The following is a 72,089-nucleotide window of genomic DNA, read 5'->3' as shown; positions in this document are numbered from 1 at the left end:
GGCTAGTGGCCACATAGAATAAAAGAAATTAAGCACAAGTTGGAGCCCGTGAGATAGGCACGAAAAAGTTTAGAGTATTTTGAGATTTTCCTTTGTGAAATTAAATTTTTGTCCAAAATACATTTCGGTAGTTGAGCTTTCGTTTTGATGGTTTCCATATATAAAGCTCTTGCAGTTATAATACTAAACAAAATTAACTTCTTGCACTTTCACACCTAGTACTTTTTCACATTTCCAGTCTTTGTCTCCCTGTGGATGTAGTACGTTTATCTTCTTTCTTTCTTTGTTTTTTTTTTTTTTACAAATATTTTATTCTCTATATTTGTACTTGTTTATGAATGTGTCACAAACTTTTTATTGGTTTTTCTTTCAGCACCACTTCATTTATGTTTCCGTTTATCTTTGCTCTATCTCTATTTTGTTTTAAACTTTAGGGGGTGTTTGGTTTGATTGTTTTCTGTTTTCATTTTCACTGAAAACATTTTCAGTGAAAATGAAAACAGGAAATAACTAGAAAATGAAAACAATAAATTTTCGTTTTCAATATTTTCAGTTGAGAACAGAAATCTCATTTTGATTAAAAATGAAATTGCGGTGACAATGAATGTAGTTTTAAGCAAATCTAAAAATACAAAAAGACAATAAGTCAATATATCATAAATTTTCAGTATTTTTATTTCATGAAAATAGAAAACAAGAAATCAAACCAAACATGTTTTCAGAATTCAAATCTTTTGAAAATGAAAACACCTTTCAGAAAATGAAAACAGAAAATGAAAATGCAAACCAAACACACCCTTATTTTGCCATTTATCTCGTGAATTCAATACTAATAATAGTGATGTTTTATTTTTATAATTAAAAAAACAATTATTTTTCAGAATAAATTCAACTACGCAATCAGACAAACATTACTTCAACAAAGTATGTTTTATATCAGATCAGGATAGAGCAGATGCAAGCAGCTATTTCATTTCATACGAGGATGAGAATGACCAAAATTGTGAAGGAAAAAAATGGTGCAAAAGTACAACATGCTATTATTCTCACAAAAATATAAACACCATAAGATAGACTAGAAAATATATAAGAAAATCTAACTTAATTGATTAAACATGATATCTGAATATTATAAATTGTCGTATTCAATTCTTATAAATAAAAAAAAAATTGAAAAAACATAGTGCATTCAACTTGACGAGACAGCCCCAGCTCCTGTAATATTTTAAAAGTGAATTTTAATTTGAAAGGGTTTGAAAGAGAGAAAATTTTAGTAAGGAATCACAATTTAATGACATACACAATGGTAGTTAAATTGAAAAATGCCAATAATTAATTAGGAAATTAAAGGATATTATTAATTAATTAATAGATTTAAATCCATATAAATTTGGAACAATATAATGGCATGTTTTAAAACAATATAAATTTCAATAATTCAAATTTAAAGAAACAATAAGATAAAATTACTTAAATTTCATCAATTACTTTTTGAAGAAATATTGTCCTATGACAATTCCAAATCACCTTAGGTTTATTATTTATATTTTTCTATTTATTTTCTACGAAAAATATTATTAATTTAAAGAAGCCAATCCCCTGTCTGCATATTTTGTTCTTGTTTTTCACGTTTCTTTTCGGTTAGGATTCTTGTTAATCAGCCCATGCAAGAAGATATTCCTTATTCCTTAATTTAAAGAAACCAATCCTCTGTCTGCATATTTTGTATCATATTTTAGTAATATAGTATTTCTTAATAAACAACTACTATTTAACTTCATAGTTCTCTCTTTAAAATGCACTCCTTGATTTAAAGAAGCCAATCCTCTGTCTGTATATTTTTTTTTTTATTGTTTTTCACATTTCTTTTTGGTTAGAATTCTTGTTAATCAGCCCATGCAATGCATGAATGATGTAATTGAATTATATAAAGAGTTTAATGATTAGGTAGGAATAATGTAAAATAGTTTTAATCTAATATTTAATCATAAATTATTATTGATATGTTTCAAGATAATTATTATAAAATATAATAAATTTAAAATATTTAATAATTTATAATTAAATAAAAATATAAAAATATAAAATCATTTGCGTATCAATAAAAAGTCTATTTCTCTTCATATAAATTAATTCAAAGTTTATATTCCTCAACTCTTTTCAAGAAATGGTGGCTAGCTCTGTTTTTGTTTGTTTATCTCGAAAAATTGTATTTCTTTTTCATGTTTCACATGATTAATTATTGGGAATAAATAATTTAACAGCATAGATTAAATGCATTTATCAATTTATTTATTTACTTTTATTTAAACTCTCAAATAAATAGAATTCCCTTCCTCTTATTTTATTTGTTATTTTAAAAATAAATTTTTGTCTTTGTCATTTTAGAATATCAAGAGAGCATTAATTAATCCCTCTATTTCAAAATAACTGACTGAAAATATTAAATAACTTAATGAGTGAATTTTTTTTATGAAGTTATCTATTTTGATTTCTGAAAAATTGATACACACAATTTTTTATTATTTATTTGGGATAAAAATTTGAATTAAAAAAATTAATGTTTCATTAAAAATCTAAAACATCACTTACTATAAATTTTGTGCGTTAAAAACTCGCTTGAAATGGAGAGAATACTTTTTTCAATGATACTTTTATTTATTGATATTTCAATTTTTAATACATTAATTAGTCTTTCACTCTCTCTTCCTATCTTTTTTTTAAGGAGACATCTCTTCCTATCTAATTACGAGTGTAATAAATAAGAGTATTTGAGCTAGATAAGAGTATTTTAGTACAAGAATTAGTATAACTAATCATTTTCAGGTGCGCATTACCCCATAGACAAATAAAATGAAAATGAAGGAATGCCTTAAAGCCACTAATTAATTAATGATCATTAAATATATTTTATTAAATATTTTAATAATTTAAAAAATTATATTATATTAATTATTATATGTTTTTAATATAATATTTTTTCCGTTCCAAAACAATAGATATTTAAGGTTAGTGGTGATATATTAAGGAACATTTAATAAGTGTGGAATAGTAATATATTTAGTCTAAAATATTCTTATTTAATATAAAATGTAAATGTGATTTGTTATTTTTTGAAATGCTTTTCACTTAGTAGGTTGTAACCTGTAAGCGGAGCGTTTCTTACAAAAAATGAAATCTAGTTATTTTAAATAAGAATATGTGTGGAAAAAAATAATTAACGAGACTTGAAATTTGTAAAACATCAATAATTTTTTTTATAAAAAAACGAAAGACTAAAACATCAAGAATCATCCAAAGCATTCATGAGTTCCTCCATTAGACTAATTTCCCATTTAAACTAAGACCTTCTCCATTGTAAATTCAACTTCGAACACCCTTGTGACTAAATCCCTCCACCATAAAGAATCATTTTATGTGTTTCTTGTAATAGCCGTACACTTATTCTCCCCATATTTTGAATTCCAAGACTTTCCTCCACAACCCTCCATCTCTATTTACCTAACTAACCTTCTCACAGCACCCTTAGTGGTCCTAAAAAAAGAGAAGAAGAAGAGAGAGGGAGATAAGAGAGAACAAAGTTAATGAGTGTAATTCTAGCTACCACCGGGAGAGAGAGAGAGAGAGAGTTTCATGTTTCCAAAGACTTGCAAGAGAATTTCTTGATAACAGGTGTTTAAGTAGCATCCCTCTTACGGTCTACAACAATAGGATACCAAAATATATAAAAAGTATATTCAAGATTCCACAATTGAGCATCTCAGCATATCTATACTCATGCCTCGCCTCCACCCCAACACATACCAACTTACTTTTTATAGAAGTTAGCCTTGAGCCTTGAAGCTAGTTTAAAGCATCTCAAAAGAGCCTTCATGCACATAATGTTATGGATGGATAATTTTGCAAAGAAAAGTGTGTCATCTAAACTGCATAAGAGATACATCCACTAAGTGTACCAACTTCATGTCCTGATAACACCTCACTGCTCAAAGCTTTCCTCATCATCTCACTCAAAACCTTTGTCGTAAGTAAAAACAAGAATGGAGCAATAAGATCACATTGCCTCAATCCTCTAGAAGTAATAAACTCCTCCATAGGGCTCCCATATTCACCAGAATAGAGATCGTGGCTGATTTCAAACATCCCTTTATCCAATTATACCCACTTATCTTTGAAGTTCATCCTCCTCTCATCATGCAGAATAAAAACTCTCAACATTGTGAATCATATCATAAGTCTTCTCAAAATTCACCTTGAACAACACAATCCTTTCCTCCTTATTTTTGCATCATCAAGCACCTGATTGACAAAAAAGGACCCATTTAAAAGATGTCTTCCCCCAATAAAAGCACAATACCTCTCATAAATAATTTTATCCAAAATTGGCCTCATCCTTTTAGACAACACATTTGCAATAACTTTGTATACATACCCTATCATAAATTTCATATGGAACCCTCAAATGGAATTTCATATGGAACCCTCAAATGGAATTTCATATGATCAAATGTAAATTTTATTTGTTTAAAATATGAATTTATATTTGAGGTATATGATAATTTGATACAATTTTTATCAATTTAAAGTTATGAATAAACTGCACAAAATTATAATTTTCTAACATAAACATTGATTTAAAGATAAAACACCTTAAATCGGGGTAGTAAATTTTCAGCGAATTAAATAAATTTAAACCCAAAGTTATCCTAATCTGAGTTGGGAAAATTTACGAAGAACATGTTCACTTTAAAATATCAAGTGCTTTATAATTTAAATAAAATATAAAAAATAATAGACAATAAAATATTTAATAATAAAAAACATAAAAGCTAAATTATAGGCTTTAATAAAATGAGTTTTCTTTTTTGGAATCAGCAAAAGATTTTTATTATAGGGTACAAGAAGTACCAAAAGGGACATACATACATGTAATGGTTATCGTTCTCCCTTCACAGCAATTACATAAGCATATCCCACCCTTCTAATAACAAAGCTGAAATATGTAACCGTTACAAGCATAATTTCCAGCCATGGGTAAAATATTAATCCATACACTAACATCCTTATCAAGGACACTACTACAAAAGTTGTTTATTATGATGCGTCAACAACGATGGTTGGCAAAACCCATTTTTGAAGATAATGCAATGGCAGTATCGTAATTAAGTTCATTAATAACGAAGATGATTTTTGAATAATCGTCTTGGAATTGTAAGTTGAAGAATAATTATTCAAAAAACCGTCCTAGTTGAACTCTGTACAAGACGGGTTTATAAAAACATCTTTGAATGGTTATGCTTTTTCTCGTTTTCTCTCTTAGCTTATCGGGCAACACAATGGCCCTTTATTTCTCTGAATGGTTATGCGTGGGTCTGGATGTGGACGCCCTCGACAGCGTCAACAAGGAGGAGGGCATTGTTGTTGAGTCGAGCGACAGTGGAGACCTCACTGTAGAAGTTGATGTGGTCCAACAGTGGGGAACCTTCTTGCTCTTCTTGCCCTTCGGCGATGCCTTCGTGGCCCACGCTTGCGACATCATAGGTGACGCGAAGGGCAGGAATGACAATTCGTGGATGGCAATCGGCTTCGCCTTCGGCGTCTCGGAGTAGCTGAATTGGAACTCGAATGACGTGCTAGGGAGTAGGTACGACACACTGGAATCCCTGATTATGACGGCACTGTCCATGTCGTCGGAGGTGATGACACCACCATTGTGGGGAACTGACCTGTGTTACTTAGAGCGGTGGTGGTGTTTGATGGCGAGGTTTTTTGCGGGGAGGAGGGTATTTGGGGATTGGGATTGGTGGTTATGAAGTGGCAGAGACAGTGGTGGTGGGCTCTAGGGGTGGCGACGTTTGTTCTGGAGGATGGTATTTAGGGTTTGGACTTGGAAGGAGAATGTTCAAGAAAAAGACAACGTCGAAGACAAAGAAGAAGAGGAAGATGAGGCAAAAGAGAAAGAGAAAGAGAAGGGTAAATGTAACTCGTCCCCATCGAAGAGCTTACTTGACCTCGCCCGAATCATTCCCTACTGATTCAACTCAACAAGACTATCATCACCATTCACTAGTTAGGTGAGTTACTCTCTCTCTCTCTCAACACTTCACAAAACCCTTTTTGATTTTCCCTTTTTGCGTTGATTTCATTCTTCAATTCGAACCTAATCGACGTTACAATTGCAATCCCAATCCCAATTGCAGAAATCACCATCGCAATTGTAGAAACATGCGTTCCAATGTCAGACCCTACCAAAACCTTTTTGTATTTATCTTCTAGATAAATACCAAGATCCTTATGTATTCTTCTTTCTTTGTCTCTGTGCTAATTCAGTAATTCGTTTTGGTTTGCAACTTCTTAATTCCTTTTGTTTTCTTCTATTACTAGATGAAGGATATTGCTACGGAGAACTTTCAGCGAATATGCAAAGCATATGAGATTCTCTCAGATCCAAACAAAAGGAGAATATATGATATCTACGACATGGAAGGGTTAACCTCTAATTTGGAACTTGGTCCAAATCTTAATGGAGCTGAAAAGATCAAGGCAAAGCTCGAGAGATTGAAGAGGATGAAGGAACGAGAGAAAGTGGCAGCGCATTTTCTACCCTTTGGTACAATTCTGGCCAATATGTCTTTGCCACACTATGTAGATGGAAATGGCCTACTCATTGGGTATTGCTCCGTTCATCATATTTTTTTTTTTGCTTATTTATATCAATATGAATGTGGTTGTTGAACAACGCTAGAGTTAACAGTTCAATTTGGAAAATGAAATGCTTATTTTATTTTTAATCATATATTGCCAAAGCCTACAACAGAATACCTTGTTGTAGTAATGGTTTTAATGATGTTGAAGCTCAATGTTAATGTAAGCAATGGTGGACAGAAACTAGAATGTACTGGAGTTATTTTCTTAACTTTTTATACAGACAGTTTCTGAGTCCTGACAATGAAATGTTAGTTGCATGATGCAATTTATGTGTTTAGAAACTCTTTGTTTTTTTTTTGGTCTGATTGTTTGTGTATTTTAGTACGTTTATAAGTATCAGAATGGCTATGACAAATGAAATCCAATCTTAGTTATCAAAGCGTAATGCTGTTACGATTGGAGGTAATTTAGCAGTGAATGGAGAGGAAGGTGGTGGAGCTGCTATTGCTATGTTTAGGCATGAACTTTCAGAAGTTTCGTCAGTAGAGGTTGTGGCCTCAACTGGTTTGCATGCACTAATCGGGGTGCAAACAACTTGGTGGGTAATTTTGTATTTTGTAAATCAAACTGAACATACTCTTTTGCCTGTTTTAGCAATCCTTTTAATGTCTCTTGTGCTTCATATTCCGGCAATCTATCATCACACTCAACTGCAACAATGGGCATAGCAAAATAAGATGAATAGTTGTACATATATGAATCAACTAGTCAAGTATTAAAATAAGATTTACATAATGTCAGCTTTGAAATCTCTTGCTTTTTCATTATGTGAGTGATTTGTTGATATCAAAATAGTTGGCTATTGTGTCTTACATTCTTTTAGAAAAGCAAGATCTATGTCGTATCAGTTTCTGGTGGAGCACAAGGTAGGCCTAGTTGACTCTTGGTCTCATGAAACTGTGGATCTTGTCTTGTGTGGGATTAATGTGTACCTAATTTTTGTATTTTGTTTTGCCCTGGCCACTCCTAAATAGATTAGAGAACTGATGCAGGTGGAAGGCCTTACAAATGATGAAGTGAAAAGTCATTTGCAGATGAATGTTTTTTTAGTTTTTTTGTTGGGTATTGAATGTATGATGAAGTTGACTTAATTCAAAATTGAACTCAATTCTCAAATGTTATCTTCATTACAGGTAATTGATTTGACAAAATCTATCACATTACATATAGCTAGAATTATATAGGTTATAGATAGTGATTTTGTCATAACGTGAAAACCATGAAGCAAGAAAACCACATGATTTTTCAAATTAAGTAATTAACTTTTATTGTAGATCTAATTTAGTTTGGCATATCAGGTATTGATTTGCCTGATTTGCAGTAGTAGCTAGTTTGGTACAAAGAGTAAGATAACTTATATATGTATGCTTATCATGTAGTCATTTGTTTTAATAAATTTGTGACACATGTTTTAAGATATTGTATCAATTTATTAATATCTTTTTATCCTTTATTAGTTATTCAAGTAAAAGGGATTTTATTTTCCTTGAATTTTTTAATTAGTATAATTTTTTAAATCATTTTTCTAACAATTAAATAAAATTTTAAAAGTAAAATGTTTTAAAAAAATGCACTTAATTTTATATTTTAGTTTATACTTTTACTATAAAAAAGAACATTTTATTAATCAAATCTATCTTTTCTTCAGCATACACACACTAGTATGTGATGACTAGTGCATCACATGGGTTATAAAATTTATTTATTATATAATTAAATTAAATAAAAATTCTACCAATAATATTATAATATAACTTTTGATTTTAAGAAATTTATTTTTTTAAACTATTTTTAAAAAAATGTTATAACTGAAAATAAAATAAATAAATAAAAAATAATAATCTAAACAATTTTATATTGAAAATATTGGTAAATTGTATTTTTTTATACAATAACATAGATATTTATATGTTTTTATGTAAAATATCCAAAAGTTAAGATTGTTGCTCCACTTAGTTAGATTGTACGACCTCATTTATTTCCAAAAGTTAAGATTGTTTTTTTATAGAATTGTGGCTCATATGGTATGTTGATTTGGAGAATACGAACAACTCCAAAGGAAGACAACTAATAGTATTGTTGTATGAATGTTATGTCAGCATTCAAAACACATCTAAAAAAATCTAATAGTATTGCTATGACTGGTATATCACACACTTGTCAATCAAATGCATCGCTACTTAAATTTTTTTTTTATCTAACTTCACTTTATATTGTTACTCTCAACCACATCTTATGTATAAATAAGCATTTGCACACGTCCATTTGGCATCAAAGACAAATTATTAAGAGCAAGCTAGTAATTAAGTTTTCTTACATGGTACGTGCTCTAGCAAATACTCTATTAGCTACTTTACTTTACATTTATTTTTTCTTGTCTTCTTCTTAATTAACATACATATAGTTTGACACTTTCTATGTGTTAATTTGTTTCCTAAACAGCAACAGAATCAGCAAAAGCTTCGAAAGGCTGTCTTGGACGTGTCAAACGAAATTGGAAGATATTATAATGAGTTGGAGTTGGAAAAGATACTTGGTGCTATTGAAGAGGTGGAACAAGCTAAATGCCAATCTTTATTCTAGTTGGAAATTTAATCTAGATAGTACCTATATCTTTGTTATTTTAACTTTGATACATTATCATCTAGAATTTGAATTGACCCTAACATGATAAAATTCTTTAGAGTTCTACTTGATTTAGTTTTAAGTTGGATTATCCTTCCTTTTTCACAAATGATTTAAAGGGACACTGCTGCACAAAAGTTATTTAACGACGGTTAAAAATGACTTTTAACAACGGTTAAAAATCGTCTTTATAGCCAACGTCGTTGAAAGTCAATACTATTGACGATGGTTTTAATAAAAGTCGTCTTAGAAAAATCTATCATTTTAAGACAGTTGTTATATAAGAAATATCTTAGAAAATATACATTCTAAGACGATTCTTATATAAGAAACGTATACATTCTAAAGGGGTTCTTATATAACAACCATCTTAGAAATGATGCTTTATAAGACAGTTCTTATATAACAACCGTCTTAGAACGTATGCTTTCTAAGACGATTCTAGTATAACAACCATCTTAGAATGTATGATTGATTGCATTGAGCAGATATTAACACTGACCTTTTGAGTGCATTTCAAGCTAAATAAGTACACTAAATGACTATGAAATTAAAATAATCAAAAGTAAACAAAGCATCCAACCCTCAATAATTTGATCATTAGCCCAGATAACATATGAAAGAAAAAAGAAAAAAACAAACACATGCACAAACAATTTGAATTGAAAGACAACACGTCTACAAAAAGAAAATAGTCCATATATACCTGATTTAGAACTTGAATGACAACAACTGCATTAAAATCCCAAGTAGAGGTGGTTTGGATCTAAATTTCAAACAACACATAACTAATGTATATGTATCATGTCTGATATTTGATATATGGTAGCTACAAAATCAAAAAAACACTTCAAAGCAGCCTCCTAGGAGCATTTTCTAGATTTTCTGATCATAAAACATGTTGATCAATAGTAGGATGTGCATAAACATGACCATCTAATTCTACACAACCTGAATCATTATCGATAGCTCCTTGAGAAATTGGAACAAATTTGAAACCTTCATCAGAATTTATTAAATCCCTTGCGACACTTTCTTCTTCACCTACATCAAAATTAGCTACATCCCTTGGTCCACATTCATCTTTCACCTCACATTCTTCACATCTATTACTACATTGAGGATGCTCAGGCTCAGGTGAAATGTGACGACCAGATAACACTTCCTTTGTTTTAGCAACTAAGCTAGAGTTAGCTTTTCTTTCCTTATGCTTCTTTTTCGCTTCTTTTTTCGCTGTTTATTTTGTTTTTCACTCTCTAAATACAATTGTTTCTTGATACAGATAAGATAGGTGTAGATTGGTCAAGAGCAAGTGGCACCCCAAGCTTTGTTGCACAATCCTCACAAAACCATGTAACAGCATCAATAAATACCACAGGCCCCTTTAAACACTACCTGATAAAAAGGATATATAAGAAGTCATATGTAAATACCATCTTTATATGACCATAAAAAACCATTGCACCAATGTCATAGTAAGACTTATTTCAGATTCCACAAGGACACTAGGAAATTATTGGAATAGTAGAAACAAAAAGCTTAACATTGGTGCAACCCACAGAATATCCCTCCTGGAAGTTACTCATGCATAATAGTTCTTCATGAAACAAAACAAAAGATAAAGATAACAAAAACCAAAATTACAAGACACATTAATGGAAAGCATTATCTGAGGCCAAGTTTGCTAGTTTAGGCTACACTAGCAATCCACCACAAGGGATGAACACCATAGTTTCTGCTGTTTCTACAGCTTTAACCAAAGGCGGCTCAAGCTAGCTTGAATTGACCTATATGGCTCATCTGTTGGTAAGTACACATCATCCTCAAATTTCATAAGCATCAGTAATTCAATATTGTCTTTAAGATGTAACAGACAAGGTAAATTCTAAATATAGAACACATAAGGTGATTTGTGATTGATGTGACCATCTTAGAACAACCTATACTTTCACTACAAGAGTATCTTTAACATAGTTCTTGTGTAGGTTCTTAAAGTTAAGAACCATTTTTAACTAGGTTCACCACTAGAGGAAGATGATATGGACATTACTAGTAAGAATTGTTCTTAGAAAAGAACTGACTCTTAACCATTAAAAAACAATTGAGAGGTAACTTTTGAGACCCATTAAAGAAAAATTAAGATGTAAAAAAACTTCTGACCTGTTTAAGTTCTTACATAGATGCATCATTGGAGTGAAAAGTTGCTAAAGTTCTTAAAACCGATGTGGGATGGTAAGAGCCATTAAAAGAGTTAAAAAGACTAAATGATGTTCATTATTGGAGATGCTATACAGGGCAGTCATATAGTGACAGAGATGTAGACAAGTTAAAGGAAGCTTATACATAAATATTTTAGGCAAGAAAGGAAGCTTATATTCTTGGTATTTCAAATAAATGGCCTCTACAACACCTGGATGTCAACAATGCTTTCCTAAATAGTGTGTTGGAAGAGGAAGTTTACATGCAACAACAATCAGGTTTTCAAAACTCTAACAAGCAGTTAGTTTGCAGATTGAATAAGGCAATCTATGGACTCAAGCAAGCACCTACAACATGGTATGATAAACTCAAACATGCTCTATTGTAGTTTCAGTTTAGTCCTAGCAAGTGCGATTGATTTCTGTTTGTGTATTCTAAGGCAGCTTCTATAATATACATCTAAATCTATTTGGATAACATTATAGTGAAAAGGAATGACTCTAAACTTATTCAAATACTTGTTTCTCAACTAAATAGTTTTTTCCCTTTAAAATACCTTGGAGATCTTCATTACTTTCACGGGATTGGAGTCACTTATCATGATGATGGCTCTCTCACTATTATTTAATCCATGTATCTTAGGGATCTCCTAGCAAATAGAAAAATGGTTGAAGTTGATCCTATTGCCTCTCTTATGGTTGGAGGTTGTATACTCTCTAAATCAGGTTCAAAGAGGTTGTAAGATCTACTCTCTACAAATCAATGGTTGGAGCACTTAAGTATGCCACCATAACCAAGAAAGAAATTACTTTTCTGCGAATAAAGTATGACAGTTTATGTCTAGTCATTCATAACAACATTGGCAAGATATCAAGAGAATGATAATATACTTAAATAGTTCTATTACTCTTGGCCTAAGATTACAGCCTTCCAAGTCAATTTTTTTTCTATTCAACCATATTATGATGCTAACGGGGCTTTAGACCTAGATGACAGGAGATCAACATTAGGAGCAATTATTTTCTTAAGACCTAGTCTTGTGTCCTAATGGTCTAAGAAACAGAAAGTTATGACAGGAGATCAACACTAGGAGCAACTATATTATTAGTAGTGTTGAAAAATATGTGATCATAATTTGACTCATGAACCTATGCAATAGTTCGACATAAGTCAACAAATACTGGACTACAAGCACAACACAAATACTTTGGCAAAAATACACAACAACTATACACAACAATCTAACTCTTAATTTTAATTATGACAAACAACCTTGTATTTGATAAAGACTAATATTCTTTATGTATCATGGAACGTTGGACTAACTCATATAAGTAGAAGACCCTTATTGTGCTTCATTTAGTTTTCTCTACCTTATAGCTTCAAGCCTTGCTTTTTACATGTTTCATTGGATAAGAAGAACATCAAGACCTTAAGCGACATCTTAAGCTACTTTGTGCAACTAACAAGCTTGGTGGAAGTCGATCATCATCTTATCCACAAAAAAAGGAAGGTAGAATTTATCAATTTTCATATCTTAAAGAACATGACTAACACAAGTATAGGTAGACAATACAATGTTGCAATGAAAGTCAGAGGATATATGTAAGTAGGAAAACTTTTATCTACTAGAATATTACTTAAACAAAGTGCAAAAAAGAAAGATAAATTTTCACTTTATTAAGAGTGGTCGATGCCGATAACGATACTCTTACAATTGTTTCTGAAACATATTATTTATACTTCAAGTTTATATATTAGTAGCTTCTCGCAACATTCCAACCCTGTATTAGTAGTTTATATGTTAGTAGAGCTTAATTTTAGCTTATTTCTCTAAACACATTTTTATTTTGGAAGTAACATTAAAATGTCCCATTTAGCTCTTCTGTTCTTCGTTGTTCCCTTTTTTTTATTGGTGTTTGTCCATGATGTCTATAGAGTGAAGCACTAGAACGAATGCTGCATGGAATACCTGTGTGTTGTTTCAATGGATCTGCAAGGGTCCAAAATCAATTCAATGTTAGGGACCCCTTTGTGCATTTTTTTCCTTCTAAAACAAAGTGCTCAACAGTGAAGAGTCAAGATGTCTAAAAAGTATATTTTTAAAAAAAGAAGTTATGCAAAACAATTTTTTTTTGTTTGTTACAAAAAGTATTTTTTTAGAGGGAGTTTTTCTTCTTCTTTTAGAGATAGTTATACTTATATATATCGACTAAAATAAGTAGTTAAACATATTTTTATTTAGTGTCTGGATAAGGAAATCTCACATAAAGCAAACAAAGTTCGTTGAAGGTTTGTTGGATCATAGAATGTTAAAGAAACAAGAAAATGAGAAAAATCACAGATTTGATCTTTTCTATTGTTCTGTTGGAAAAAAATAATTAATGGGGCCTAAGAAAGTCATTTGGAGACGGTTTTATAATGAATTTGGAGACGGTTTTATAAATAATCATCCTAGAACAAGTCATTTGGAGATGGTTTTATAATGAATTTTTTTCTAATTTTTTTTAAAAGACATTCTAAGACGGTTCTTTGAAAAAATCATCTTAGAATCCTCAATTTTTTTTAAAAAACATTCTAAGACGGTTCTAAAAAAACCATCTTAGATTATAAACATTCTAAGACTGTTTTCTCAAAAACCATCTTAGAATTCTCAATTTTTTTAAAAAAAATACATTCTGGTGAAAACCGTCTTAGAATGTCACAATTCCAAGATGGTTATTTACTTGAAAACCGTCTTAAAATGATAATTTTTCTAAGGCAGTTTTTTAAGAACCGTCGTGGAAAGTCAAAACTTTTCACGATGTTGGCTTCAAAGACGGTTCAAAATCGTCTTTGAATGCTTTGAAACGCTATCATGGAACACTATTTTTTCAGTAATGAAGACAACTACGTAGACATAATCATTCTCATTTCAGCATTTTTCATGCAATATGCATGGTTGGAATAGAATTCATAAAAGGAGAAAGTTGCTTTCTTCCAATATGCTGAAATCCATGCCCTTGCTCTATATTGGATCAACTCCACAACTACATTAAAGTCCAGATGATGGCCTTTGAAGATTATGCCATTTCGATGAGTCCAAAGGGACCATAACACCGCACCCCAAACCACTTTCCACACTTTAGATGTGCCTGAACCTAGCAAAGGTGAATTATCTTGTTCCAGATTTTGACTTGGATCATGATGCATCACCCATTGAACACCCACCCAATTATAACGATATACCAATTTCACATTACAAAATTGCAAGTAAAAAATAGAAGATTTAGATTTTCCTCCTCAACATTATATAATGGGCATTGTTAGACTATTGGCAAGCATGCAATGTCATTGCAAGTTACAAACTTATAAAAAAGAGATCATCTTCACAGGGACTTGAGCTACTCAATTCCTTCGGATGAAGGTTATCAATTTAATAGTTATGTATAAATTCAATCAAAATATCATGAATTTGTCTAACTAACGAAAAATAACTAAAGTAAGGGAATAATGGAAATAATGGAATTTAGTGCGTCGAAAATACATAAAATTATGGAAATAATAATAATGAATTTAATTAATTCAAGAAAAATGTAGGATTAAATTTCATCATTCATACCCTCAGTATCCTAATAAGATTAACATATATGAACCATTTTTAACATTACTAATGCACACATTAAATTACCCCGAATCGATCTCGTACTCGAGAATCCTAAGAATATTTACCGAATATCGATCCCTCACATATGAAATAAACATCTCAGCATTACAATCATAATCTCATGCTATTTGCAATCAAAATGTTATGTTTTATTCCTAGCAACGTAACGTAAAGAGTAAGTTCATCCAGTTCAAATTCTAAGAGTACTTTCCGGTCGAACTTAAAAAATCCAATTTCATGAAACTAGTGATCAAATAGAATCAAACATTACGAACAGAATGAAATCACCAATAATGATTATAAAAGATTCATACATATATAAAATATCAAAAAAGATACATAAGGGTACGAAGATTATATCCAATCCTTTGGAGAAACTAGCTGATCATTGCGTAGAGCACAAGATTAACAGGAGAAATGACAAAGGATGTGATCCATGATCACAACTTTGCAGTGCAACGCCATTTCCTTTCTCCTTTCTCTCTCCTAGCTTCGAGCTTCTTCTCTTCTTCTATGGTGCCTATGGTCTGTGCTTCTTCCTCTTTTTCATGATTTATATAGAATTTGAGCCAAGAGGTGCAGACCAACTCACCCAAGCGAGTTGCTTACTTAATGCTGAAGGAACTCATTCACCCAAGCAGGTTGGTTGCTTAGGCCTGAAGAAACTTGATTAGCCTAGGCTAGCTGGTTGCTAGCTTGGGTGAATGGTTGTCTGAAATTTTTGGAAAATGACCATTTTGCCCTTCCTTTTAACTTGGTTTCTGGATCCAACAAACAACCATCAAAACCTACAGAATCATGGATGAATTTTCCATATTTAAACAAAAACATTAGTAAATGTACAATATATATAAAACAACTAGATTTAAGTGCTAACATTTTAATCCCTAAAATAACTGAAATATGACATTTATCAGGCATAACAAGTTAGTTCCATGTGACAAAATATTCCTCCTACTTAAATTGAGTTTTGAAGGTAGTCTTCCCCTTAACAAGTGCCAAAGAGAAACAAAGACTGTTTGAGGCAACTTGGTACCCCATGTATGAGAGAAAGAGACAGAAGCTACCCTGCAGGTTGGGATGAGCAGTTTGTATGTCTCCTTGACTGAGTACGCACTAGTGGTATCTCTTTTCCAAATTAACCTGTCATCATCAACTTCATGCAATAGTACAAAGTTTATATCACTTAATAACTTCTCCAGAAAAGGAAACTGTTATACAAACCATGATCATCTCCACATAAGTTGCAACTCCCAAATACCTTCCACCCACACCCCCACTTCGCCAACAACATTTTCTTGTTGAATAGAGTTTGAATAAAGTCTCGCATACTTGGTGACCAAGCTTTCATTGCCTACCCATTTACAATGCCAAAAACTAATTTTATTACCATTCCTTTACTTCCATGCTAGGTTTTTATCAAACCAACTATTATCACCCCTCTCACCACATACTTCCACTAAATCCCTCCATCAAACAGATTCTTCCTTAGTTGATGTATTAAACACCAAATTAGAAGCCCATCTATACTTAGATGGCAAAACTTTTACCCATAGCCCTTTACAATTATTTTGCACTCTCCACCTCCATTTGCCAAGAAGAGCATGATTAAAAGCCTTAATATGCTTAACTTCAAGGCTTCCTTTATCTTTTGGTAAACATACATCATCCCAACTCACCCAAGCAACCTTTCCCCAATCCTCCTCACCCCCAGAGAAAATTCTGTTGAATACGAATAATTTTATCAACCACACATATCTTTTTTCCATAGACAAAGTATCCCACCAGTTGCATTGCTTGCTAAACCTGCTCGCCATTCTACTTCATAATTCCCCACCAACAAATAACATAAGGATGTAGACACCTCCTCAAATTTAGTTTCTTGTAGATAGATAAATTGTACCTTCTCCTTTATCATCAACTCTCTCATACTTCTCAGTTTTACCTTTCCTCCTAATCCCCTCACGTTGTGACTAAGAATTTTCGTTGGTCAACTTAACCTTAGTCTTTCCCTCCAAATTATGATTTCCCGTTCTTGAATTTTCCTCATCTCTCATTTCCATCTCAACAAAAACTCTTGCACCCTTTCCTCCTCCTCTCCCACAAAATAACACATTAATAAAATTAGTCATTTAAAGTTTATTATAATTTTGATACTTAAAAAATTGAGAATTTGAAAATAAAATCTTAGTTCAATTATATACAGAAAAAAATATATCAAAAGAAAGTACTTCTATTTCTAATGAAAAATGGAAACAATAAATATAGAATATTAAATTATATTTAAATGATCATGACTAACATAAAAAATGCATATTATTTTATTTAAATTGATTTTGTGGTTAAGCATAATTTTTAATTTTGATCATTCATGATGATATGAGTATATTGCTTAAATTTACAAATTTTACATTTATACTTGAAAAATTCTTACTTGATATCTCTCTTTCACTTTCTGGGTAAGTAATTGCGTTTAAAATTAAAAAAAAAAAAGGTTTTGTCAGCTCGTAAGGGTGATATCTCACTCGAACAGTGAAATACTCAGATATCTCTCAAATAAAAAAAAATTATATACTTTCGTTGATCTAAGCTTCAACTATCTTTAAAAATATTATATTTAAGTTGAATAAAACTATTATAAATAATAAAATTCTCTTCCTTCGAATATATACTCAAAACTTAAATTAGAGACTTCGGGAAAACTAATCTCATGTCACATGAATGTAAATAAAAAGTTATATGCGATATCAGCATTCAGCAATCATTTGATCTTTAAATACAAAAGGTGTTAATAAAAATAATTGTGTTAATAAAAGATTAACTCTTGTTCCGACTTCCGACGCTTTCTGAACTCAACCATGCCTATAATTATAAATCTCCCACTAAAGAATTGTACGACACAGCTAAGTCAGTATCAGTAGTACTACACTTTTTCTCTTTCTCGTGATGGACATGCTCATCATGGACGACCCTGATTTCCTCGACTTCTCCGATCACAGCATCACAACCACCCTTTCCTCCCACGAAGACTGCAACAAGAACAACAACAACCTCTGGTCCCCTCTTATCGACTGGGAATCCCTCAACGCATGCGAAAATGACTTCCAAACCCTAATTGACTCCGTCATGATCGACAACAACGACGACGTTTTGACCCCAGAAGAATCAGATCAAAGCGCCGCCGAAGAATCAGAATCAGACTCCACCGGCGGCGACGAGAGGGGCCTCCGCCTGCTGCACCTCCTCATGGCGGCGGCGGAGGCCCTCAGCTCCGGCACAGAGAGCCACGACCTGGCTCGAGCGATATTGGTTCGGCTCAACGAGTTGGTGTCCCCCACCCAGGGCACCAACATCGAACGTCTCGCGGCGCACTTTAGCCACGCCCTCCATTCCCTGCTAAACGGCACCGCAAGTGCGCACACACCCCCCATCGACACCCTCACCGCGTTCCAACTCCTCCAAGACATGTCCCCATACATCAAGTTCGCACACTTCACCGCAAACCAAGCCATCTTAGAAGCCGTGGCCCATGAAAAAAGAGTCCACATAATCGACTATGACATAACCGAAGGGGCCCAATGGGCCTCATTAATTCAAGCTCTTTCCTCAGCAGGCCCACCAGGCCCACACCTCCGCATCACCGCATTGTCCAGAGGCGGCGGTGGAGGAGGAAATTCCTCCTCTGCCTCTGGACAGAGATCTATAGCCTCCGTCCAAGAAACTGGAAGGAGGCTAACGGCCTTCGCGGCCTCTGTGGGGCAACCCTTCTCCTTTCACCACTCTCGGCTGGACCCCGACGAAACGTTTCGCCCTTCTAATCTAAAGCTGGTTCGGGGAGAAGCTTTGGTGTTCAACTGCATGCTGCATTTGCCGCACCTCAACTTCCGAGCCTCAGGTTCGGTTGGTTCGTTTTTAAGAGGCGCGAAAGAGTTGAACTCGAGGCTGGTGGTGCTTGTGGAGGAGGAAATGGGCTGTGTTGCTGCGGATTCGGGCTTTGTGGGCTTTTTTATGGACTCGCTGCACCACTATTCGGCGGTGTTCGACTCGCTTGAGGTTGGGTTTCCCATGCAGACATGGGCCCGAGCTTTGGTGGAGAAAGTGTTTTTGGGCCCGAGAATAACGGGCTCGGTGGCCCGGATGTATGGGAGTGGTACTGAGGAGGAGAAAGTGTCGTGGGGGGAGTGGTTGGGTGCGGCGGGTTTCAGGGGAGTTCCCCTGAGCTTCGCTAATCATTGCCAAGCGAACCTTTTGTTGGGTTTGTTTAACGATGGATATAGGGTGGAGGAGTTGGAGAATAATAGGTTGGTGTTGGGTTGGAAATCACGGCGTTTGCTTTCGGCTTCTGTTTGGAGTTCTAACTCTTGATTATTCAGTCATTGTGCGACTTTTCTTTTTGTTTGTGTCTTCAATTCTGAAAATAAAAGGGGTATTGTTGTCGAGCAGGACAGAACTCCTGCAACTATGTTTTCTTTTTAAAAAAAATTGTCATGTTTGACTATTTGCATTATGGGTTGACATGAAATGGAGTGTCTTTCATTAAAATTTGAAACTTAAACTAAAGCTGAAATTTAGACTTTTGAATCACTGGTGGTTTTACTTCTTCATTTCTGTGTTTACCTAGAAAATTGTTTGAAAGATTTTATCAGAATTTAGGGAAATAATTTATAAATCTTATAGTTTTATATTCTTAAAATTTATCTTATAAATTTTCACATGATAATAGTCATTAAATTATAATTATATAATAATCATTTATTAAGCGGATGTTTAATTAAATTATTTATCAAAACAAAATATATTTATTTACCTACCAAAAAATACTATACTAGTATATTATGTTGCATCAATGTCCAATGATGATCATCAAACGAAAAATAAAAAGACAATCATGGCCTTCAAAAGTTATTCAATAGCCTTGCATCCAGCTTCACCTCGAATTATAAAAAAAATTACGAAAGATAGTACAGTTATTATTTGATGGTAGATGCGTATTAAAATTATGTTTGTAAGCTTTTTATATAACGGACTAAATTACTTTTTATGTAGTTGAAATATTCTAATCTTATTTTTAAAACAGTCAGTGATCTTTATTTGGGGAATTTAGTTGCAGTTTGTTTTCATTTTAATCTTGATTTTTTTTATATATATACCATTATTTTTTATATTTAGTATATTATTTGTTTATTGGTAGAAATCAAACTCAAGTACCAAAAAATATACAATAATTTACTCACATTGTCTAATCAATGCTAAATTAGATTTCATTGGTGTATTTTTTTGTTATTACCAGTGTGCAAACAATGCATTACGTGTCTGAACTTAGAAATTACTTATATGTGTAATTGAATACAACCTATTTTAAAAGATATAATTGTTATTGAAAGTTAAAATAAAATGTTGTAGTAATTTATAAAAATTAAGGATAAAAATGTTTAGATGAAAGATAACACAAAATGTGGTAGTTATTCGCTTTATAATAATTATAGATTATTATTTCTTTTTGGACTATCAAAAGATTAAGATTATGAAAAAAGAGCGGAGAAAGTCTCTTTTGCAAACAAAATGAGAGATAGTGAAAGTTTCTACCGTCCCATAAAATTTTATTCACAAAGGTGGGTTGACATCAAAAATTTTATTCATAAAAGTGTGGCGATTTGCAAACAAAGGAAACATATACATTTTTTTTTTCAAAATTACCCTCTTCTCGTAAAAATGCACATGAGAGAGGTATTTTTTTTTAAAAAAATTCTAATATGTTGCATCCATATTCTATTATGGTTGCAAAATCACTACTGCCATATTCGAATATGCTTCCTTCCATATTCAAATACGCATGAAAAATCACTACTATCATACCTAAATAGAATGAGTGTGGAGATTCGAATATGTTGAAATTTACAGGATATTTTGTGCACTTATTTTTTTTTTACTCATGCAATGACAAATAGGCCAACACATAAATAGAATTGGAATTTTACAAATGTTATATTTATATTTTATTTTATTACCCATTACATTAACTTCTTTCGTCTTGATTTATATCTTTGGTTACTACCAAATAATCACTCTTTTTTTTTCTTTCATCATAAACAAACACAGCCTAAAAGGCCAATCAAATTTGTCCCAATTAGGTTGGTGTTGAATTCTACTTAATACCAATCATATTTATTCAATAAGTACTCACAAAAAATATCTATAATGGATATGATAGATACTGGTTCAATGGAAATGGATCTGGGTCTAGATAATTATCCACAAAATTTACAGAATAGGATATGATAAAATAATCAAAATTTGTTAGACCTCTATGTAAAATATTAAATTGATTGAGTTAGGTATGATAAACTAACATAAATACTAATTTAGTGTAACGGAAAAACTTTAACGAACCAAAATGAAGGTTTTTAAAAAATAAGAAATCAAACTGAAAACTAAGTTGTAGATATAAAATAAAGAATAACAAATTGCCAGTTGAGTCTTGAAATGGATGGATATCTCACAATATAACAAATCACACTTCAAATCATTATACCTATCTTTTTCTTTGATCCCATCACTATCATGTTATCTTTCTTCCCTTTTATTTTTCTCTTTTTTCCTAAATATATAAACATCTTTATTTAAAGTTAAAAAGGTACAAATTAAAAATATTATTAATTAAATATGAATTGAGAAGATATTCAATATTTAAATTTATTTTTAATAAGAAAATTATATATGCTCACAATGATCAAAATACAGCTAATAGTAATTGTACCCATCTCAATCATATATTGACTAAGTTATAATTTTCTTTTAGCCTTTTTGTGTTCTCGCGCTTGAGGATAAGGGGTTGTATACCCCTCAAGTTATATGCCGATTGAGTTATATTTTTCTTTTAGTTTCTTTGTGCTATCGCGCTTGAGGCTAATTGGTTGCGTACCTCTTCCGATCATATATCGACCAAGTTGTGTTTTGATCTTGAATGTTAGGTCATTGATCAAGTCCATGTCCAAATGCCGATTGATCTCATTAGGGTCACAAGAATTAAACACTTTGCCTTTATCCCAAATTAAGCCACATCAATGTTACTGATGTAACCCTAGGATGCACACAGATGATCTTACTATAATGGTTGTGTTGATTACGAAAAAACCATTCTTGGAATATTGCGATTCAATTAAATGAGATCGAAGATATATAATCTAACACTTGACCTAGACGCCAAATAAATTACACTTTCATACTTGAATGCTTGTGGCTATGTCTCCTATCTTTTAGGCATGATCTAGCTAAAGGAAAGTAACTTTGTGCATCTAGATAATTTTTTGGGATTCTGAATTCAATTTTAAATTCAGTAAAATATTTTGAAAAGAAAAAACAATTATTGGCTTTTTCATTAGATAAAATTGATTCTCTCTCTATATATGTAGGATCCATCTATTTATATTTTTAAAATAATGTTACTTTATTATTTTAAAAAAATCATTTTTCTTAATTCTCTTTTAAAATAATCCAAACACAAATCAACATTTTTAAAATTATTTTTTTCAAAACTATTTAAATCAAAAAATTAATTTAGGGTTAAACATAAATGGGAATTCATGTAACTAGTTTGATCATATAAGTTTTATGAATCTTATATCATTCTACAAATCAAACAATTACGAGTAGATGATCACTGACACATAATTAATTATCAATCAGAATGATCAATTTCAAAGTAAAAATTAAAATGGTAGAACAATACAATTAATTGAATAACATCGAAAAACTTAATTAAAATTCAGAATCATATATAATACATGAGTGAAGCTACATCATAATTTGAACCCTAAGGATTTACCCAACCATGATCATAATGCAACCAAACAATATATGAAATAACACCAAGAAGGAAGGAGATCCAAAATCCTTATAGATTATGACCCAAGCACAATCCTAAGGTAAAAAAACTTGTTGTTGTTTGAAAATGAGTAAAAAATACCCTAAAACATCTCCTATTTTCTATTTATACTAAAGACAATTAAAACAATTAATACTCTAATAGCAACCTCACACGAATCTAATGGAAACTGCAGTTATTTATATTTTTTTTTATCAAATTAATTAACTTAATGTTTTAAAGGCAAAAAGATCCTATACAATTTGAAAAACAACCCTACAGAATCTGAATCTTACAATAATATGACCATATACAGCAGTGCAAATCTCTTAAGAATATACAATTAACATCAATTAACTCCTCCGTAAGAAGCATCTTACTGTCCTTACACTAACATTATAACAAAAATAAAAAACTAACATTGATTGATTAATCTCTTAAAAAAGCATTGATTGATTAAAAAAAACACAGCGTATATACAGTATATATACTGCAGAAAGAGCTAGACTCAATCATTCCAACAAGCACAAACCAGATGGGTACTAGTGTACATAGAATAGTGTATTAGCTTAGATGAGTTTTTCATTCTTCCATCACTTCTTCTAAACTAAAATACCAAAAAGCTTCTTCCTTAATTAGTCCCATATATGATCCCCTCGGCATGTGACACGTGGTCTTTACAGGCTTTATTAAATAGTACCTACCTCACAAGTGACAATTGCCAAGGATGGTTTTCTTTCTCTTTTATTATTATTGTTATCACTGTTATTATAATTATGTTTTTGGTTCTATTAATTAAAAAATTGAAGCATTAATTAATGTATATGTAAGCTAGCTAGATTTATAAATAATTAGAAATTAGAAACAAGGGACTGTACATTACACTAGTAGAGGGGAGGGGAATTGTTTTGGGGCGTTTGGTAGGTGACATATTCCTCTCTTACATGTGTCAACTATGTGTGTATATATATATATATATATATATATAAAACAGCGGCCACACCCTATTGGAAAAAGATTCGTGAGAATGTTCCCGTACAACGCACTGTTTAGGGTTTGGATTCGAAATTAAGAGAAAATTAAATTATGGGACTAGAATATACCTAAGTATAAATCTTATTTTATTTCTTCAAATGGGATCAGAAGCAACACTTTTTGTTTTATCTGTTGTAAATCAACCAGCTGAACGATCGTCGGCACCCACGATAAGCTCAGAAATGACACGTGTAACTAACATTCTACTTACAAATTTTGCTACTATATAAGACAAAACAGCTCAATTAATCATAGCCATAAAGCTATATGGCTTACGTTAAGTTGATATATAAGTATTGTTACAAGGCTCCATGATATATATGGCTTACGTACCAAATATATAAATCATTTTAGAATTTTTTTTTATTTTTTGGTTTTTAGCAATTGCCCACACAATTTTGCATGTCGTAGTAACGTAAAAAAATGATAATTAAAAAAAGGTGTTTTAAGATTGAAATATTTGACAGTATACATAATTTTCTTTTTCGGAATCATAATTAACTTTCATCATATATAATCAATCATTACAAATAATTGAATCAACATCATGAATGTACCGACTTAATTTTTACATTTTCTTTTTGGTGTTACTCCGAGGGTTTGCGATCATTTTGTAAAAATATTTCTTAGATATTGTGGGATATTACGAATTGATAATATTCGTTTTAACAAAAATGGCTTGATAATAGTAGATTTATATGAGAGACAAAATAAGTTGATGCTCATTCATTTATTTTGAATTGAATTATTACACTTTATTGGGTTGATGTGTAAGTATAGATCTAGAGTTGGAAGTCTATATATATATATATTTAATTTAGTTCCCTTCCACTTCTAACTACGAGAGCTTTATCTATTGAGAGACATTATGATGTAGAAAATTGGGGGGATGACATGGGAATCACTCAATTCAATAATGATTTAAGAAATACACAACTTGCTTTGATATATTTGGTGTTACATGATTATTTATGCCATCTTAATTTATTAGAGCCGCTATATGTGATTTTAGAGCCCAATAGGTTTCAACATTGAATGATGATTTGTAAGAAAAAAAAAGTATGATGATGTGATTTTAGTTTAAATAGATATTTTTTCTTAAATATATTATTGGTTCCCACAATTTAATACTTTTTTTTATTTTCGTCTCAGTAAAAAAAAAATAGTCTTTGTAAAATGTAATTTTTTATTATTTTTCTTTCTTAAAGTGTTTTAGATTTTTTTTTTCATTTTTCAAGACGCTATTTAAAGTATTTTAAGGATAAAAACAAAATAAATATATTTTGTAGGGATTAAAACAAGATTTTTTTCTAGGGATGAAGATGAAAAAAAATTAATTATAGGTATAAAAAAATACATTTAAGCCATTTTTTCCTCTTGTTTCAATATGTTTGTTCTTATGTTAATATTTATTGTCAATTTGGCCCCTCTTCAATATGAGTTTAACTTGTGCTCCATTATTTTAAAAATTATTTAATTAGTCAACTTTCTTAAGTATAATTAGTCAACTTTAGTCCTTATTATTAACTGATTTGTTTTTTCTTAACCGATAATATAATAAATGAAAAGTCACATCATTAATACTGCATACTATAACATTATATATGGTTAATTTCAAATACAATATAAAATTGTTCAATATTAGTTTATTGAATAAATGGAGATGAAACCTCTCGAATGATCCAGCTATTATGTCCAAATTAATTTTATTTAAATATGGTATTTAATTTTGCAAGATTGCTCCAAATGATTTAAATAGGAACAAGGATTCAATTTGGTACAGAGATATTTTCTTGGTTAAAAACACGACTTATGTGCCTCTTATGTGGTTGTCATGTCATTTCTAGAAGAGTAAAAATAAGTAGATATCAATAAGGTTAGTCCAATTAATAAAGAGTGAGTTTATATTTAAAAATAATATGAGTTTGATTTTCATTGTCAATGTTATAATCTTGTTGATGTGTAATCTCTAAGTGCTGTTTGAAGCTTTGGTGAGAATTAGAATCCAACTCACCTAATTTTTTTCCATTATTAAAAAATGGTGAGTAGATTTTATTTTGGCATGACCTTTGGAGAAGGAAGTAATTATTGCTGAAATGAGTGAATATAAATTTTGTTAGATTATTAATATGATAGAGTAATTAGTTACAAGTTGTTACAATTTAAATTCAAATTATAAATAATTTTGAATTTTTTTATTCATTTGGACTCTATATATATCTCTTGTACACTCACAATTAGTTGTAAAAAAAAATCTTAATTATTCCATCCTTTCAATATGGTAACCATAGAGCCACGATGATAGATAACTATCCAATGAGGAAGAATTTGACTTGGGTGGGGGACCTCAGGCCTAGGATTGTTAGTAGGAGTATAAATATATTCCTTAAATACTTTGTTGACCTTTTTTTTTATGAAATTTTCGATTACACATAGTTAAGAAAGTGTCTCTCTTGGTTCTTGCGTGAAGCCTTAGATTCTTATCAAATAATTTTATTCTTTGTGGCAAATCATCTTCAACTTATCTACCAGAGTTTCAATTCTTGAAATCAAGTGTCATTTGTCCTTTGTGTTTTCTTTTTCTTGTGTGTTTCCTCCTTTATTTGTTATTTTCCTTTTGTTTAACTCTATATTATTATTTCATCTTCCTTGTTTTATTTCTTTGAGTCTATCTTTCTTTTATGAACTCTATATAGTATCAATATCTTTTATGAACTCTCTCTCTCTCTCTCTCTCTCTCTCTCTCTCTCTATATATATATATATATATATATATATATATATAAATAAAAAATTTGTGCACAAAAAGAAAAGAAAGAAGTAAAAAAAATAAAAAAGTCTAGTTTTCAAAATTTGAAGCCAAATTTGAATTTTGTGCCAAAAAAAAAGTGCAAAGATAAAAATGGAAGCAAAAACAAAAATTTTGCACTCAAAGTCCTTCTAGTTTTCACATACCTATATTTCAAAAAAGAGTTGTGTCTTGTTGGTTATTTTCATCTAGTATAGTTCAATTCTTGGATAATTCTTTTTCTTGATTTTGGTGTCTTCTAGTTTGTTGTCTTCCTTGACATTCCTTTTGAGTATTTCTTTCGTTATTTTTTTGCTTGTCTTTAAATTCCTTAGTTTTGTCTTAGAGTATTTATATTCTTGGCTTCTAGAGTTAAGTTTTGATTTGTGATATATTTCACATTGAATACTTCTTGATTTTGAGTTTGAAGGTTCTACTTAAGATTTGAAGAGAAGCAAGAGTGGTAAAAGGCAATAGTGCATATTATAAAAGAAAAAGCCTTGAAAGAGTGATACACGAGTGAACTTGAGTGAAACACTAAGTTCAGTGGTGCGGTTGTATTCTATTTATTATTTATGTACTAAACATCTGATGTAACATAAATATATATATATATATATATATATATATATATATATATATATATATATATAGTGGGAGAATTAAGATTACAAGGATTCATTAATTAGTTACTTTAACAGTCGTTACAAGGGTTCATATGCTAATCAGCTTGTGTCATTTGTATCAAGTGGCTTAATCCATTCAGAAACTGTACAGGTTACAGTTGATGCTGAAGAGACTAATAGGAATGGTGTCAGCAGCTCTGCTAATATAGGTTTATTTGAAGAACACACTACTGGTTTTGGTTAAAGGCAGATGTGTATAGGCTGCAAAGCCATTGCAATGCCATGCAGGCACAAATGGAGACAATGGTGGTGGAAAAGAAGAAAGGCTTCTTCAAGTGGAAGAAGTAAATATTTGGCAAGAGTAAGCATGACAAAATGGAACAAGAGCTTGAAGGAAATGGAATGTACACACCTGTGGACCTTAAAACTAGATTGGTCAATGCTAAAGGTACTAGTAAGAATAATACTCACAAGTGGAGAAAATCAAAGTCATGAAAACCACAACCACCAAAACTTAGTTTCTTATGTTCAGCAAATTAATATACTATGTATAGCTTCTTCTATTGAGAAAGGGGTGGATATGTGTCAAGTTTTAAGAGATTGTGTTTGTGATTACATTTTGGCCACTGAATAACTTTATTCTTTAGCAATAAATTTTAAAAGATTGGCATTAGGGACTAATTTGGTAGGAAACCATATATCACGTTCAGGATCACAACCATTAGGGACTAATTTCACATTTTATTCACAAAATTCAAAGTCAGCAACTGCCAGTGGGTGATATTTTTGGCTAAGCTCCTTAATTAAATGTGCATTTCTTTCACTAATCATCACTCACACCACCAAAACCAATTTCAAGGACCAATTTTCTTGATGGAATACACATTTATAGACCAAATCAGCAATTAAACAATTTTCCATCTAATTTAATTTCATGATGCAAGCAGGTGGAATTAAGCATTTTCCTTCACTCGAAGAAAAGTCCAGTGACTAATCCAATGACTAATTAAGAGAAAAATACAATGACTAATTATACAATGAAGACATGAATCTTACCTCGAACCCAACAACGACAATGGTAGCGACACTGGCAGTCAAACACACCTCAGCTCACCACGACACTAGCAGTAGAAACCAAAAAACCAACAGGAATCAAAAGCAGACAAATCCAGTGACTAATTAAGAGTTTCCAGTGAACAAATAAAGGCATCCAGTGGCTAATTATACAATGAAGACTCGAACTTACCTCGAACCCAACAACGACAATGGCAGTGACACTAGCAGTCAAATGTACCTCAAGTCACCACGACACTGGCAGCAAAAACCAAAAAACTAACAAAAAGAAAAATAAATAAAATCCAGTGACTAATTAAGAGTTTCCCGTGAATAAACCTATCCAGTGACTAATTAAGAGAAAAATACACTGACTATTAGACAAGGAAGACATCAATCTTACCTCGAACCCAACAGTGACACTGGCGGTGAAACGTACCTCAGGTCACCACGACACTGGCAGCAGAAACCAAAAAACCTACTTGGGTTAACCACAGGTTCTCGAAACAGACATAGGTACACGAAACGTACCTAGGTAAGTTGCAGATGAACAACCAAAAGGCGAGATGTCACAGTCTTCAGCGCAATGGAGAAGAACAAGCTTCGATGGAGAACAACCTTAGGATGCAGAGGTTACACGCATGGAGAAGAAAAAAATGAAAGCAAAATAGGTCGCGTCTAATATAATTTAAATTGTAAGTTCAACATCGGTTTTCAATAAATAAAAAAACCGATGTCAACAAATTGATGTTAACGTTAACATCGGTTTTATTCAAGAAACCGATGTTAATTGATCATACGTTAACATCGATTTTTCCAGAACCGATGTTAAATTCACTTCGTTAACATCGGTTTTCTTCAAACCCGATGTTAATGTATACACATTATTTACAATTATGCCACCGCGTTTATCTTAACATCGATTTTTTAAAAAACCGATGTTAATAAAGTCTCATTATTTACCATTTTGCCACCACTTTTTTGTTAACATTGGTTTTTGATAAAAACCGATGTTATATGTAGATTTTGTAGTAGTGACTAAGATTACTAAGGTTACTTCTAGGATTTTCTAAAAATAAAGCATAATCAGAAAAATTGAAAAACCATCCACAAAATATGCGATACAGAAACATTAATATTATGCAATAAAAAACTCCACTAACTTTATATTCATCTAAATTCTTAACAAGAATGCCTTATGTTATAGAACAAAACATACACAAAAGAAATTCTTATTTTAGAAGTTGTAATGGTTAGTAAGAAAATGTGAAACTGGCCTTTTGTCATTTCATAAAGGAGACTTCTCACTTACATATGGTCATGTCATTTGATAGCGGATGGAAGAAGTAGTGTTCCTAAGTCTTGAACCCTTGATCCAATAATAGTGAAACATCCCTTCAGAAAGAGAAAGATTTCACACATATAAGACAAATTAGTTTCTTTCAAATATATTTGTTGATTCAGTTTGAACATTGTTTGTAAACACTCTTAAAAGCATAAAACCACCTCATAAGATGATCATCAAAAGCCAATGTATTATCATTAGCAAGAACCAACTATCAAAGCAAATTTTGCTACAGTCACGACAATGTTAATCAATAAGCATGCTCCAGTTCATTATTCAATTGAAGGTCATTTTCAAGCTGATGAAAAAGGTATCAATAAATTTGAATTCAGAGTTTTCTTATTACCCCAAACTAAACTTCATAAAAAATATTTAGTCATGGATTTAAAAAAAACCATATTTTTGTTTAAATATGTAAATATCTTGTTATTTTTATGTTTCATAGCCTTTTATATATAATGTATCTAAAATCAGAAAACTTGATCAAAGCATCAACATTTAACGAGAATGAAAGATTGCATATCTCATATGCAGGAAGAATAATAATGACGATGATGTATACATACTGTGCAAATTCATTCACTACTGCAAACGAAGTGACACAGCCCAAGGACACCTTGTGAGTATGGAAAAAGGACTTTGAATAAGTTTTTTGGTATACAACACAACTAAATATTAAACTAAGAAATGGGTTTTGTAACCAAGGTAGGAAAAAATCAATAAATGGGACTAAACACATCAATACACCACCAACTCAATCAGAGAATGCCCCAATGGGAATTAGTTTTCTTGTGCACTATTAATGGATAGCATCAAGCAACATGATAAAGATCTTTCACGCGAGAATTAAATTTGTTAAGCCAAGAAATGCACAGATGTTGGAATTTTCAGTTCTATTATTTCCGGATTGTTTTTTTGTTGTGATTTTTATGGGAAGTGGGTTTCTGTATATGGTCAATTTTCTTTCAACATTGAACCTTATCTTCTACAACATTCAGCAACGAACAACAACCCACGTTCTGATCCACGAAGGTTAAGCTTTATGATGGGCAGAGCTCTATAAATAGAATTGAGTGCTCTCAATTTTGATCAGCAAGTTTATTCCTCTCTTAAGATAAACGCACCGTCGAGTTTGAGCAAGTGAGAGTATGAAAAGCTAAAACTGTGAAGGTTAAAGAAGGTCAATAGCAATGGTTGGAAGTAAGTACCTTTGGAATTTATTTTTCCTCTTTGCCTCCACTGTTTGATCTGAATGTGTTGTTTATGGTTGCTAACATGTTCATACCAGTATATTTATGTTGTTATATTTGGTATTAGAGTCTTATTTGCCTCTGCCTTGCTTTCTTTTTGGCACTCATGTTGTTTATTTTTATTTTTTTGAGATATGGACATTCTATTTTTGAATGTTTTAACCATTAATAAGACATGGAATCATACGGAAATTGAGTTTTTAATCTTTCTATAAATTAAAAAACAATGAGTTCGGTGTTGAAAATGGAGAAACCGTTAGATTTTCTGTAGAAGTCCGCAGGCTGCAATCGAGTCAAAATGACTCGGCTGAAGGTTGAAGACGACGATAACCATCATGTAAAATATCAATACATACTTATGCGGGCCCTTTTGTTTTCACTTAACTGAAGCCCAATAGCCCTTTTAACATAACATGACATTTTGAAACACGTTAGCTTGATGGGGGGCATCATTTTTCTTTCCATTGTTTGCTTTTGTAATTTGATAGGTGTTGCTAGGTGCACCCAGGATTATTGTTGGTGCACCCAACACCTTATGTGAAAAGGCAAAAATACACCCGTGTATTTTTAAAAATATTTTTGTGCACCCAGCTCATTTAGCTTGATCTGCGTATGCTATGACGTGATCTGTATAGGTTTTTGTTGATCCGCAGAAGCTATATTTGATCCATAGTTGAGATAGATGATTCGCAAGCTTGTTATAGATCAAGTTGATCCGTAAACCAATCGCGGATCAAGTTGATCCACAAGAAGCTTGTGTCTTTGTTTTTTTATTTTAGAAGGGGATTTTATTTTATTTTTGAATACGAATAACATAAAATTTGCACGAATTCAAACATAAAATCATTCCAAACATAAAATCACATTACATTAACTTCAAACATTACATTAACTTAAATAGAGTCGAAAGAAATAAAATTAGCAACAAATACGACAAAAAGTCATGCTAATTTTGCCACAAGGACATATTATCTTCCATTTCGATTACACGCTTACTAAAAACAGCTAAAACTTCTATTGACCCGAATTTTTTCCAGTAGTTAGAATGCACTAACACCTTCAACACGCCATCATTGGTTTTCAGTTCAATAATTTCGAATTTGATAATTTTATCTAAATACTTATAGTGAGTTGGTTTTTGAAAAAACAATCATCTTACCGTTTGTGTTTCATAAATACCATAAGGGGGAATCCCATAAGGCGCAACTTGCTTGATCAAATCCTTCAGTTCATCCATGGTACATCCGAAAGGAATGTCAAACTTTTTGGGATCTTTTGCTGTGAATGAGTAACCAACAAACTCATTTTGGCGTGACATGTTCCACCTCCTATTGTAATATAGCAGGGCATCATGAGTAGGGATCATAGTGGCTTCAAGTATGTTTAATATATCATCTGGTGTTCTACCAATGGTGCATAATAACTCAATCAGACCAACACTTGAAAATTGATGATTACACATTAACATTGTGTTAACATCATCATCATTTTTACGTTGCATACATTGAAAACGAAGAAGGTTACCTATACACCTACAACATCCTCTCGGCTGTCAAATACCTACAAACCAATCCAGATAATTTTAGTTTCCTACAACATATTCATTTTATTAAATCACTCACAATCATGAACATTATTATCTGAGAAGTATTAAACGCATCCGAATAATCAACATGTGGTTCATTCACACCACATTCTTCTTCATTTTCATAATCTATATTCACTTCTTCAAACATTATACTTTCATACATCCACTGATCTTCGTCCATCTTAACAATAAATCAAAAATTTCAACACAGATATACAACACATAACCGAACTACACATAACATACAAAACTATACATAATAACTCATCATTAGTAAAAAGCCAAAACCCTATTTCATTCTACACTTATAAACAATTCAAATAAAAAATGACAATACAAACAAAATAATTTCAAAACAAAATTAAACTTTAAAATTTCAAAAAATAGAGTCTGTTTGATCCGTAAGTATCAACTTGATTCGAAGCCATGAAATCTACATGTAGATCAAGTTGATCCATAAACTTCTTACGGATCAACTTGATCCGCGCGATCTGCGGTACACCACAACGCAAACCCAACACTGCGTACATCGTATGCCGCCGCCGACCTCCGCAACACTGAACACCGGTACCTTCACCTTCACCGAACCTAACCATTCACCGAACCAAACCAATCGCAAGGAAACGAACAAAATACGGTGAAGCACTACGCACCGAAGAGAGAAAAGAAGGAGAAGATGCACAAATGGAAGCACTGTGTCATTTTTAAAACCTGGGTGCATCAAATGGAAGCACTGTGCATCGAAAAGTATCTTTTTTAAGGGAGAAAGAAGGAGCGGGGCACTTTTAGAAATTATAAAAATTGTTGGGTGCACCAGCAATAATGCTGGGTGCACCTAGCAACTCCCTAATTTGATTTGTACATACAAGTTTTTGCTATTTAAGTTTTATAAAGTGTTTTAATGATTTTAATTGATATGTTATCTATAATTAATTTATTATTTATGTGTTGAGATTAATTTAATTATGAGTTTGCATGTATAATTTTTATTGATGACTATACATATGATAAATAATTAAATTGAATAGTTTAGCACATATATGGTTATGAATTATTTAGTGAATTTTAATGTATTTAAATTATTTGTTTATGTAGTTTAATTGTATGTTTGAATTTGATATTTATTTAAGCATGCAATATTAAGTTAAATAATTTATGCATGTTAAAATTGGTCATTATAGAGTTTACGTGTTTTCTTTTATAGAATAATGATATGTATATATTGTTTATTTATTTCTTGAATTTTGTATGTATGATTTTATTATTATTGTACATGCAAAATTATGTTAAATAATATTTATGCAATGTTATTCAATTATTTGCATTATTGAAAATGTTATGCAAATATTTAGCTCTTTATTAAGAATTAATTAATGTTAAGTGATTAATACAATTTAATTGATTAGAGAATAGTCACAACATCTATAATTGATTAGGTTTATACATATTAAGTGTTAAAATCACATTTAAAATATTAGTTGTGATTAATCATATGTAATGTAATATAATCTATCCACATGAATTCTATTATATTTGAATGACTAATTAAAATAAAATATCATGTTATATTTCTTAATTTACCTACAGAAATTAAAAGAAAAAAAAGAACATAATTTGACTGTTTTATCATAAGTTTGAATCTAATTGAGTAGAACTTTAACCCACAGGAAAGCTTTATGTCACTAGGTTCATAAACTAATACATGTTTTACATCGGTGAAACATAATATTTTATTTAGTCTCAAATTCTGAATAATGAGAATGTATGTTTGAACTTTGCAGTTAATCAGTCTATGAGCATTGATGATATTAAGTGTGATATTCCTAAATTGAAAGGGAACAATTATAAGGTTTGGAGGAAGAGAATTCTCCTTCATTTAGGCTAGATGAATATTGACTATGTCATTAGAAAAAAATAATCATCGGGTATTACTGAAACTAGCAATCTAGATGTTGTTAATCTTTATGAAAAACGGGAGAGATCTAATCGCTTCTCTGCGATGTTCATACAAACCAATATAGCTGCTAGTATCCGTAGTTCTGTCAATAAGCATGAAAAGGTCAAGAATCTTTTGAAGACCATTGATGATCAATTTGTTACATCTGATAAGGCCTTTGCCAACACCCTTATAATGCAACTCTCATCCTTAAAGCTCCATGGGATAAGAGGAGTGTGTGATCACATCATGCACATGAGGGATATAGTGGCTCAGTTGAAAGCCTTGGAAGTTACCATGTCAGATTTTTTCCTAATACACTACATTTTATGTACTTTGCCTATGTAGTATACCCCCTTCAAAATCTCTTATAACACACATAAGGATAAGCGATCAATTAATGAGCTATTGACTATGTGTGTTCAAGAAGAGGAAAGGTTGATAATTGAATAGGGTGAAAAGGTATATTTGACGACTCAGGGAAAGAAGAAAGGGGATTAAGCTAAGAATAAGGCCAAGATTCTTGCTCAGCTGGTCATAAAGAAAGATTCAAAGTGTTTCTTTTGCAAGAAGAAAGGGAACATAAAGAAAGACTGCTCAAAATTTAAGAGTTGGCTCAACAAGAAAGGTACTTCATTTATTTTTGTTTGTTATGAACCTAATATGGTTAATGTTAATCATAACACATGGTGGATTGATTCTAGTTCTACAATCCATGTTTCTGATACATTGCATGGTATGGAAGACCAGTCAAAAATGAGCAGTACATCTATTCAAGAGGCAAGATGAGCCCACATGTGGAAGCCATTGGGACATGTAGTTTAGTTTTAAGCAGAGGCTTTATTTTGTGTTTAGAAAAGACATTTTACATTCCAAGCTTTTCTAAGAATTTGATTTTTGTATCACGACATGCACCGTTGGTTTTTTCCTTTAATTTTTTGGATTATGGTTTTTCTTTAATTAATAAATATGGAATTATTGGTTTTGTTGCATTACTTGACGGGCTTTACTTTATTGAATTGCAAAATGATGTTGTCTATAATTCTATACATATTACTGTTGGATTAAAACGATGTGTTGTGAATCAGGAATCCTCTATGTTGTGGCACCGAAGATTAGGACACATCTCTATCGAGAGAATTAAGAGATTGGTAAATGAAGGGCACTTAGTGCTTTGGATTTTTCCAATTTTGAAACTTGTGTAGATTGCATTAAGGGTAAGCAAACTAACAAGTTTAAGAAGGGTGCACAAAGGAGCTATTAAAAATCATACACACTGATATTTATTGTCCAGACAACGACTCAAGCGGTCTGAAATACTTTATCACTTTTATAGACGATTATTCACGATATATGTATCTCTACATACTTCATTCTAAATATGAAACTTTAGATGCCTTTAAAGTTTTTAAGCCAGAATGGATAAACAATGTGGAAAGCAAATTAAGATCATGAGATCCAATAGAGGTGGAGAATACTATGGTAGATACACGAAGAATGGACAAGCACCTGATCTATTTGCAAAGTTTCTTCAAGAACATGAGATTATTGTTCAGTACACTATGCATGGTTCTCCGGAATCAAAATGGTGTGGTAGAAAGAAGAAACCAAACTTTAATGGATATGGTAAAGAGTATGAGGAGTAATAGAAATCTTCCTCAATTCTTGTGGATTGAAGCATTAAAGACGGTTGTGTGTATATTAAATCGAGTTCTAACCAAGGTTGTCTCATAGACACCTTATGAGTTATTCAAAGGTTGGAAACCAAGTTTGCGGCATATACGCGTTTGGGAATGCCCGTCTAAAATGAGAATTTATAACTCACAAGAAAAAAAAAACTAGACCCAAGGACTATCAATGAGTATTTCGTTGGATATGTAGAAAGATCCGAAGGGTATAGATTTTATTGTTCATCACATACCACTAGGATTGTGGAATCGAGAAATACAAAATTTCTTGAGAATGACTTAATTATTGGGAGTGGTAAATTTTAGGACATTACTTCTGAAAATGATCACTATGAAGCTCAACCCTATGGCTCAAATGACAGATTGATTGTCATTCACACCCCTCAAGTACAAATGGGTGTTAGACTACTAGTGATTGAAATTCCACAAATTGTTGAAAATGACCATGTATATCAAGTTGCTAATAAGGAACAACAAGATCTTCAAGAAGATCACGAAGCAGCATTAAGAATGTATATTAGAATCAAAAGGTCAACAATTCCTAGTGATTATGTGGTTTATATGCAAGAATCAAACTACAACATTGGAGCCGCAAATGATCTTGAATCGTTTTCATAGACCATGAGTTCTAAGGAATCAAACCTGTGGTACAATGCTATGAAACATGAAATGGATTCTATGGCATCTAACCAAGTCTGGGATCTCGTCGAGTTGCCTAATGATGTAAAAGTCATTGGATGTAGATGGGTCTTTAACACAAAGAAAGACTCACAAGACAACATTGAGAAACATAAGACAAGAATTGTTGCCAAAGGGTTCACTCAAAGAGAAGGAAACGACTACACAAAGACATTTTCTCTTGTATCTAAGAAAGATTCTTTCCAAGTAATTATGGCATTAATAGCTCATTTTGACTATGAGTTGCATCATATGGACAAAAAAACAACATTCCTTAATGGTCATCTAAAGGAAGAGGTTTACATGAAACAACTTGAAGGATTTTCCTCTAATGATAGTGAGCACTTAGTCTGCAAGCTTAATAAATCCATCTATGGATTGAAACAAGTCTCCCGCCAATAGTATCTAAAATTTCATGAGGTAATCACTTCATTCAATTTTGAAGAGAACATCATGGATCAATGTATATACCAGAAGGCCAGTAAGAGTAAGATTTGTTTTCTTGTGTTATACGTGGATGATTTTTACTTGCAACTAATGATAAAGATTTTCTATATGAGGTGAAACAATTTCTCTCAAAGAACTTTGATATGAAGGATATGGGAGAGACATCTTATGTCGCTAGCATTAAGATCCATAGGAAAAGGTCTCGAGACATTTTGAGTTTGTCTCAAGAGACCTATATTAACAAAGTTTTAGAAAGATTTAACATGAAAGATTATTCACCAAGTGTATCTCTCACTGTGAAGAATGACAAACTCGATTTGATTCAATGCCCAAAAAAATGATTGAGGGGGAACACATGAAGAATATTCCACATGCTTCAGTTGTTGGAAGCCATATGTATGGTCAGGTCTGCACCAGACCTGACATTGCATATGCTATTAGAGTTTTGGGAAGTTATCAGAGTAATCCAAGTATTAATCACTGAAAAGCTGCAAAGAAAGTAATGAGATATCTTCAAGGAACAATTGATTACATGCTCATGTACAGACAAACTAATTGTCTGGAGATGATTGGCTACTCAGATTCAGACTGTGTTGGCTGTGTTGATTCACAAAAATCAACATTTGGTTATATTTTTATGCTAGCTGGTGTAGCTGTATCTTGGAGAAGTGCCAAACAAACCTTGACTGCTACTTCCACTATGGAGGCTAAGTTCATTTCCTATTTTGAGGCTACCTCGCATGGTGTATGGTTGAAGAGTTTTGTGTCTGGGCTTAGAGTTGTAGACTCTATTTCTAGATCATTAAAGTTGTATTGTGACAACTCTGATGTGATATTCATAGCTAAGAACAACAAAAGTGAAATTCGAAATAAGCATATCGATATCAAATACTTAGCCATAAAAGAATGTGTTAAAGAAAAGAAAGTGGTCTTTCAACACATTAACACTGAGTTGATGATTGTTGATCCTTTAACTAAAGACATGTCATCGAAGAATTTAAAGGATCATGTAGTACGAATGAGACTTGATTCCATGATGTGATTTCATTGTAGTACAATTAATATTTTTGAAACTCTTATTTAGTTTGATGTTTTCTCATATGGTTTTGTGCACATATTCATTTATTTATTTTGAGAAATGTCATCAAGTTTAGATCTGGAATAAATATATGGTTTATTCATAAAGTTTAGAGCTAGCATTTAGAGACTTCATATATTGTATACATGGAAGATAATACTCACTATAAGAGGACCTATTGTCATGACTCCTATATTTTATTTCTTGTTTTGACTAATGTTGGATTAAATAGACCAAGTGAGAGAATGTTAGAATTTCCAGTTCCTTTATTCCTGAATTGTTTTTCAGTTGCGGTTTCTATGGGAAGTGGATTTCTGTACATGGTTCATTTTCTTTCCACATTTAATCCTTATTTTCTACAACATTCAACAACAAACAACAACCCATGTTCTAATCCATGAAGATTGAGCTTTGTGATTGGTAGAGCTCTATAAATAGAATCAGGTGCTCTTAATTTTGATCACCAAGCCTACTCCTCTCTTCAGATAAACACACCGTCGAGTTTGAGCGAGTGAGTCTAAAAAGCTAAAACTGTGAAGGCTGAAGAAGGTCGATAGCAATGACTAGAGATAGATACCTCTGAAATTTTTTTTTTCTCTACTTTCGTTGTTTGATCTAAATGTGTTGTTTATAATTGTTAACATGTTCGGACCAGTATACATGTTGTTATAATAGAAATATGTCTAAAACTCTAAATATCAAATACTATAAAGATATCTGTTAAATGTTAATTTAATAGTTGAAAAAACTCTTTGACAAGGTAAACCAAAGACAAAATACCTTCCCAATTATAATACTAGTAAACTAAAGAAATAAATGAATGTTTAAGCAACAAAAGAATAGAACAAATTCACACACAAACCTGAAGTATTTCACCCAAAGCCTCTGAAGGTGTCATTCTTAGACCTCCTTTTCCTAAACCAAGCCGCTGAGATAACACTGCTTGGATTGATGCAAGAAATTACTATCATGAATATCCATTAAAGGAAAGGCAAAGGCCAAACAAGCAGATCAACACATTCCAGTGAAAACCATAAAATTATTTGCACCTTTTATATCTAGTTGGGTATCCTTTAAAGCAGAAACAAGATAAAACCGACGTTTCTTGTCCTATAAAACCGAATTAATCAAGGCCATATGAATTATGCATACTTAAACAACAAAAAGGTGCTTTCTGTCTTGAATTTCAAACATACATTACCTTCAAAACACAAACTTTTAGTCACTCCACCCCCCAAATGTCCAACATACTTTTCCTGTAGGAACATGAATTTAGACTCAGAAAATAACAAAAGCACACATGACCAAAGTATGCACAGGAAAATCTACATTCTTTAAACGCTTATTACCCCCTTCCTCCACTGTCAAAATAGTCGGATGCTCATACTGGGAAAAATTAATATGAAGCTCCTGAAAATCACATAACATAACCATAACAATCAGCACAAGGAATGCAACGAAAAAAAAATAAAAATCATAAATAAACAGTGCATGGTGGAACCAAGGGGCATCATCATCACAGACAAATAATGGAGCATATAAATTAAATGACATGGGAGAATGAAGCACACCCAGATGAAAATAAAGTAAGGCAATTCATAATGATGAAAAAGAGAACTTTTAATCGTACAAGAAGTTGTTCCTTTGAAAAACCCATCACTTTGCGCAGAATGGAAGAGGCGCCTGCAGAGGGCGAAATCGCCGGATTGGTTTAGAGAGTGTGCACAATGTTGTGTTGGACTTTGTTAAAAAAAATGTGTGCTCCTATGAAATGCAATTAAGTATTTTTTTTTAAGAATTAAAACAAGAAATTATTTAATGTAAAAACTACAAATTATAAGAGAGCACCAAAAAAATGTGTCTGGTTAGCATTTCTTTTTCATTCCAAAACCAAAATGCAGCTGCTTTTTGTTTTAAAAAAATTCATGTGGGTTTCACTGACCCGATTTCTTCCGGGTTTGGTTAAGGGGTTGCTATTGGCACGCCAGTGTTTCTCCTGGCACCCCAGTATTTCAGCTGGCACCCCTACCCATGGAAACTACAAAACTACCCCTACTCCCCTATCCTTAAACACCCCATTGCGTTAGGAAAGCACCACCCCCACCCTCTCAACCTCCCATTTTCCTTTGTTTTGCTCTATGAAGGTCTTCAAAACATTATTTTCTGTCATTGTCCAACCACAATCAAGATCCCATTTCTACTTTCTAGGGTCACTCAGGGGATAAATTTTGCCTTTTTTTTATTTGTTCAAGTACACAATTACAACTTGTTTTTTACTATGTACTTTTCTTTTTTAATTTATTTTTATTTACTTTATTTAAAGAGTGTGTTACATACTTGATAAGATGGACCAAATACTAACAATAATTAACATAAGTGATAATTACTTGTATTTCTTGACTAAGCGCTCATGATGATGTTTAAGATGTGTTCCCTGCCTTTCCATGGAAATATAGTGGGATTTCCTTCATATTACCAACTGTCCTCGTGTATAATGTTGGATACTTGGACCCATGAACGTCTTGACTCTTGACACTAATGGGGTTTGGATATACTCATACAATTTGCTGAGTTTTCTGCATGATCTGAAAACAATTATGTAACATATGTTTTTATTTTTTTTAAAAGAAAATTATGTTTTAACTTGAGACATATAAAGGAAAAATGGTATTTTTTTTGTTAATAATTTATTTTCCTTTTATTTTTTTTACCTACCAAACAATTTTAATTCAAATATTTTTTATTACACTTTATTTCCCTCCAACCAAACAACCTTTAATTTCACTCTCTTTTTATTTTATTTTTTTTACTTATTTCTCTTCATTTATTCATTTTCATAATCCAAATGGTCAGTGACTAATTTTCTTATATTTAATGACAAATTGTATCATTTGTTAATATTGTAACAATAATAATATAGATATATTCAATGATCTCTACAGAATGATTTGACAATTTTGTGATATGATTAGAAAGCTTGTCACAACTTAAAAAAAAAAGCCTGTCACAAGCATACAATTTCTACGTATTAAAATAAGGTACTTGTTTTGCTTAGTACCTCTTCAATATAAAGTTGAATAAAATTATTTTTAATAAAAATTGATTTGAAACAGATCATAACTAAAATGTGTGATTAAAATAGTCTCAATTAAATTTTCTACCATATACGAGCAGTATGATAAACTAGTTGAAATGAATATAAAACAAACAAACCCTTTATTAATAACAACTTTTGGGTAACTGGGCCAGGGTCATGGAGAAACCTCTTGGAGTCGAAAACTCATGGTCAACAGTTCACACGTTATAGACCAAATAATTGTATATTTAGTAAAACTCTGTGGGCTGGGCGGCGAAGAAGGAAAGCAATGTTGTGGGCTTTATTGTTGAGGACAAGCCTTCTAGGTAAAATCACATACCTAATGCATATAACAACTTGTTTTTTTGCTATGTGTAAGGGAGCCACGTGCAAGCTAAGGAAATTGATTAAGATACCAGTATGTGTATCAATTGGTGTAAGATTAGTATGTGTATCAATTGGTGTAAGATTGGTCTAATTTAATCAATGATTTCAAGTTCAAATCCTAAATATGTTTATGATTTAAATACTTAAAATAATAAATTTATGGGTTTCACCTAAGTTTAGCAAAATTGCCTCCGGTAGATAATATTTGCAGTCATAATTTTTTTTATAAAGACAAAAACACCACTGTGTATAATCTTGGAAATATATATGATACATATGTTTCCTTGATCGAAATCTACTCCTATTATTGCTTAATAACAACTTCACTAAACTATGCCTTAATAAGGCCAAGCCTCGATCATTAAACCCATGCCGAGTGTTGGATCTTGCCTTTCATTTTGTTAGGGGATATTATTCTTTGCCACAATCATTATTATGTGAAAAATGAGAGAACCCACATGAAAAATCATAAATAATTGTTTCTACTTTTTTGTGTGGCTTGTGTATACGTGACTACATAATCGATAATCATATCCCAAATATCTTTTCCTCGGAAGTCCGAATATGTAATTAACACAACAAATAAAACTTGAAATGACAAATACCAAGAGTGACCCCTTTTTTTATAATTCCGTATACTAATAAGGGCATCTTTTTCCTTGGATTAGCATAAATTGGTACGGTCATCAAATAAACTATTTACATACTTCCAAAGGGGGGACTAATCTGCAGACAATACCACACTCTGTTGGGTATAATTGCATTAAGCAAGGTAACCCCTTGTTAATATCAAATAAAAGAACCCTTTTGTTTATTAGATAAACTACAAATCTTGGATTTGATTGACGGTTTGAGCTCACATGCTGTGTCTCAACATGCAACGTTTAAATTGTCATTTAGTTATATCATTTTCATGTGCAAATTAAAAAATAGAAAAATATGTTTAATTAAAATTCTTTGCATTAGGGACATAATCCTAAGTAGGCCCAAGAATATAATGTAGATGTTGCCCTGATTGTAGAGTATAGTCAAAGGAATGGGTTGGTTGATCCTCTAGATCTGCCCTTTTTACATATCTATATGAACATGTAATACCAAAAGCAAAAAGCTTTTTTCTGTACATTTCCATTGTGAGAGAGAACTTTGAAGGGCACCTTGTTGAGACCACATACAATGTAAAAGGGAACAAGTGAGAATGGGATCCCATGCCCTCGCCCATTTCATAAGAGGACAGGTCATGTGTGCTAATTGGTTCAACTCAACCCCTTATGATTCAATCAAGTTCATATATACTTAGACCAAAAAGCATCAAAGTTTGTCTTTCCTTCTTTCTAGTTATGCAAATAGTAATACTATGATTTCGTATATACTAATAATATATTGTGTATCCGCGTTAAGCTAATAATCATATCCTTCCATGAAACACCAATGAAAACATTGCTTGTATCAAAAGTCATTCAATTTTCATTTTCGCTAGATACTACGTATTCTACTAATAAATACAAACAACCTTGGCCATATTGAAGAATAACAAACTCAGATATCATCATACAATCATTTTATCTTAGTAGCTTATTATTATCTTGGTCTTGGCATTAATCAATTTAATTGACAGCATTCCCCAAGTAAACCCAAAACTGTGGGAGGGAATAGTAAAAATATTTGGTGAATTTGAGACACTAAAAAAATATAAATTTTAATTTGAAAAATTAAAAAAAATTATAGATCCTAAATTTGATAGACAAAAATATATATATTTTTAATTATATAATAATTCATAATTGAATAAGAGAATAAAAAATCTTTATAAATGTATTTCAATTAAATTAAGTTAAAATACTGAAACAAGGGAAATAAACATAATTGTTCTTTAGGCAGGCAGGCAAGGGACTGACGACTGAGAGAGTAATTTTTTTTTTCCAAGACTGAGATGAGAGTAAATGGTCCAAGAAAAGACACTTTTCAATGGTTCAATTTTCCACATTTTGTACCAGTATGCTTCCCCCTTCTCGGTGAATTGATAAGCATCTCTGACATTTTCCTATGCAAATAACAGTTCCGTTATATATATATATATATATATATATAAAGTATAAAACAAAAAACTGAAACTTACTTTGCTTAAAAAAAATTGAAGCTAAAGCTTACTATTATTTTTTATCTTTTTTAATTCATACAATTTAATTAGATTAATGATAAGTTTAATAAAGTGTTGTCTATTTTTACATTCTCATTGAATTATAAATTTTTATGTATATATAATAAGGTTGTTAATTTCTATAATAATTATTTTGAAAATTATACTCATAAAAAATCGTTCAAATAAGTGACTTCCCCATACCCTTTCACAGTGGCCAAAGATTTCTTTCAAATTAACATATAAAGTAAAGAAAAAAAAAAGAAATTGATTATAACTGAGACATTGGAAACCATCTTTTTCCCCCTTTCATTTATAAACTACACAATAATACATAGAAAACCATTAATAAATTCGACATAACAAATATTGCATCAATAATACATATGTAGAAATCCACAAAGGATAGACCAAAAATTGTCTTATCCCTTTTGTGAATTTCTTCCCTAGAATATGTAATTATAATTTGGTCAGTCAGTGATTGATATCTTCATATAACACCACCTGACAAACGAATATGAATTTGTGAGCAAAAAAAAACAAAAATGGGTTTGGCTTGAAATTAATGAATCACTCTCAGCAGAAACTCCACAAGCGAATATCACTTTCTTCATACAGATCATCAAGCAGCTGTGTTGAATCAATGTCAAAGAATGCCCCACTTAGCATTTGATCAACATACTTTGGAGATTGCAAGCCCTCCAAGCCATACCATGATTCCATCATAGCCATTGATTCATTTTCTTGATCACAAATAGTAGTAGTAGCAACAGCAGTAGTATAAGCCCCAAATGGTGTCAGAAGAGAGACATCATCATCAATTTGGTCTGAGGGAGATGATGATGACATTGATGGTGATGATACAAATGAAGAAGAAGAAGGGGTTGAAGCAAGAGGAGGAGAATGTGGAGAAATTGGAGAAGGTGGGGTGGTAACATTATTATTAATAGCAATGGCATTGTTGTCCAAGAAATTGTTGGCAGCAGCAGCAGCAACTCTTTGGATTGATTTTGGGGACATCATGGAAGTGTCTTGAGGGATGATGTAGTGTTGTGAGAAGGAGCTTGAAGAAGGGAAGTTGAGATTGGTGGCTGAGGAGCCTTTGAGGCATAGAAGTGCAGCATCATAGGCTCTTGCTGCTGCTTCAGCAGTTGAATAAGATCCCAACCATATTCTTGTTTTTTGGTTTGGTGCTCTAATCTCCGACACCCATGACCCCCAGCTTCTCATTCTCACTCCCTTGTACTTCTTCTTGTTCTTGTTGTTGTTGTCACTTGATGATGATGATGATGATGATGATAATGGTCTCATTAGCTTTGATGATGATGGTTGTTCTCTCTGGATCTTGTTCTCTGACTTAACCATTCTGCAAAGAAGCTGTAAAGTGTTTGTTTTAGTGAAAGATTGGTTCTTTGGGTGTGAGTAAAAACTAAAAACGGGTGTTTTTGTTGAAGAGGTTTTTCTCTATTTTTGCACTCTTGTCATGTGTTTGTGACTTTTTGGTTTTCCTTCTATTGAAAGTGGGGAAATGAAGCATATGGAAGTGAGGAAGTGAGGATGCTCTATTTATAGATAGAGACTTTGGTTTCAAGGTTGCAAAAATCTCTCTCTAGTCAAGATGGGTGATTGTTATTGCCAGATGGATTTTGGTTAATTTAGATTTAATATGGAGGTCTTAATTAGTTCTTGAAATGACTTCTTTGTCCTTTATCTCAGTGAAGCTTCCTTCAGATGCATATTATATGATGAAATAACTAGTCTAATAATGACGAGCAAATAAAACCCAAAAAAAAAAAAACAGTAAATTAACCTTCATTTTGACTAATGAAAAGAAATCATAGTAAACTAACTTATGGAGAAGATACTACATCATCTAGGTTATCATATTATTATTGCTATTTAAAACTTATTTTGTGTTAAAACATACTCTCTTTCACGAGAAATTATTACATAATCTAAAATTATTACATATTTATAATTTCAACTATTTTATGCTATATATAATTAAAATTTTCAAATTTAAAAAATCAATAATAAAACTCAATTATATACAATCAAGGCTATCAAATTCGAGAGTTTAGATAGACTCGTAAAAGTTTTATAGACTTGACTCATAGACTTATAAGAATTCACTTCATATAAAAATAATAGCAAATTATCTATAAATAACATTCTAATTAAACATTTCAACAATATAATAAAAAAATAGTAAATCATAAATTTCATAATACTTAAATAAACAAGTCTAGTAATGCATCACTATTATAGTAGTAGTAGATCATTCTCATCAAAGGTGGGTTTGATATTATTAAAAATGAGAATTTTTTCATTCGAGAATAACACATTAAATGAAGGTATGTTGAACATTAAACAGATAGAAAACAACTCAAAATAACTTATATTTTGATTTAATTTTTTTAACTTGACTTGTTAACTAGGTGATAAACTCAAGAGTTTACCGAGCTTACTTAGAATTTATAGAATCTACCTAGATTCTATTAAAAAAAAAAAGTTTACTCACGAATCGACTTACAAATAATAAAAATTAAGGAGTTAAATTGAGAGTTTGATAACTATATAATACAATTATATAAAAATTATAATAATTATAGACCAAATAATAATTTATCCTCTTTCGCTTTATTTAATCCTAACTCATTCTTCTGCACCAATAGAACTTATTATTTATCAACTCATTAAGTTATCAATTGTTTCTCTTCTTCTTTTTATCAACTATTGTTTCTTCTTCTTTTCTTGAGAAATTGACTTAGTCAAATCAAGATGCTAGTAAAAAAATCTCAACTATTATTATTATTATTATTATTGAGTCTATCAGAATAACAGTGATGATTTTCAGTTATATATTGAGTATTTTATGGTAATAAAAGTATAGAACCATAAAGAAAGTAATGCGTTTTTTTTGGTACTGAACTTCGGAGAGCAGTTACTAGTACGACCATACTATGGACATTTATGAGTGAACAAATTTTCAAACTATACAGATGGAAGTTAATGCTTTAGACTAGAACATTAATTTCACGGTCCGTTTGAAGTCTGCAGACTTGTCCATTTAAGTCATCGTCTTCCCCAAATGTCATTCCATGAGCTTCTCTTTAACTGAAAACAGTAAGGAAACATTTAAGGGATGATTGGTTTCACTGTTTTTTGTTTTCATTTTCACTGAAAATAGAAAATGATAATAAAAATGTGTTTGATTAGATTTTTGAAAATATTTTTCAGTAAAAATGAAAACAAAAAATAATTCAAAAATGAAAATAATAAAATTTCATTTTTAGTGTTTTTATTTGAAAATAGAAACTTCATTTTGAAGAAAATGAAAATGCGATAACAAGAAATATAATTTCAAATAAATCTAAAAATACAAAAAAGACAAGAAGTCAATATATCATAAATTTTTAATATTTTTATTTCCTAAAAATAAAAAATAAGAAGTCAAATCAAATATATTTTTAGAATTCTAATCTTTTAAAAATAAAAATAATTTTCAGAAAATGAAAACAGAAAATAAAAATACAAACCAAGCACAATATACCCATACAATTTTATAGATTTTTTTAATAATAATGCATGTACTACTACTCTACTAGTATTATAGTACTAGTAAAATTCTGATACTCCAATATAATACTTTTTAACATATTCCAATATGCATTCTTTATTATTTGATAAAATTGAATTTTCACATATAATACCCACATCATTTGGTAACAACCAGGGGAATTTTAATCTAATAACAAAATAGAAAGTACTGCATCAGAGAGTTTGCTATTTCTAATATTAATATACGTTGAGAGAGAAATTAAGAATCTGTGTTACAAGGCAGCTTCCAGGATCCATAGTTGCTGATGCTTAACAAGAATTCTAGAGTGATAAACCGCTATGCACAGAAAACTACAGTAAAACCCTTTTGCATATGCAATCACACACAGCTGTTGCTTCTCTGTATTCAGCTCCAAAACCGCGTTTTGGGCCCTCCTTTTTTCTTTTTTCCAAATTAAAAATGTGCCTTATTTTATGTGTCACACCAAACTAGTACTACTACTTTACAATATTTTTATATTTAATACGTAATTCAATGCGTTGTTTGCTATAGCCTGCGTTACTTGACTTTTGCACTCTTTCTTTGTCCCTCTTACTTTGCATTTAACTTTTTATTTATTTATTTTAATTTTAAGGTTTTGAAATGATTCTCTACATGGTACAGCACCAGGACCAAGTAGTTTTGCCTTTCGCTTTGGAAAAAATGCAAGCACACATGCATGGATGATATATGTCGAACACAACTTTATTTTATGGGACATATATATTAATGTGACCCTTATTTTCCTAAGTTGGATCGCGCAGTCAAATTCACACGTTCAAGGAGAAAAAGGAAACACCTGTAAAACCCTACCAAGAAAAAAGGATGATCATATATGATAGCACAGACAATTAGTCCACTGTCTACCAAACAGCAAATCAGAATCAGCTACCGAAAGACGTGATCAAGAAACCAAACAACTCCAATTGATTTAGCTTTGACCAATAAGAAGAAAATTAAGGGTTGTGCTAAAGTTATTTGTGTTATTTTGAGATTGATTAGTTGTATAAAAAAAAATTGCAATCTTCCTTTTAATTTTTTGTCATAATTTTTTATTCAAATTAATGAAACTTTTTTATTTAAGAGTTTAATTGTCATACATAATAAATGTTACATTTTTTTTAAATTATCAATAAATCATAATTCATGATATGTGACATTTTGTGATTAATAGACAATGTAAAAGTTGTGGGTTTTATTTTAGATTGTAATTTGGTCTCATTAAAATTGTAAAATGGTTCCTTAAATAATGTATTTTATAGCAGACTGATCCTTTTTTGAGAAATTTATAGTTAAACTCTTTTTTTATTGATTTCAAGTTGTGAAGTTTAACTCTTTATAACTGGAAAACTATAAATATCCCAAAATCAACCAAAATATTGTTTGTAAAACTCACTCTTCACAAACAATGAGCCACAATTTGAGTAACTGCAACTAGGTGAAATTGTTTGCAGTTCATTAGGTCTATGCAATAATCCTTTATATGGGTCTTTGCTAGCGTCTCATCAATATCATTGGCGCCTTGCTGGATAGCAAGGTTAAACTCCTAAGATTTTTTGGTTCTAGCGCAATATAGTAAATAAGGCCCTCTTATACTTAATTATTTAATAATATAAATATATATTACATAAAAAAATAGTCACAAAATTTCATTAAAAATATACATTTTATTAAATTAAACAAATAATATAATTTTAATAAATTTGAAAAAGGATATATAATTTTTTATATAATTTACTCTTATATCATCATCCATCATTTTAATTTGCATCTCCAAAAAAAATTACATGCACATCTATATATAAAATAAGTATGACAATAAGGTTGGGGTGGATTTGACTCCTCATCCCCCACATAAGGTAGGACAAGTTCATGTTTAGAACAGCTGAGCTTATATTTTTTTCACTCATCCACATTCTCATTGATACGGTTTTATTGAGTTTGGGTAAATTTGCATGGAACTTATTACATTTTTACTATTTTCTACTGATATATTTTAAAAATTTAATTTTATATTTATAATTTAATGTAATTAATTTGTATATTTGATTCCCCAAAAACAATGCTCTAATTTCATCGCTATCTTCTATAATTGGCAAAATATCTCCGGCCGTATTGAAATTTACATATATTTTTGTTCTCTTTTTAATTTTATTTTTTTTATAATTTTAGTTTAAATTTATGTTTTTTATCTTGTTAAAATAAAATAAAAAACACTTTAAGTCAATTATTATAAATTCATTACATATTAATACATCAGAAAGAGTTTAAAATAGATTCAATATGAATGTATGAATGTTAGACATTAGAAAAAACTAACAAACTATAAAATGATACTTTCTAAACATATGTAACATTTTAATTTGAATAAAAAAAGAATAAAAAAACTAACAAACGATAAAATGATACTTTATAAAAAAATTATTATACAACTATAAAGTTTTTATTAAAAAAAAATCGTGTCCCTTTTAATCGTGAGCCATGTACCGTTACACTTTTGAACAACCCTCAAGCTGATCCTGCTCGATAGTATTAGAGTATTTTCCTATTATACCACTTTTCATTTCCAATTAAAGAAAATGCTAATTAAAATGATATACTTTATATTTTGTAGTGAACTGCTCGCTTTAAAGAACCACATGGTGAGATGTTTATTCAATGAATATAAAAAGAAGAAATCATAATTTTATAATCTGAATGAATATGATTAACAATAAGTTGAACTAAAACTTTTGCAACCATTCCTATTTATGTCTTGATATATTAATTTGATAAATAATTTTTTTAGCATGATATTAATATAAAATTATTCTCATCGACAGGTTTAATTAAAATTTAAAATCTTCTTAATTTTTTAATTAAGAGACACAACAAACTATTATTTGTGTCAATAAAACTATTATTTATGCAAACTTTTATGGGTTAAATTTAACAACTTGAAACTACACAAAAAAAAAAAAATACTAAACGTTATTTTGAAAATGTCACAACAAATTAATAACAGCTTGTACTCTCCGATGATAATGCACGTGTGAAGGGAATACTGACGTCAAATCCGTACGAACCCTTTCCTCCTTCTCTGGTTCCTTCAGCACTTGTGACACGCTTTGGAGGAACCCACAGAATATGCATCAAATTTCAAGTAATCTCTCACATGGTGATTTTTAAAGTTGAACTAGAGAAAAGAAATTGGCGTGCAAATAATTTTTAATTTGGTGGCATCTAGGGTACGGTCTTTGGCATGCCATATTTAATGATTCTCACATATTCTTGCCACACTCCTTTTGTTTATGATATTTGTAACTAAATATAATCCATAATATATTCCGAAAGTAAGCAAAATCTCTGTTTGATGAAAGTTATGAGGAAACTTCATTAGTTCCAAATGAGATTTAGCCGTTTGTGGAATTAGCTGGACCTTCTGGAATTTGCCATACTTCAATGGCTTACCTACCATGCATGTGTGAAGTCGTGAACATCGTCAAGGTGAAAATTCTTCTATTAGATTGACTAACTCTGGGTATAAATAGTTGTATCTTTAAGGTTTCAAACGTGTGGGAAGACAATATTTTTTATAATCTCTTCAATTCTTGTTTTGCACTAATTATATTTAAGAACATGAAGAACATTTAATGGTTAAATACTCAAACATGTATTACGAACAATAATTGGTATAAGTAGTAACGATTTGTGTTCTTTAACTAAGTGATTCAAAATTCGAATTCTAATTATCCCTTAGGTATAAAATAAATCATAATTAAAAGAATAATATATATATATTTTATGCGTTTATAGTCTCTAACATTGTAACTTCTCACAATAACTACTTCCTAGCAAAAGCTTTTAGAATGTAATAATATTATATTTGACCGCAAAGTCACTCCTTCAAAGTCCTAAACCTTTTTAACCTTATTCCAAAGGAAGTATAGACTAATAGTAAAAAAAGGCAAAATTTCTCATCTTACATGGTAATTATTTCCAAGATCTAAATTACCAACTCCACAACACTTTCTCTATTAAGATTATAGATTATAAATTATAGAAGTATTGACAGATTACTTGTTAATAAGGTTCCACATGGCCAATCTTTGTTGATAATATACACGTTTAAAGATTAAAAACTAAATTGCATATATGTGATCCCATCTTTAGTATATTATGTTTTTTTTTCTCTTTTACTAATCATTGGTGTCATAAGGTACAAGAAAAAAGGTATACTACATTGGCAAGCTCATCATTTGTTTAGGCGAAGTAATAGCATACATTAACTTCCGATGGCAATTATACCTTTTAATTTGATCATTAGCTAGTGAAATTAAAAGTCTCTAATCATTCTTTTTACTCTCCATAAAGTCTAAAATTGGTCAATTTCATTCCTTCCGGCAAAAGACAATGCTTTCCCGGATTCCTTGGGTTTCAAAATCGATCACACGACAAAAGCCACAATTTTAAAAAGGCAAAAAATAGTTCATCTCCTATCACACTCAAAACCTTAAATGGTTAAATTGACACTTACGAATTACATATACCAAACAAAAGATTGTCGACACTGAAATCAAACCTAAACTTTATAATTTGTGTGCTCCTTCTTCCACGTCGTGGAATATAATACCAACATAATAATAAAAAATAAAACGAGTAGCCACTATGCTGCCGAACTCCTTGACCAAAAATGTTAATGCATGATAGTGCCATTTTGATAATGAAAAAAGTTTAATTTTTATACCCTAGTGTAGTGCACATTCTCTTTCCTAACTGGCCCGTACCGACTATGAGACCTTCCGTACCCATATACCCAAGAAATTTAGAAAACGACAACTAAATAAATTGTGGGACCAATTGAATTGGATAGCATGCATTGTTAATGGCACGATACATGCCCTCTCGAAGTGACCTCACATAAGAGCCATGCATGCATTTGGGAGTTGAGAGTTAATTGGAAACTGTCTAGTTAGTGTCATCTCATTCTTACAAAAAAATAAACAAATGATATGGTGTAACGAGTGACGAATTGTGAAGATATTGAGATTGTGTGATGGGGCAAGATGAGTTATGGGCGAAAGTACACTCAATGATTTTAAATTTAGAAGGGTTGTTGGGTCAGGGGAATGAAGAAGCAAAATCCATGTGGGGAGAGGGGAGTTTGATGAAAAATATTCTTAAACTTATGAGTATTAAATCTCAAATTCCCTATTTTGCTACAGGGAAGGGATATAGAGTGAAACTTCCAAGAAAAAATGTAGTACAAAATGGTATGTCAAATCAACAACCATATCCATAGTGATAGCCTGTGTTTGATTGCTGTTTTTATATCATGCAATAATATATGTCTTATGGGGCCAACAACACCAATTTCTTGAATCTTGATCCACTAGCAATAAGTGAGCTTCGTATGCTACTTCGTACTGCACAAGATGATCCATTTTTATATTTTAAAATCATATCTTCCCCTTTTATTGTTATCCCATTAATAAATGGTAGGAATTGTTTAGTAAAATATTTATTTATTTTAAATAAATTTAATGGCTCATTTCATCTTTATAATTTATAAATTTTTTCTTTTAATTTTTATACTTAAAAATCATCTATCTTAGTTTTTATATAGATGACTTTTAGAATGGACTATCTTCATTAGTGATCTATCATATATCACAATCAAGAATTTTTATATTCATCTAAGATATAGAACTTTATGATATACTCTTCCTAGCATAATATCTTTCGTTTATCATTGTCAAAGGAAAATCTATCATAAAGCTAGACATCTTAGATAATCTAAATTTTTTTATATTATGATACATGATGGATCACTTATATATACCTTAAAAGTCATCTCTTATAATATTATCATTAATTTCTTTTAGTTCTTATGAGTTTAGATGATAAGATGTAAAGGAGATTAAAAATATATGTATAATGATTAAAAATGATATACAAGACTATAATGAATTGTTTTTAAGTATAAGAAGTAAAAAAGATAAAAATGAATAATTAAATTTTAAAAATAAAAACAATAATGATTGTTTTGACTATTTCTTATTCAAAATTTTGAAAAGAAATAAGTGAAAATAGTAGGACATATTTTGTAATTAGAAGTAAAAATAGAAAAATAAAGACAGAAAACATTTTACTGAACCTAAAAGAACCTTTAAATAATGATTAGTAATTCTGTCATATACCTGTAAATAATGATTAAGGGCTTTCCTTTTTAGTTTCTTCTTTTTCCATATTTTCCTCGTCTTTTTTACCATTTGTCTGGGCATAAAAAAGTGAATATAGATGTACAAGGATGAAAAGACAAAATAATACAAAGACGAGAATAATGACATTCGAACTAACATAGATGCTAATTTTTACCAGAAAAATTCATGCACGGAACAAGTCCCAGTTCATCTTTTAACATTTTTCTTGTGAACTATCGTTATTATTAGTATTCGAGCTTGAAATTAGTCCTAATTACAGAATAATTGAGCTTGAAAAAAGTTGAGTTCAACCATCAAGCTCAAAACAGAATAATTGAACACGACAAAAACAAAAATTGGGTAACGAATTTTGTTGGAAAAAATACGATTTGATTAAATTTAAGGTCAAGATTAGAATTTCCCTGATATATAAATGAGGAAGAGGGGCAATGGATTTAAGAATATAAGTACCGAGGATTTTGCTTGATGAGATAGTGGGGACTGGGGTAAGTCCATGCGCTGCAACAGTGCAACCTACAATTGCTTCTTTAACAAATATAGAGGTAGAAAGGAGGGTGATGGTTTGTGCTAGCAAATCTCGCACACATACATTTTGTTTGGGACGAAATAGGATGATCAAAGATATAATTAGAAGAGGAAAGCGCATTCCCTAAACTTGAAGGTAAAATGAGTCACCATGGATTAAAAAACTTGTAAGGGCATTATGATGAAAATGAATTTCAGAGTTCATACACATGTCCATTCAATGTCAAATAGAACTATTATTATTAGCTGACATTAATTAATAGGAGCATTAGTTTGACTACTAGATTAAACTTTTTAAGGGCTTTAGGATGAGATTTTAAGAACTACAGTCTAAATAACCAACTTCCAATCTTTCAAAAATCAAAATGATTAATTACTCGCTACGAATCAGATCAGAAATGCTAGCAATATACTCCTTTAAAAACACTATTGTTGGTTAAATTTAATAAAAATCACATAATTTAATAAGATATACTTATTTAATGAGTTCTACTTATAATTTTATAATTTTCAATAACTTTTAACAAATAATGGAAAGAGTGTCCAAAAAAATGTTAAAAAGTGTTGCCAGCATTTCTCATCAGTCGGATAGATACAATTCTTGATCGCACACCTGTATGTAAACCAGCAACTCCTTTAATGTACTTATAAATTTGTGAAGCTTGTATCAAACTAAAATAAACATTAACTTCTTAAAGTTGTGAACACAGTCCAACCACAACTTCACCTATTTAGTATTTATCGTGGTAACCAATGTTTACTTTTTAAGATCTTACATAGCATTTAAGGATGCAACTTATAGACAACAGTAGAGAGTTGAATCCTTGGCCCATGATAGGCAACCATCGATGATTTAACACAAAGGACCAAATAAACTTCACAGAAAATAATTCCTGATCATTACAATTTCTAAAGGTACAATAATAATTAATAAGTTGTACCATTCCCAGTCCCCACCATGAGCGAATTGGAACAACAGAGGACTTTTTTTCTTCCTTTTTTCATGGTGTCCGATAACAACGTTGCTATTTATGCTTTTACTCCACTTATTATTTGGAGGTGGGGTATCCAATCGCTCAGATTTTCCCTACAAAAGTTAGGCATTGTTCTCCTATTGAGATCAGCAACTCAGGCCTTTAATGTGAAGCTTCTGTAAATGTACTCAAGGAACTTATCAGAGACTCGTATACCTGAATTCCCTTCATGAACACAGTATCCTTTAAGTGCTGCAAGTGAAAAGTCACGGTAGTGAAAAAAAATAATTATACTTGAGTAACAGTTCGTGTGGAATGAAATGAGAATTGCATAATAATGAAGAATTGAAAGAATTATTTGAACCTCATTGTGGTCATGAAGCAAGATGGGAGTATTTTTCATTGGGGAGAAACCGAGCACAGGAATTCCTTTCTGTCTGAGGTATCGAGCATCAGTTGTGGATGCAAGAATTTCAGGCCTTGAAAGCTTTTCTCCAACAGATGTGATAGCTTGCTTGAAAACTGACCACCATGGATTGGAATCATCGGTTGCAGTCATTAACGGACGTCCCATGTAGTCTCTAAGAGGTCCTTTCTCTATAATCTGCCAAATTTAGTTGCCCAAAAATGAAAAAAAAAAAATTGCAGTCAAGAAATTAATGGCAAAGACAACGGCTTTATGTTTTAACAACAGAGTCACAACTGATAGTATAAAGGAATAAATAAGACCTCATAGCATAAAAGAGCTAACAAGCTCTTGTACTATCCATGGTATTCAATCCCAAATAGCACTGAGTGGCTAAGCCCAAAAACCCTAAAGTGGGATGGTCACAATTCAAAAGTTGAGACACATTATATATATGCTGAGTTTTTTTTCTTTCTAAAAATGCCTAAAAAAGAAACCAACAGGAGAGGGTCGGGCTTTTCATGGCACACTAAGGAAACCTGCTGGAAACTCCATGGAAAACCATCCAACTTAAAAAAGAAACCAACTGGAGAGGATCGGGCTTTCCAAACCTCAAATGCTGAAAATGTGGAACAAAAAGGCAACTCTGAGTCATCTTCGTTCACTAAGGAACAACTAGAGCACTTGTATAAACTCTTTACCACAAAAATGTCAGTGACTCCATCCTCTTCTTTGGCTCAAAAAAGTATCTCTTTCTCTGCTGCTCTCCTTAGTTCCAAACCTGATTCCAAAGCTCCATGGATCATCTATTCTGGAGCCTCTGACCATATGACAAACTGTTCAAAATTGTTTTCCACACATAGTCCTTGTGCAGGTCGCAAAAAGGTCAAAATAACTGATGGTACCTTTTCTACTATAGCCGGTGTTGGTTCTATTTCTGTATCTAAAACTTTAACCCTTCACAATGTCCTTCATGTCCCAAATTTATCATGTAATTTGTTGTCTATAAGTAAATTAACACTGGACTTAAATTGTTTGGCTATTTTTTATTCCTCTACATGTAAATTTCAGGGGTTGAGTTCGGGGAGGATGATTGGCAGTTCTAAAGAGGTTGATGGTCTCTATCTCTTTGAAGATGAGTCTGGTCCTAAGGAGAAACTCCAGAAAAATTGTCTCAATTCAATTCTGATTCATGAAGATGAAGAAATAATGCTATGGCATTATCAGCTAGGTTACCCCAATTTTTTGTATTTGAAGCATTTATTTCCTGACCTCTTTAAAAATAAAAATCCAAATTTGTTTTCTAGTGAAATTTGTCAATTTGCAAAACATCATCGTTCCTCTTATTCCCCTAAGGATTATAAACAATCTAGTCCATTCACCTTAATTCATAGTGAAAACAAAATCTGATGTTGAAAGTATAAATTTGGGGAACAATGATGAACAATCTAGTCCATTCACCCAAATTTGGTAACAAAGGTATTCAACCCTTTGACCGTGTTTACTTAAGGAAAAAAAGACCTCAAAGAATAGAACCAAATGATTCTCGAAACTGCCAGTCATCCGAGGATCCATCAGGTAAGAATCCTTCTAGTTTTGTTCAACCCATTCAAAATATTGTGGAATCTGAATCTGTTCTTACTGTTCCTGACCTTGTTGAACCTATTTTTGACAATTATGACCTTCCTATTGCTGTTAAAAAAGGTGTAAGGTCCTGTACAAAACATTCTATTTCTAATTTTATATCTTATGAAAAATTGTCTCCTACCTTTAGAGCTTTTACTTGTGAACTGACAAAAATAGAAATACCAAGAGATATACAGGAAGCTCTAAGGGTTCCTAAGTGGAAGGAAGCTGTCTTGGAGGAGATGAGAGCTCAAGAAAAAAATCAGACTTGGAAAGTGGTGGACCTACCAAGAGGAAAAACAACCGTGGAATGCAAATGGGTGTTTACTATCAAGTATAACGCAGATGGGTCTGTTGAGAGGTACAAGGCCAGGCTAGTAGCCAAAGGCTTCACCCAAACCTATGGTATTGATTACTCAAAAACTTTTGCTCCAGTTGCAAAACTTAACACCATTAGAGTCCTCTTACCATTGGCTGCAAATTTAGATTGGCCATTACAGCAACTTGACGTAAAGAATGTCTTTTTAAATGGGGACTTAGAGGAGGAAGTCTACATGGACTCGCCTCCTGGTTTTGAATCTTAGTTCAATCAAAAGATTTGCAAGCTTCAAAAGTCTCTCTATGGCTTGAAACAATCACCTAGAGCATGGTTTGAGAGATTTGCCCAGTTTATTAAGAAGCTGGGATATTCTGTGTCAGAGTGATCACACCATGTTTGTGAAACACTCTTTTGAAGGAAAGATGGTTGTATTAATTGTCTATGTGGATGATATTGTAATTACCGGGGATGATAATAGAGAAATAAATAATTTGAAGGCATCTCTTGCGGGTGAATTGGAGATTAAAGACCTTGGATCCCTAAAATATTTTTTGGGAATGGAGGTTGCAAGATCAAAAAAGGGGCTTGTGGTGTCTCAACAGAAGTATATTCTGGACCTACTCAAAGAAACTGGGATGATGGACTGTAGGCCAGCAAATACTCCAATAGACCCCAACCAGAAATTTCGGAGTGAAGACAAAAGAGACCCTGTAGACACAACCCGATATCAGAGATTAATGGGGAGGTTAATTTATCTATCTCATACCCGTCCAGATATAGCCTTTGCAGTCAGTTTAGTGAGCCAATTCATGCAATCACCACACGAAGAACATTTGGAGGCTGTCCACCGAATTTTAAGGTACCGTAAAAGTACTCCAGGCAGAGGATTGTTTTTCAAAAAAACTGGGCAGCAAGCTATTGAAGTATTCACAGATGCAGACTGGGCAGGATCTATTACTGATCGAAAATCAACATCCGGTTACTGCACATTTGTTTGGGGAAACTTGGAGGAGGAAAAAACAAGATGTTGTGGCCAGGAGCAGTGCCGAGGCTGAGTATAGGGCAATGGCCCAAGATGTTTGTGAGATTTTATGGCTTAAAAGGATTCTAGAAGAATTGCAACTTCCTATGACTCTTCCAATGAAATTATATTGTGATAACAAGGCTGCAATCAGTATCTCCCAGAACCCTGTTCAACATGACCGAACCAAGCATGCTGAAATTGATAGACATTTCATAAAGGAGAAGGTGGACGCCAGCCTAATTTGCATGCCTTTTGTTCCTTCTTCACAGCAAGTTGATGACATTCTTACAAAAAGATTGTTTAGGCCCAACTTTGAGTTTCTTGTAAGCAAGTTGGACATGTTGGACGTCTATGCACCAACTTGAGGGGGGGTGTTGACAGCTGTATGTCTATATTAAGAATTAATTAGACAGCTGGATGTTTATTTTTGGAATTAATTTTCTAGAAGATTGAATAATTAGGATCAAGATCAGATTATTCCGATTTGATCTGATTTGATTATTATTTTGGGTCAGAATCAAATCTCTCTGATTTGATCTGATCCCTTTTTATTTACTTTCCTTTCTGCATTTATTATGTAATTGACATCCTTGCCTATATATGTAAATCTTTTATTCCTGAATAATATACAAGAATTATTCTTACTCTCCTATTTTTTTTCTCCCCAGCAGTCCCTAAAATCACAGAAGGCATTGGGCTCTCCAACTATAATGGCTAACTCTTGTGAATTGTGATGTGGTTCTCCCAAGGGTTTTATCAAATGGTATCAGAGTTTTGCACCATGTCTCTCAGTTGCAAAGCAATATGGTTGGTGACAACAACATTGCAATGTCCATGCAAGACTAGTAAAAAAGGATCGGTGTAAAGCCAACCATTTTAAAAAATGAGGAATTTGCTGCAAAGGACCAAATGGAAGAGAGAGAACAACAAAGGGATGCAACAGTAACTGGGGTTTGAGAGAAGAGGGGACAGAATACAACAAACTAACAAAGGGCCATAGAGATCATAGGCTGGCTGCAGGACGCTAGAAACCACCAGAAATAATGCCAGAGAATGGTGGGTTGGTGAGTGTTGCATGGCAGGAAAATTAGGAAAAATAATGTTTTTCCTTAAGTTCTAGAAGGAAGGGAGAGATAATAATTTTGTCCCTGAAAAACCTCTAAATGATGGTGTATTGGTGTTACTGGGGCTTGAAAAGGGTTTTTGAAACATCTCACCCCCACACAGGCTGGCTGTGAACTAGCATTTGGACTAGTTCCAGGCAAATACTACAATGCTAGCGTCACCACCCGTGCCTCTCATTTCCAGCAGAGAGGCATGGTAAGAAGCTCAGTGTTATCGATGGCGGAAGGTCAAAATTCTGCCATATAAACATGCCATTGTGGCCTATGGTGCCACCATAGCCAGCCTCCCTTCACAAATTTCCTATGGTGGTTGACAAAAAAACCATCATGCCATTCAGCCATGGCGGCCATAGCGCCACCATTTAACAACACTGAAGAAGCTCTAATACCAATTATTAAGACCCTGGGGAGAACTACACCACAAAAGCCATCCATTGTAGTTGGAGAACTCAAGGTCAAGGCCTAAAAAACCCTACATTAAATGCCAAACTTTCAATGTGAGACTCAACCCTCATACCTTGCAATATGATCCTAACAATATTCTGAGATACATTAAAGATGTTGCGACATTCTAATACTATGTAACAAGTGTGATGCTAAGTGAACTACAGTTTAGGGGAGGGAGTTAGAAATATTAATATTACTATTAACGTTAGGAGTATTATTGGGCTAAGCTTACCAGTTGTACTATGCTTGCATTTGACTTAAATTATTACTTAGTATAAATAGTAAATACAAGTATGAAATGAGATTAGTGTTTTGTATCACAGCATCCCTGTTAGGCATGAGAATCAATTTCCCAAACAATTACAAGTGTATTATGGAAGGAAGAAAAAAAAGGGAAATGAGTTTTAAAAAGGGGCAGTTAGAAGAGTTAGTTGGCTAACTGTTAGTGTGAGGGTTCTCTATTATAAATAGGTCTCTAAATACTGAGGCTGGATTATCTTTTGTAAGAACTTGGATATACAACTGGGATTATCCAGTGTGAAAGGAGAGTGCTCCTTTGGGTACAGTTGTGTACATTTGTTCTTCCTTATTCTAGATAATTCTCACAATCTTTTCTCACTTCTTTCTCTTTGACTCTGATTTGCCTACTGCACCCATTCTGTGTGTGTGATAATCATCTTTGTTAGAGTAAGATTCCTAACAATCACACACACACACACAAATGCAAATCTTTTCACTTTTCTACCCAAATTCAGTCCAATCTTAAATTTCAATATGGTGCATCCAGAATCAAGATTGAAACCAAAAAAGAAAATCTATTAATATAGTACTCAAAAGCCTTAAAGACATAAGTGCAGAAAATGTTTATTTGCAGTTTGCAGGGTGTAAACCAACCAGCAGATCTCCCAACCCCATAGGCAGTTAATCAATTCCAACAGACACAAATTCAGTAATATCAGAATTTCTTCCCTTTCAAGTTTCAACAGAGAAGGTTTATGGTAACAATCATATACATACATATTGTAATGTAATAGAATTAATACATTAAAACATGCATAAAAAATGCTTATTAAAAAACCTTCCAAACTTCTTAGTTGTTAGAAATGCAATCCCAAGGCTGTGATTTATTCTTAATCCATTTGTTGTACTAACCACCCAGTTTCTTGGAAGATTATGTAGTGATGATAAACAGTCAAGCTATAGTGCTATTTAAGTATCTGTCATTTATATGGATCTTTAGTTTAGTATCATAGACAAAATGAAAAGCTATACAGAAGGATGGAATTGTAAATATATATCAAATGTGTGCATACTCTGTTATCATAAAGAAAGGGAAGCAAAACAATCTAAGACTAGAGTTCCAGACTCAGTCAATAGTACTAGTACCCAAGCAAGGAGAATCTAAAATCCTACTTGAACAAAAAATGCAGCCAATGACAACATACTAGATAAATGCCTGAAACTAACAGCAACATTTCCCATTAAAAATCTCACCTCGTATGACATATTCCTAACAGCCGGCGCCCATTCCTCTGCAATTCGCCTTCTCATTTCCTCTGGGTCTGTTGTTGGTGTCAGCCTCAGATCGAACCCAGCTTCCGCCTCCGAAGGCTGGACGTTCATTGCAAACCCCTGCAAAAACACACCCATTTCAAAAACAACCACAACCAAATTCAAATAAACCATCAATCAGGTTCTCAGAGTATCATCACCTTTTCTCTTAAATAATCCCTTAAGTAATAAAACTATACAAATAATCCCCAAAACATTGAATATCCATCCATTTAATCTCTAATTTACTAACATTTAGTGACCAATTTGAAGGGTTTCCAATACTTAAAAAAGACTACTTACTACTTACCATAATTTCTAATACTTGAAGAATTACTTACATGGTTTTTTTTACTTTGAGAATCTTTTAGAAGAAAGGATAATACTTTACAGTTGAATTAGCCATCATTTAGGATGAAATAGGTTTATTCAATCAAATCCAATTAAAACAAAAACCACAAATTCCCGAACTCACTCACATCTTCAGAAACAACCCCAGCCTTGACATAAACCGGATTCACCGACACAACCTCACCATTCAAAGCTTTCCCGGCCTTCACCACATCAAACTGGCTCTCCCTGAACCTACTCACTACCTCCACGCTCTCCATCAAATTCTCCACCGCACTCCCATCATACATCCTCGACCCATGCCCGGGCCTCCCCTTAGCCCTAATCTTCACGTTCCACGGAACCCTATCGGAGTAGAAAACCCTAAATTCATCGCCCGGCGAGGCCTGCCCCTCGTCGAGCGCGAATCCAACGTTGAGTCCGTTGAATTCCTCGGACTCCACGAACTTGGCGGCCCCGTCGATGCCGCCGATTTCCTCGTCGGGGACGAGGGAGATGTGGATTGTGCGGTGTGGAGTGAAGGATTGGGATTTGAGGTTGCGGATGGCTTCCAGGTACTGAATAGCGATACATTTGTCGTCCTGGGCGCCGCGGGCGAAGATGGCGCCGGAGGCGGTGCGGTGGGCGGAGAAGGGATTGTGGAGCCATTTCTCGGGCTCGGCGGGGACGGAGTCGAGGTGGGAGTTGAGAAGGAGGGAGGGGAGGGAGGGGTTTGAGCCCGGCCACGTGAGGAGGAGGACGGGCTTGCCTTGGACGAACTCGAGGGTTTGGGTTTTGAGGCCCAGGCTTTGGGCCTGGGCTTTGAGGAAGGAGACCGCGGAGGTGTAGTCAGGGGTTGGGTGGGCTGTGTTAATGCGGAGGTAGCGCTGGAAGTGCGTGATGGGAGTGTCTTGTTCTTCGAGGAGCGGTAGTTGGGTTGCGGTTGTGGAGAGGAAGAGAGAGATATGGATGATAGAGAGTGAGAAAGCGAGAAAACGGAAGTGGGACTGTGGAGTGGCCATGGAGATGGACAAGGGACAAAACAAGTGAACTCAGGTGCTCGATATGGTTCCACTCAACAGCTTACTATGGAAGATCTGGATTCAATTGACACAGTTAGTTTCTCTATGGAAAAAAAAAACACAAGCTTTCTATTTTGTGGTGGGGGAAAAAGTCCTACTTTAAAACATGACTTATGAAATTGTTTTAAAGTCATCACAACATACAAGAACATGAAGAATAAACTTGCTCAAGTGATTCACATCTTAACCAAAGAAGTATATTATTCAAACCAACATAAGAAATTACCCATAATTAATGATATAAATTATTCAAATGTTAAATAATTCCAAATAACAAAACACCTTATGATTCATTTGCAAAAAGCTTAAGAAAATAATAATAATTCCATATATTCTTAGTAGCATCCTTGTGTTATTGGATTCGGTTCTAGATCTGGCTTCAAATCTTCTCTTCAGCCTTGTGATTCACCACCACAACCAACATCTTTCTCTCTATGCACCTAGCAATCACTTCAACTTTGAATCCATTGTGCAATTGAGGGGAGTAAACACCAGGGAGATTTTCTCCAATGAGCCATAAGCAACCACAAAAGTGAATTTGACATCACACTTTAACCAAAAAATTTAAGGCTTTAGTACCTTGCACCACTGCAACACCTGTAAGACCCACTATCTGGCCTCTATGCATGGACTCACCTGTCAAGAAGACTTTCAATACAAGGGATCTCTATGTCCATGGATTCATCGCTGTCATTTTACTCGTCTGAATCGGTCACCAAGTTGAACCATCGACTCTGATACAAATTGTTGTGCAACCGAGGGGGATAAACACATGAGAAATTTTCACCAATGAGCCATGAACAACCACATAAGTGAATTTGACACCACACTTTAACCCAAAACCTTAAGGCTCGGGTTTATGGGTCTTCTCCTCACTTATCTGGTGCTCGACTTTTCCATTTCTACTAGATGTGGGACTTCAACTCACACTTATACTCCAACAGAATCTTCTAGAACGTTCATGCATTGTAGTGCCAACTACGGCTAGAACAAATTGTGCAAGGACCCACAAAGGTCCCTAAGGTACAAGCATAGTAGAATGTTATACAAAGAGAGGAATTGTCCCGAAGAGCCCTTAAAGTGTAGTGCACTAAAACTCTACAGGTATCAAAACCGCTTCCCCTAGCCGATTAGTGGAAATCTTGCATGGTTTGCTAATGTCCCCCACCATGAACTCACTGTAGAGAAGGTCGTGCAGAACTAGATCCAGTCTAACGAAACCACCTTCTCCAACAGTGTTGATGCCCACATTGAGGATATCCAAAAGTTGATTAATCTTATAGATGGATTTATTCGAAATGCTCTCGATACTGGTTGTGAGGTGGGTAACCTCTTTCTCCTTAGAAAATATTACTATTTATTAAAGTTTTTTCCCCTCCACTTTTAATCTTTTATTTTAATTTTTCATCAAAGATTATGAGAATATATGTTTGTCGTCGAGCTTTCACATCTTGTCAAGGAAGAGATTGACGAAAACAGTGGATTGTAGATCTAATTTCTTAAATGAAATGAGTTGTATAGTTTTCTTTGGTTAGTGTATTTTCATATATGCTTTCATTGTTTTTTCACTTGAGTTCTTTTATTTTTGATAGTTTTTAGCCTCTAGAAAACAAATTGTAATAGAATAACAATACAAATTAGTGTCACACCATCATTTAATGGTGGAAGAGACGAAAAAGACTACAAGTTGTGACGAAAAAAGTTAAAGGATGTTGATTGGTCATCGAAAAGTTTAAGGACCAAAATCATAAATGTTGAAAGTTCAAGGACTAAAAACATAGTTTACTCAATTATAAATGGAAAAAGAGAAAATAGTTATTAGGTAAAGAGCTTTTATACTATTGTTTAATCATAAATTAACATGTATGATAATTTCTTTTGAAACTTTTGTACTAATTGTTTTAAGAGATGTCTAAGTAATCTTAAGTTCAAATAACGTTAAATAATCTCATCTTGGGTGGTCCAGTCCAATTTAAGGATGTGTATTAAAAAATGGACTATTTTTTAGTTCACCTTCTATAAATAGATTTTTTTTTACTAATTACCCCATTATTTAAAATATATATTTATTAGCTTTATGAATTTGACTAATTCTAGGGGGGCCATGGATTGTATTGTTAAAAATTTGATCCAAATCCAATTAAATAGATTGCATTTAAAATCTGAATCCATTTAATTGGAAAAAAATTGTTTGGATTTTTTTAAAATTGGTTTATAGTTGAAAACTAGTTTTGTTTTAAACAATAAATCAATTTTCGACCTACATTAGTTAGGACTATTTTTGGATGATCTCAGCTAAGGTTATTTTCAGTCAATACTGGTCAGGGAAATTTTTGGATAACCTTTATCATGGTTGTTTTTGGCTGATCTTGGCAAGGGAATTTTTGGTTGACAACGACCCAGACATTTTTTTGCCGATTTTATTTAGGTTTAATTTTTGTCGACTTTGGCTAAGATATTTTCGGCCAACATTAACCCAGGCAATTTTTTATCAACCTCATTCAAGGCTATTTCCAGCTAATCTCGAATAAATTAATTTTGGCCAATGTCAACAAAGGAAGTTTTTGGCCGACTTCGACTAAGCTGCTTTTGGTTGACCTCAATCAGGGATGTTTTTGGCTGATCTTGATAAGGGTATTTTTGGCCTACATTGACTGAGGAAATTTTTGGTTGACATTGGTAGGGACAATTTTTAGTCAATGTTAATCGAGGCAGTTCTCGGTCAATGTTGATCATGACAGTTTTTGGCCAAGGCTATTTTTGGCCGACTTCAACTAGAGTTATTTTTTTGCCGAAGTCAGTTTGGCCAAGTTTTGGTTGAACTTAGTCAGGGATATTCTTCAGTCAATTTTGACTAAGGTATTTTAGCTGGCCATGGTCATGGCGAAGATGTGTAAATATTGAGAGATCGATAGATACTTGAATTAGGATTACCATGAGTGGTATTAGCTAGTGAACCACATGCGATGGTTATGTAGGTTGTTTAGGACCTTGAGTCTATATTCTTTGTGGCGACCAATGGGATGGAGGACCCACTCCCATGTTTTATCATTTTTTAGAGAACGAATGATGATATGTGCAAATGAGTGGGTGGAATGGAAGAGCTACTACAAGTGTCATGGGTGCAATGGACATGACAAAGGAAGTTTAGTTTGGGGTGGGTTTACATTGTTGTTATTAATCGAGTTACTGCTTTGAGTCTTAGTCTTTTCTTGTAAAAAATGATGGCAGACTAGGGATTTATTCTTTTTTGTATTTATTTAATTTTGTTTACTCAATTGGAATATGTATGTAAATGTGCGTTGAAGTCTATTGTATTCGATCTTACTTATTATTAAAATAGTGATGATATGTTTTAAACTCGCATAAATAAGGTTATTAAGTAAAATTAATTTAGTTAAAAAGCTTTAAATTTTCCGTAAATTTTCTTGTATGACTTCATTATAGTTATGAGACTTTATATTAATCAATTAAATTGAGATTTTTTATAAGTAAAAGGAGTTCTATGTGTGTATATACGTATCCTAATTTAAAGTGTTACACTTATGATGACATGATGATTCTTGACAACTTAGAATACTTTATAGGTTTTCCTATAGGTTAAATTATATATGCTTGATTGCTTGCATGTCGGAGTGAGATAAAGTCTTAGTCCTTTCCATAGGATCAGCATTGAAAGATCACAACCTCACTCCATACTTTTTGTTATTTCTTTTGTATTTTATCACACTATGGAAAGATGGACTTCTCAATCATGCAAAATATGGAAATGACCTACAGTCCACATGAGTTGTGGGAAAATAATGATGACGTGATCACAACTTTGATGTGTAATAATAGTAGAAGAAAGATATTTTGATGTTTTGATGATGCCAAAGGATCAAGTGCTTCTGAAGTTTTATTCAAGACAAGAATCCAAGAATCCAAGAAAATCAAGATATATGATCAAGTTGATCTCTAGAATCTTAGGAAGAAGTTTCCAAATTGAAAAAGCAAAAGGTTTGGCCAAAGAATTTTATCTAAATCATTTTAAATTGAGATTTACTCTCTGGTAATCGATTACCAGAGGATGTAATCGATTACCAGTGGCCAATATGCTTTCTGAAAAGGTTTTAAATATTTTAGCAAGCATGTAATCGATTACACATGGCTTGTAATTGATTACCAGAGGTTTGGAATGTTTTAAAACAGCCATAAGAAATTTGAATTTAAATTTCAAAGTTGTGTAATCGATTACATTAAGTTGGTAATCGATTACTAGTGTTTAAATATTCAAATTTCAAATGAGAAGAGTCATAACTCTTCAGAAGCAACTGTGTAATCGATTACACCATTATTGTAATCGATTGCCAGTGAGGATTTTCAAATATAACTCCCAACAGTCACATATTTTCAAATGTTTTTGAATGGTCATCAAAGGCCTATATATAAGTGACTTGGGATACGAAAATTCTTGAGAGTTTTTATTGCCCAAAAAGTCTTATCCTCTCAAAATAATTAAGAGAGTTTTTTTTGAACTGAAATGTCTTATCCTCTCAAAAAGGATTCTTTGGTCAAACACTTTTATATTCAATAAGGAATCTTGATTGATCTTCAATTGTAATATCTTTCTCTTTCAAGAGAGATTTCTTCTTCTCTTCTTCTTACTTTTGAAAAGGGATTAAGAGACTGAAGGTCTCTTGTTGTAAATGATTCCTGAACACAAGGGAAGGGTTGTTCCTGTGTGGTTCAGACTTTGTAAAAGGAGTTTTACAAAGAGAGTGGAAAATCTCAAATGAGTTACTTGAGGACTAGACATAGGCATGGGAAGTGGCCGAACCAGTATAAATCAAGTTTGCATTTTTCTCTTCCCTTAAACTTCTTTTATTTATTGCTATTTATCTTTTGCTTTAAAGAAGTTTATTTTGAATTGTCTTTTGAGTAATTCATATTAAGGGTGTATTGTTAATCCAAAAAGAGAGAGTGAGATTTTAATTGGGGAATAGTCTTTTGTATCTTAATTCAACCCCCCCTTCTTAAGATAACTGAGACCATTTGTCTAACAAGTGGTATTAGAGCAGGATTCTTGTATAAAGTTTAAAAACTTCAAGAATAGATATGGCCTCATCCAACTTTCCATTTCTTGAGGGAAATTCTATTAATAAGCCTCTTTTGTTCAATGGCGAGGGTTATCACTATTGGAAAACCCGAATGCAGATCCTTATTGAAGCCATAGATTTAAATATATGGGAAGCCATTGAAGTTGGTCCCTTTATTCCTACAAAGGTAGTGAGAAATGCAACTATAGAAAAACCAAGAGAAGAATGGAATGATGATGAAAGAAGAAAGGTTCAATACAATTTAAAGGCCAAAAATATAATCACTTCTGCATTAGGCATGGATGAATATTTTAGAGTCTCAAATTGTAAAAATGCAAAAGAAATGTGGGATACATTGCAAGTAACCTATGAAGGCACAACTGATGTCAAGAGATTTAGAATAAACACTCTCACACATGAATATGAATTGTTCAGAATGTTTCAATATGAGACCATAGAAGATATGCATAAGAGATTTACTCGTATAGTTAATCATCTTGCATTATTGGGAAAAATATTTCCTAATGAAGATCTTATTAATAAAGTGTTGAGATGTTTAAGCAGACAATGGCAACCAAAAGTAACACCAATTGAAGAATCAAGAGATCTCACTAATATGTCTCTTGCCACTCTCTTTGGAAAACTTGAAGAACATGAAATGGAACTTATGAGACTCCATCAACATGAAGATATAAAGAGAAAATAAATAGCACTTAGAGCCTCATCATCTTTTATTCAAGAAGAAAGTGACAAATAGGACTTGACTGAAATAGAAGAAGATGATGATGATTTCAGATTCTTTGTGAAAAGGTTCAATAAATTTCTGAGAAACAAAAGAAATAAAAGGGAATCAAACATCAATACAAAGAAGAAAGAAGAAGATTCCTCCTTAGCCCCAACATGTTATGAAAGAAATCAACCTAGGCACATGAGATTCGATTGTCTAGTCTTTAAAAGAAGAATGGAAAAATCCGACAAGAGAAATCTCAAAGAAAAGAAAGCATAAATCACTTGGGAACATAATGACATAAATTCTTCAAGTGATTCAAAAAAATAAAATCATAAATCTGGGTTTCATGTTGAAACACTATGAAAGCGGAGATGAGCAAAGTTGATACATTGATAGCAATTTCTCCAAACACATGGCGGGAGATGCATCAAAGTTTATTCATATTTCTCTCAAAGATGGTAAACATGTGATCTATGAAGACAACGAACAAAGGTCACTTGTCTTTGATCAATTACTTTTGATTATTTTTTGCCTATGATTGTTAACTCTTGATTGAATTTTGATGCTTGTTTTCTGCTTAAATGTTGATTGTCTTTGATGATTGTTTTTGAGTGATTTTTTTATTGTGTTTGAGATTGATGTTTGATTGCGTTTAATTGTAAGTATTTGATTGTGTTTTTGATTGATGTGTTATTGTGTTTTGATTTTGCTTGATTAATATTGTATGCTTGTTAGTATAATTGATTGATAGAGTGTAATGATGTTCTTAGATAATAGAAATAGGTAATTTTTAGGAGAAAAGTTTTGTTTGGTGTTCTGATAATCGATTACCATTACGTGTAATCAATTACACAAGAACAGGTAGCCTGTAATCGATTACAGATCCATGTAATCGATTACTAGTAGGTAGTATGGTTTTGTAATCGATTACGAAGCCCTGTAATCGATTACCATTCGTCCTCCACTATAAATAACATGTGTTTCAAACATTGCAACCACGAAACTCATGATTGAGGCGCCCTTTTTTTTTCCCAAACTTCAAATCCTCATATCTTCTTCGTTTATTAACCAAATCACGTCCCATAAAGCCCAAACTTCATCATTTCAATCCTCTTTTGATTCCATTGATTGAAATCTACAAAAACTTCCTCAAATTCCTGAATCGATGAAAAAGCGAAAGGGCTCTTCCACCACCACCGTTGCTGCTGGCCATCGACGCCACGGACTATCTGAAGCACCCACAACACCAGTTCCTCCTTCCTTGTCATCTCCATGATCATCTACTCTATTTTCTTCAGATGATCAACATCTATGGTACTCTTCTCAATTTTCTACTAGAATCATATTAGACCCTAAGTACCTAGACATAGCTTTCTTTGATGACGAGACATTTGACTGCTATCAAGTATTTCAAAACTCTGGCTTAGTTGATTTTATGTCTTTAAAGTTGCCTCATTATCCTGAACTAGTTAGAGTCTTTTACAATAAATTAAGAATTCTGGATAGTACACTTTACTCTGAGGTGCATGGTATTCCTCTTGTCATTGATCAATCTCTGTTTTTCTCATTGACTAAATTACCCAAATCAAGGTGTTCCTTTTGAGGGCACTGTTGTTGATGACTGGAAGTTCGATTATTCGAGTCATGATGCTCGCCGTATGGTCTGTAATGACCAGGCTGATATGACCGACAGATTGCTTGTCAGGTCATTAACCTTTGATTGCTGCATCATGCACTACATCATAGTTAGAATTTTGTTACCCCGTTTGTCTAATCTTGCTCAAGCCTCTGAGGAGGACTTGATTTTGATGTGGGCTTTTCTTACCGATCACCAGATCGATTGGGCCCACTTGGTTTAGTACCATATTCATAAGGCATTACAGACCAATGCACCTCTTCCATATCCTCAGTGAGTCACTCTTTTTCATCGTCACTTTCAAATTCCTCTCGATGATGAACCTTTTGTTCAAGTCAAGAGATATTTTGCCATTGGTGCTGGAGCGGTAACTTCTTTTGGGTACCGTAAGGATATTGATGAACAATGGATTAGGAAACAAGATTTACCACCACCGATTCCTGATGAGCGTACTCCGTCTCCTCTGCCACAGAGAGATGTTTCCTTTACTCTTATGCATGAAGTCCTTTCTGAACTACGTGGCCTTCGACCGTTCGTAGGTGACCGTTTGGATGCCATGGATGCTTATTTTGAAGGCATGGATACACGGATTACTCAGCTTGAAGACGACATGGGTTTCATTTTCCGTTGCTTCGATCCACCGGCTGCCCCATAGTTCTTTCTAGCAGTTCTTTATTTCAGCCATGTATTTTGCTTTTGTTGTTTTAGTTATGGTTAACTTGTACTTTTATTACTATCTCTAGACTTTAAATTGATTGGTTAAGACTTTGTGTGGTCTACTTTAGTTTATGATTGACTTTGTTTACTATTGATCATTTTCCTTAGTTCTTTTCCTTATACGTTGTTCTCTTTTTGATGTTGCCAAAGGGGAAAAAAACATGGGTTAGAAATCATTAACTTAGGCGTAAATTCCAAAAGATAAGGGGAGTAAGGGTTGTGTGTACACGCTATCAATTTGTATATAGTTTATCTTGATTTCAGGATATTGTCATCATAAAAAAGGAGGAGATTGTAGAAGCAAGATATTTTGATGTTTTGATGATGCCAAAGGATCAAGTGCTTCTGAAGTTTTATTCAAGACAAGAATCCAAGAATCCAAGAAAATCAAGATATATGATCAAGTTGATCTCTAGAATCTTAGGAAGAAGCTTTCAAATTGAAAAAGCAAAAGGTTTGGCCAAAGAATTTTATCTAAATCATTTTAAATTGAGATTTACTCTCTGGTAATCGATTACCAGAGGATGTAATCGATTACCAGTGGCCAATATGCTTGCTGAAAA

General features: G+C 32.5%; 3 protein-coding genes and 1 pseudogene across 3 annotated transcripts; 1 reads left to right on the top strand and 3 right to left on the bottom strand.

Moving 5' to 3' along the window:
- Positions 1-17,996: 17,996 nt before the first annotated feature.
- LOC114381275 (nodulation-signaling pathway 2 protein-like) lies at positions 17,997-19,738 on the top strand. The gene has a single exon (XM_028340497.1). It carries the CDS (start codon positions 18,125-18,127, stop codon positions 19,541-19,543), a length of 1,419 nt encoding a protein of 472 aa, XP_028196298.1. The 5' UTR covers positions 17,997-18,124; the 3' UTR covers positions 19,544-19,738.
- A 10,109-nt stretch (positions 19,739-29,847) lies between these two features.
- Positions 29,848-40,280, bottom strand: LOC114381665 (annotated as a pseudogene).
- Positions 40,281-44,431: 4,151 nt separating this feature from the next.
- LOC114381844 (ethylene-responsive transcription factor ERF014-like) lies at positions 44,432-45,676 on the bottom strand. Its single transcript, XM_028341067.1, has one exon. It carries the CDS (start codon positions 45,516-45,518, stop codon positions 44,730-44,732), a length of 789 nt encoding a protein of 262 aa, XP_028196868.1. The 5' UTR covers positions 45,519-45,676; the 3' UTR covers positions 44,432-44,729.
- A 9,471-nt stretch (positions 45,677-55,147) lies between these two features.
- Positions 55,148-63,453, bottom strand: LOC114382181 (aminoacylase-1). Its single transcript, XM_028341426.1, has 4 exons — positions 62,433-63,453; positions 61,897-62,034; positions 55,821-56,060; positions 55,148-55,708 (listed from the first exon to the last, which is right to left on the bottom strand). The coding sequence occupies exons 1-4, from the start codon at positions 63,303-63,305 to the stop codon at positions 55,619-55,621; spliced, it is 1,341 nt and encodes a 446-aa protein (XP_028197227.1). The 5' UTR covers positions 63,306-63,453; the 3' UTR covers positions 55,148-55,618.
- Between the last annotated feature and the right edge of the window lie 8,636 nt (positions 63,454-72,089).

This window comes from Glycine soja, chromosome 13 (genome assembly GCF_004193775.1).
Source record: "Glycine soja cultivar W05 chromosome 13, ASM419377v2, whole genome shotgun sequence".
Taxonomy (NCBI): domain Eukaryota; kingdom Viridiplantae; phylum Streptophyta; class Magnoliopsida; order Fabales; family Fabaceae; genus Glycine; species Glycine soja.
Note: the sequence above shows the minus strand (reverse complement) of the source record. Positions and strands in the feature narration are given on the sequence as shown.

What these genes read in the sequence shown, in the direction of transcription:
- LOC114381275 (XM_028340497.1), top strand. Translation starts at nt 18,125, where the DNA reads ATGGACATGCTCATCATGGACGACCCTGATTTCCTCGACTTCTCCGAT.
- LOC114381844 (XM_028341067.1), bottom strand. Translation starts at nt 45,518, where the DNA reads ATGGTTAAGTCAGAGAACAAGATCCAGAGAGAACAACCATCATCATCA.
- LOC114382181 (XM_028341426.1), bottom strand. Translation starts at nt 63,305, where the DNA reads ATGGCCACTCCACAGTCCCACTTCCGTTTTCTCGCTTTCTCACTCTCT. An exon ending in TTAGGAATATGTCATACGAG is followed by an intron (nt 56,061 to 61,896) that starts GTGAGATTTTTA and finishes TAAATTTGGCAG; the next exon opens with ATTATAGAGAAAGGACCTCT. An exon ending in TGCTTCATGACCACAATGAG is followed by an intron (nt 55,709 to 55,820) that starts GTTCAAATAATT and finishes TTTCACTTGCAG; the next exon opens with CACTTAAAGGATACTGTGTT.